This window comes from Podarcis pityusensis, assembly GCF_964106645.2.
Source record: "Podarcis pityusensis genome assembly, chromosome: 4".
NCBI classification, from domain to species: Eukaryota; Metazoa; Chordata; class Lepidosauria; order Squamata; family Lacertidae; genus Podarcis; species Podarcis pityusensis.
Genome location: NC_138027.1, coordinates 105,527,678 through 105,599,766, shown reverse-complemented (window position 1 = coordinate 105,599,766; position 72,089 = coordinate 105,527,678). Strand labels below are relative to the sequence as shown.

Below are 72,089 nucleotides of genomic sequence, written 5' to 3'. Positions count from 1 at the left end.
CACATCAGGTGTTGCAGTATTTGGCTCACCTGTGGTTTATGGGTTGTGCTGTGAAGTTCATCAGAATTCAGTCTTCTGCCATTTCATTTTTTCTGTAAGTCCCTTTATTCTAGAGACCCTTGCACAAAGTTTGTGGTGCACAAGGCTCTTGAGGGCTGGGCCAGGCTGTAGCCACCTAAATTGCCAGGTAGGAGGCCTGTCACTTTCAACATTTTATATGCTGTGCGCAGCAAGCTGAGGCTAGTTTGCAGGTCTATTTATGAGGCAAGACTCTTTTCGATGACCTTTTCAATTGTAATTTTTGGTGCATTGCGTGTGGGTGCTGGAATCAGTGCAGGGAAGGACTCCCAGGGGCTTTCTTTTGCAGGACATTTAGCTGTCCGATAATTCCAAAATGGACCAGTTGGGCAGAGGTGCCTTGATGAGGCTGCCTGCGACTGGTAAGCCCGACCCTTGTCCGGTTAAGGATGCCAAGAAATACCTGTCACTTTGCCTGCCTGGGGATGGTCCTTTCGTGGTCCATAAGGATGGGTCCCTGTTAAGATGGCATCAATTTGCTGCAGTAATGCGCAAGGCGCTGGCAGCATGTGGCCTGTTGGCCAGTGAGTTTGCACCTCATTCCTTTCGCATTGGGGCAGCTACCACCACTGCCCATTGGGGCCTGCCCGTTGACAGGATTAAGGATCTGGGCCACTGGAAATCTGAAGGGGTTATGTTCAGACGCAGGGGTTATGTTCAAACGCAGCGCTGAGGTGCAGTTGCTAATGTTATTTTGTTCATTCCTAGGTTCGCCTACCCTGCACGCCTGGGCACAGCATTGTCCACTGGGCCAGCAGGAGGGTGGCAAAGTCTGGATTTGGACGCAGGCTCGTGTGTGTCTCCTGGATATCCAGACGAGGAATGCGTTGGGAGGAGCTTCTCCTGACGGTGCAGGTGCAGGTGTCTGCAGAAGGCATGCCTGTGGCGATGGTGGTGCAGCTGGGCAAGAATGATTTGCCAGAAGCTCCTGGCTTGAGTCTGCAGACCCGCATGCAGGAGGACTTGGAAGAGTTGAAGGCAGCTCTTCCCGAACTCAAAATATTTTGGTCGCAGCTGCTGCAGCAACGTGTGTGGCGAGGTAGCCGATGCCCAGCTGCCACTGAGAAGGCCAGGAGGCACATCCAGAGCACAGTGGCCAAGAAGGTTCTGGCCTTGGGCAGGACAGTGATCCATCACCTGGGCATTACCTTCCGAGATGTGTCCCTTTACAGGCTTGATGGGGTTCATCTGTCTGTGACTGGGAATGATTTGTGGCTGAACTCTGTGTCAGTGGGGTTAAGGGATTGGTTACAGGTGTGAGTGGTTGGCGGCAAGAGTGGGTGCTCGTGTGGCAGATAGGCTCTGGTTCAGGTGATAGGGATGGGAGAACGCTCCAGGGACTCAACTGGTTTGGTCAACCAGTTGGTCATGGGTTGTGCCCATGCCAAAGTCCAGGGGGACATCAGGGTGGCGGACATAGTCCATTCTCGACTTTTTGCTTATCCAGGTGTTCACCCTTGGCTGACCTATGCTGGAACCCTGGGTCATTGCTACCTGTATGGCAGGGAGCTAGTCGAACCAGAGCCTTTGCAACCAGTCACTTTCTGTAATCAATAAAGTTGTGGCCTAAATTCTGCCAAAAACCAAAACTAAAATTCGAGTCAAGTGTGAATTTATTTAGGGGGGTGGTTTCTGGGTCTGAACACGCAAAAGACCAGCAAGCCTGCAGGTCTTCCAGGGCTCACAGCTAAGATGGTCTCATTTAAAACAACACAGATAAAAATTAAAAACAGCAGCCACAGTCCTTGTGAAGTCTTTTCAGCCAGGTAGAAGAGGCAAGGGCAGGGTCCTTCAGGCCCTCAGCAGGCAGTCCTCCTCTAGATGTGAATGAAGCTCAGTCCTGCAGAACAAAGAGTCTTTCCTGGTCTGCCCCAGCTTCTTGAATTTCACCCATATTACTTAGGGTGGAGAGGGGAATATTGAGTTGTTATTGTTGAACAATTGGGAGTCCATAATCCTTGTCGATCTCCTGCGAAACAGCTAGAGATCTACCAGCAGATTCAGAGCTACCTTCTACCTATTCCTCAATGAGAGTATTTTATACTTTTTAGAGAGTTATTCAAACCAGCTAAATGGCATATGAATTTTGATGTGACTATTTTGCTTGCCCTGCCTTACTGGTCTAAAATCGTTTCATAGTCAATTAAGGATGATCTATTGGTTGTTAGTGAAGCATGGAGGAGGGCTGTGTATGAAGAAAAAGAAGGGCTGCTTAGGATGGAGGTGAATTATATCTACATTTCTGTTTTCCAGGCTTGATTATCTGGAGGTAAATACTTAACTGCTTTAGTATTCCTTTCAAATTCATCTCCAGAGTTAACCATCCATGTTTAATCATTTCACATAATGAGATTGGTATACTTTGAAAAAATCTCTTCACTTAAACATCAGGAATAAGCCTGTGCATAAGTCTAAGAGAATGAAAAATCCTATGTTGTGCACTGAAAAGGTGACCTGTGTTATGGAATATATTATGGCTGTAGCATACCCTCCAACATAGGGATGTTCTATTTAACAACAACAGCAACAGCAGCAACAACAACAACAACAACAACAATGGTACCTTGATCATCTGATTGGGTTGCCCCAGCCACTCTGGGTGACTTCCAACATATATAAAAACATAATAAAACATTAAACACTTAACAACTTCCCTATACAGGGCTGCCTTCAGATGTCTTCTAAAGGTTGCATAGTTAGGTATTTCCTTGGTTCAGGGGTCGCTTAACTCCACACCCTCCAATACTTCTATGATGAAAATAAGGACGTCCTAAGGAAAAGTGGGGCATTCCAGGATCAAATCAGAACCTGGTATGGCTTCTGTAAATCTGTGACTGTCCCTGGAAAATAGGGACACTTGGATAGTCTGCAGTAGAAGATAAAAATCCAAAGTGGACTGGGGGAAAGTAATTAGAGAACAGAGTGAGAGAGAACCTGGTGGGATGTGGGCTTGGCAGGATGACACAGATCAGAAATCGGCATATAGTTTGTGGAGTAATAACAGAAGAAAGAGGATGGTGGTCAATAGGGCAACTTATCAAGAGCTTATGAAGCTCCTTGTCTGTGTCAAGAAAGAATCACCTTCTGGTGATCAGACACAGATATTTGTATAAATTGTTTCTGTTTAGATCAAAATGACATATTTTATTTAAAATGAATTCTACCCAGCCTTTCAATATTTTCTAAGCTTTTTTTGAAATTGGCAAACACCATAAAATTCAATACACAATAGGGGGACTTCCGGGTTGGCGCCTCTGGCAATGGCGGATTTCCTCCGATCGGGAGGAATCCGCTCCGTGGAAAACAGGGTCTGAACCGCCACAGCGAGGCGGAGACCCATCAAAAACCACAGGCGGGAGAAGCCTGTGGACGTGGGATTTGGCTGGCACCTTTGCGCCCCCCCCCTACTCGCGGGGAAACCCTGTTTTGGGGATCCGGAGCGACGTGGGGTGAGTGGCGCGGTGCTTTGAATCGACTGCTTCTTTCACGGAGTGAAGCCGCATTGCTGTTGCCGGAGAGCGCTGACTTTTTCCTGTGGACAATTGGATTTTAAACAACTGCCCGTGAGTAGAACGGAAAATTGGACTATGAAACTTCTTAATTAGGCACTGAAAGTGGGAAGGTCTAAACAGGAAGTCCGCCTTCCGCTTTTGTAGATAGATTGAAGCAAAGACACGGCAAGCTAGAGTTTAGAAAGTCGTCTGTAAGGCACTAAATTTTCATCATTTAAAATTACTGAACCCCCCTTGGAAGCAGGAGAAAAGGGGGGAACCTTTTTTAGACTGTTTAAACCTGCAGAAGAGAGAGTAAAGAAAGGTAATTTTCCACCGTCTTGGGTTTTTTTTTTTTTTGAATGATATTTATTAAAGTTTCAAAAAAAATACAAAGAATACAGAATACAGAAAGAAAAAGAATAAAGTTTTTTTAAAAAAAATATAACCAAAGAAGTAAAAAATAAAAGAAAACATACCAAATAAAACAATTAAAAGGACATTAAATTTCCATAACCTATCTTCCTTATACTTATTTCCCCGGACCTCCTCATACCTCCCTTTTTTGTATTCCAGTTCAATTTGTTGATTCAGCAAATCCTTACCATTAAAATTACCCAGTTGCAAACCTTTTTTCATATCTCTTAAAGCATTACAGCTAAAAAACCCCCCTAGTTTCTATCCAACATCCTTCTAAGATTCCTTAATTTTACAATATTTCTGTAAATAGTCTTTAAATTTCTTCCAGTCCGTAACAGGATCCCAACTAGCTAGATGCTCATTCTTCAATGGGAGGAACGGACTCAAATTAGCAGTATTTGAGAGTGTGTATAGCTTGAGAAAGTGTTGATACCACACATCGGATGGAATACTGCTGTTTACAATTTTTCCTTTGGATGAGACTCCCTGTGCTACTATTGCCCAGAATTTTCTATCGTCTCGCGATTTAATCGCCTTATCAAGTGCCTCCCATTGTTCCTTCCTGTAAAGGGATTTCTTGAGTTTTAAGGTGTTTTTATAGTGAGAGCGCCATCTGTGGAAATTTACCATAGATGACAAAGTCCTCTCCTGTTTTACCTTATTTTGTTGTTTCCTAAGCAGGGATCTTAGCTTCCGGCAGTCTTTGTCAAACCAGACCCCCGATTTGTTATGTTGTTTGGGAGGCCTGGTGTTTATAAGAAATGGGAAAAGGGACTCTGAGACCCGCTGATATAGTGAAAAAGGATCAAAGTTAGGTAAAGGACACTGGTCTCTCAGAACCAATAAATCTGGAGAGTGCAGGTGTTGATTGATTTTAAGCTCCAGCTCGCTGTTCCATTTACGCCTGCGTGGGGCCGGTGCTTGAGGAGGGGCTGCACAATGTAGATGTTGTAATCCCCCTGATTCGAGGGGAGTTAGTGAGATTGCTCTAGGAAGATGGTCGCTCTCAGTTCTGTTAAAAGTGCTGAGACCCTGTGCCCTCTCCAAAATTGTTGGAGAGACCAGGATATGGTCAATCACACTTGCACCACGAGGGCCGATAAAAGAGAAGAAACCTCCTGACCTATCCATGTAAGTACCATGCAGGTTGTACAAATTATGCTTAAAAGCAATCTCCAGTAATGTAATACCTGCCTTATTCAAGACCTTTTCATCAGAACTCCAAGGGATAAACCAGTCTGCCTCTGGTGAAAACTGGGTTTTGGAGCCATACGAATTGATGTCGCTGCCTATCCTGGCATTAAAGTCACCTGCCAGCAGGATGTTCCAGTCAGGAAATTCTATTTTGGCCTTCTCCAAGCATGACTCCAAATCTTCCCAGATTTGTACTGTCTGAGAGGAAGTACACACGGGGGGAATATAAACGTTGAAACATAGAAGATCTCCTCCTGTGTTATTGGAGATAAGTAAAGTCTGAAAATTGTTGTTCTTCATCCACTGCAGTTGTCGCACCCTGTACCCTTGCTCTATAGGAATAAAAGTGACCAAACCGCCGCTAGGTCGGCCACGGTTATTTAGTTTTTTCGCAGGGGTAGCAAAAGCCGCATAACCCTGTAAGTAAGGGGGATGAGAGTCTAGGCACCAGGTCTCTTGTAGACAAATAATCTGGAATTTTGAGAGAAAATCCAGGAAATCAGCATCGCCCTGCTTAGACAGCCAGCCCGCCACATTCCACGATAAGATGTGGAAATATGGTGGTGAGGGGAACAAAGGTAGACTCCTCCGTTTGTTCTTTAGGATGATGGAATGAATGTTTTTGTAGAGGTGGGGTGAGCTGTTGAGATCATTTGTGGTAGGTACTAACCTAGTGAGTTTTGTTTCCCTGGCGTGGTGTCCCCTCGCTGTATCTGTCTTTCAATCCTCCACCTGAATGCCATCTAAGGATCCTGAGGCATCCACAAAGATTGAACCGTTCCTACTCATCGGCATGGCAAGGTCTACCTGGTGTATTGTTGTTTGAGGTATTAAGGGTTGTGTGGGAGAACCCACTTCTTCGGGGGACAGGAACCGGCACTGCATCCAGTCTTCGTTGGATAAGGGCTTTGTTGTGTTAGTAGCAAAATTAAATTCCAAAGGAGCAGAAAAACCTTGGCGGAGTAAGGATTTTTTAATGGTTTGTAACCTAGCTATTAACGCATCCTGGGACTGTTGAATCTGCTCAAGGGAGGCTAAAAAGAGCATCTCCTTTTCATTTAAGATATCTTTTTTGGGTTCATTGGAAGGGAGTAAAGTTTTTTGGAGCTTAGCCTTCTGTTTGGAAATTTTGACTGCCTCCGGTTGACCTTGTTTGCAGTTTTCAGAAGCCATTTCCAATTCTGTGCGCAGACTAGTAGGCTTGCGTGTTCCTAAGAGGGATGGTGGAACGCCGGACTCTTCAAAAAGGCGGGTCACCAACAGGCCAGCCCTCTGGAGCCTGTCCCTCTTGTCCAAGATTTGTTTAGTTACCGACCAGTCCTTAAAGGTCACCACAACTCTGTTTTGGGCCTTATCAAAAGGAAGAAATTTTACGCTGACAATATTTCCTGCTGGTATAAGGCCTCTGATGACTAAGTCAATTTTCTTAAGTAAATAAATTCTCTGTTGTGCAAGCGTGGAAAGGCCTCCATGCTTGAAGAGAGGGAGGAGGACTAATTTGTGTTTAATTAAAATTAAGTTCTGGCTCTTTTGTACTCCCTTCTGGGGAGTTTCTTGCTTTGGGTCTGGAGTTTTCTTTAATTTTCCACTAGAGGGCAGCGATTGTTTTGCTAGCCTTGGAGGGCTAGCCACCTGATGTTTATTTAAAATGTTTGGGCTTTGGCTCTTATTTGGCGTTGTTATGTTGGGGTTCTTTGTGCTTGAGTTCTCCAGAATCTTGAATAACTTTGAGAAATTCACTTTCCCAGTCTGGCCCGTTTTCAAACCATTCCTACGGCCTATCTGTCAGGCAGATATGCAAAAATCCCAGTAGAGCAGCGGATATGTCCTTGTTATATGAGAACCAAAGAGGATCTCATACATTACATGTTGTATTGTCCCATCTATTCGGCCTTCAGGGATGCGATGTTACAAACTATTCCCAAATCAATAGTCAACTCTGAGGACCAAGTAAAGTTTTTACTGGTGGACGCTGATCCACGGATTTCTCACGTGGTAGCGGTCTTTGTGGTGAAGGCTATGAAAACTAGGGTATGGTTCCTGGATGAAACGGTGAGGTCCCTCCCATTGCTCTCCTAACCTGTTGTTGTATCTTCTTCCCTGAATGGTGGGGTTTATTGGGTAGTTTCCTTGCTGGGACAGCATGGCATGAATTTTAGCTTACTTTTATAATCTTTTTGTTTATCTTTTAATAATGTTTTATGGTATTTTGTGTAAAGGCATGGACCTCACAAATTTAATAAATTTGTTGTTGTTGTTGTTGTTCTTCCAGTCTTCTTTCACCGTCTCTTCTCTCTGGTCTCGGATTCTGCCAGTCATTTCCGCCAGTTCCATGTAGTCAATCACCTTCATCTGCCATTCTTCCACCGTCTTGAACCTGGGAGCGGGGTGTCAAGACAGACATTTTGGAGAAGTTCATTGACTATGGACAAACGTTTTTGACAGATAGTTAAAAGAAGAGAAACATATTGATTCCATTGTTCCCTTTCGCATTTAAAAGGAACAAAATATCGACAAAATATCCGAAAAAGGAAAACTTTGTTGCTAGATCTGCTTTTAAAAACAAAACAAAAACAAAAGATGGATACAAATAGAAATTGTTTCCCCTAGAGGGAGCTTGTGAAACTGTTATTAAAGTCGAACTGGGGAGCTTTGCAGCTGTAAAGATTAAAGATCGTGGGACCAGACTTCGACCTTGAACAAGAATGTGCTCAGAGGCTTTGGTGCTTGCCTTGTGTAAGACAAGTGCTTTATTGGAACAGTTACATGAGAAGATGGATTTGATGACTGTTGCGATCGGAAATTTTGGACAGGCAGTGGGTACCTATATAGAACCCACTCAGGAATTAATCCAGGAATGTGCTTTGACAGATGAGATGAGGGAGGAGGTTGTTGCTGGACCTCGGGTGGCAGAGATGGAGGGAGCTGTGGCCCAGCAGGAACATGAGTTGTTGGATTTGACGAATGAACCTGGAAAAAGTCAGATTTGGAGAGATGGAGTTCTGTTTGGCTTGGAGATGGGGGGCTGGATGGACCCCCCTATGCAGGGATGTTTTGATCTTTCAAGTCTGGCTTTAGGCCGGGGGGAGCTCGGAGTTGTGGGGGCCCCTAACTTTGGAGGGACCTTGAAACATGCCTTTAAATACCACATGGATTTCAGTGTTGACTATGGAAAAGGGGCTGACTTGTTGAGAAGGGACAAAAATATTGTCAAGCTGGAGTCTCCCCGAGTGAAAGGAGCAGAAGACAAAGTAAAGTACAGGTATAAACATGAAGAAGACCTGCGGAAGGGACATGGAAAAGACTTAAGAGCCTCGGATATAAGGTCACCAGGTTAATGGACTAGATGGATGGGATAGAAAGGACTGACAAAACCCGAGACCAGGAAGAAGAGACGATGGATGAAGATTGGAAGAAAGTTTTAAAAATTTATTTAGAAAAGTATCGTAAAATTAATGAGTATTAGAAAAATGTTGGAATGAAAGTATTTGGCTTTAGCAGTAATGTTAAAAAGAATTATGTAAGAATATGTTATGGTTAAAAGAATTCAGTATAAATAAGATTTAAGTTTTAAGTTTTAGGGTTTTTTATGGTAAGATAAGGTTAAAATAGATTAAGGTAATTTAATGACAGAATATTGTGAAAGATGGAAAGGATTTGCTGAGATAATGAACAACTAGAATACAAAAAAGGGAGGTGTGAGGAGGTCGATGAAATAAGTTAATGAAAGTTAAGGATTTGGGAATATTGGATTTGTTTTTAAATTTTTTGTTTATTTTTGCTTTTTGATTGTGATGCATTGTGTGTTATGCTTTTTCTTTTTGATTTTGGTTTTTATTGATTTGTATTGTTTAATTGTTACTTTTATCTACTTTTTTCTTTCTTTTTCTCTTTTTCTTGTTTTTTCCTTCTTTTTTTCTTTGTAACTTTAAAATTCTCAATAAATATCATTTAAAAAAAATTCAATACACAATAACACAATAAGCAGAAACAACACAATCACACGTTCTTCAGAAACAAAAAGAAAATTCCAATGCTCAATGGAAAGCTTGTGCAAATTTGACACCACATATAAAGATAAACGAAGTAGGTGCCCAGGTAAAATCCCTTCCAGAAATGGTGTGCAAGCAGAGAAGAGGCCCTCCTTTGGGAGGCCCCCTCCCTTGACTCTGGGGTCAAGCGGGGTCCCCTTGACACAGGCCTCCCAGGACACTCTTAACTGCAGGGGCAGGTTTATTGGGGAACAGGCAGCCCCCTTTTGATAACTGGGTCTTAAACTCTATAGGTAAGAAACAGGTGGTACTTGGATGGGAGGACTAAGGAGGACAAATCTATTTCTGGTCTGTGTCACTTTCACATATTTTACCCACAATTCCATTCTGTTTCCACATTAGTCTGCAGTATTTAATTGAAAATCTCTCCCTCTCTCTCCATTTAAATTGTTTAATCATGACAAAAGCTCCTGTTTCCAAAAAGGAGAGGAGGTGGGGGTCTGATCTCTACACCACTTTTCATTGTTCTCTGTGATATGGAGGGGAGGAGAAAGGAAAATGGGACATTCTAGGATCAATTCGGAAGCCAGGATGGCTTCTGTAATTCGGGGTACTTGACCTTGAACAAAGCCAGTTCACAATACATTAAACTCTGGGGCCTGTAATAGGGCATGATGATAAAAGCTGAGTGTTAGACGGCTTTAGTAGACAAGCAAATATTTTCATCCCTTTACATCTTGCTTTAGAGTCAATAGCTTTAGCAGTGTTCATAATGCCATTAACTATATCCAGATGACAAATAGTATATTCTAAAATTAAGCTTGAAGTTATTAATCAGTTTCACTATTAGAGCAAGGAATGCATTTATCAACAACAGATTAAAATGTGCATTTTAAATAGGCCAGTGCTTTTAAGTTTATTTGCCAAACACATATTTTATATGAATTAATTGAGAGAAACTTATTATTGCTAAAGAACCCAAATATGTCTGTTGCAATACTGCAATATTTACATCCATCATTTGTTGTTGCAGTGCTTATCAACCTTACTCCCTTGAGCATTTGCACACACACTAAGTTCACAGGCAGTGTCAAGCAGGAGGCCTGTTGCTGCACAGGAACTCAGGGCTCAGACATTGGTCTTGAGCTTTCTATGCAGTGGCCTAAAAGGATTCTCTTCTGTTCCACGACTCTCCTCAGGAAAGCCCTCCGTCTACTGCTGAATTGGAACTGGAATAAACACCAGTCAGGTTTTCTGTGGATGTTTGTTTGTTTTGATTCAGCAGTAAACAGCAGGTTTTCCCAGGGAAAGTGGAGGCAAAATTGTGGGGCAAAGGGAATTGTGGATGAGCCGTAACCGTCCCAAGATCTTGTTTACTATTACTGATATTTTTATGGACAGATCCCTTATAATTTTTCCAGGAACCCTAAAATTCCCAGGAACACAGCATGTAAAGCACTGAACTAGGTAATCTACTAAAAGCAAGACAATGCATCTACTCACCAAATTTGAATGGGTGACAATGCACAGCCACCACTGGGTCTTTGGAAGGGGAATAAGAGCAAAGCCTATTGGTAGCACATATGGTTTGCATACAGAAAGTTCAAGCTTCAGTTGTTGGCATCTCTACAGAAAGAGATCTCAGGGCTGGAAAGCCCCCAACCACTGCAAGAGTAGTCAGCCCTGGACTGGATGGAGAAAAGACTCAAGATAAGGCAGCCATCCTATGTTGTAAGGGGTCAGATCACAGGACTGCCAGAAGAGTAGCTAAATTGCAGCTAGGAAGCCAAATCACTTACAATACTAACTCTTTTCTTGAAATTAAAACAATGTCTGAACACCTGTGAAAATATTCAAAAGCTGTTACTTGCAGAAAGAGGAATATATGAAAAATATTTACATTCACTTGCTTATCCAAGCATGGGCTTAGTTTTTCTTAGTTGAAGATTACAGCTTCTTCCTTAAACGTTCAGACAGTGATTTCTCTCTTTCCAGTCCTTGAACTCAGCCTTCTGCACATGAGCATTCCTCTCCTCTATTGCAGAGAGAGAGAGAGAGAGAGAGAGTTAACTAACACGTCTCTTCTTCAGTGTCCATGGAGATGCAGACATTATAGTCAAGTCACTCACACAAAACAAAATGGAGACTGTAATATGATACTTTCCAGGTGACCAAAGCTAACCAATCGCAAGAGAGTTGATGGGGAACATACCAAAATTAAACACCCAGTAATGCATTTAAGCACTCCCAATTTCAGTTAATTAAAACACTATACTTAATAAGGATGACTTGTCAGCCTTTTTCTCATTGCTAACAATATCACCTAGCACAAGATACTCTTTGTGCAGACACATTGTAACTGCCAAAGAATCAGTTGGAAAGACCATATGGGGCTATTTAATGGGGGGGGGGGCAGGACAGGATAACTAAAGTAGGACATGATAAAATATACGATTTGGATGTGTGGAGGGTGAATAAAGGCAAATTTCTTTTCCATTATAGCAGAATTCCCAATAAAATGTTAGCAGGTTTAGGGCACACAAATGGAACTCATTATTCAGATAATGCAAAATTATCCTTTGGAATTTGTCACCACAGGATGCAATGATAATCTTTAGCTTAGGGAGTATGTCCCCACATTTTTTTCAACAGCATTGGAGCAATTACACTGTGGGTTGTCCATTGCAATTGGAAACCTAAGATCACAGGTAAAGAGTTCCCTGGAGGGGCAATACTGGCCTGGGAAGTAGCTAAGTTTGCAGCCCCTCACATGGTTACCACGTTGGCATTGAAGTAGGCCCGTAAGTGTTAATAAACAATAAAAAATGCCACAATCGATCAAGTTGTGAAATATAGTTCTGCCATGAACTATGAGCCATGGCAAGAGCTAAATGGAATCTCTGTGTTCAGAGGACAGACAAGAGAGGGATGGCATCACCTTTGTGCTCTTCCCAGAGGCCCATCTCTGGCCAGCATTGGAAATGGAATTCTGGACAAGATGGGCAATTCTTGCACTTATATGCAACTTTGAATGTATTTACAGAAAAGTTTCCTTTATTGTATACCTAACCATTAAGAATGGGATCTGGCTAGAAGTCAAGGTCTGTTCTTCATTCGTTTTTCAGAATGACAGGAAATCTCCATTGTCAGCATCTCATACTAAAGACGAGGCTGTTAGATCTGATGTCTCCTAAGTAATATGATGAGACAGGCGGAGCTCCTTTCCTTTTGCTTTGTCAAAGATTCTCTAGGCTGTCTTTAACATCTCAGGACATTTGTCTTTACAAACCAGGAGTTCAATGTATCCCTTAAGTCCTCATCAGTGACAGCAAAAGTATTTTTGATGCCTGGAAGATTTTATATCTTAACAAAAAAAAAGGTACCTCCTTCTCACAGACACGTAATGAGGCATCTAATCATAGCCTGCATTTTTATCAAGGCTTATAGTTTGATTAGGGTCTGTATTTTAAAATGAGCTTAAATATTTTCAAATGTTTTATGCCAGGCAGAAGACCAGCTGCCTAAGTACTTTGGCAAGATGTTTATCCTCCTGGACAAGGGGGCCCCCTGATTTATAGCAGAAAACAATTCTCAAAGTCATAAAAGGGAATTACAGGCTGAGGGCAAGGTTACACCACCCTACATAATTAAGAGTTGGTAAATAGTAAAATAAAACCCTGTGCCTCCCATTAAACTTGAGCCACATCTTTCTAAGGTTAAAGGCCAAGAGCAAATGGAAAAGAAAACATCTGGCTGGAGAAAGGGGAGTGTAAACAGAAGAAGAGGTTTCTTTCTTATTTTATTTTGAGGCTGTAAACTGATTCCTTCCTGTTACTTTGAGAAGATTTATTCTTCTAAAAAGCTATCTATGATAATGTATGAAATATACTGGCTTAAATGTAATTATGCAAAGGATCTAGAAAGAAAGAAATGTTAAATTCTTATTTCATAGAGTCATATTGCTGTAGGAGACCAGAGGGGCAAATGAGCCCAGCCCCCTGCCAGACAGGAGACGCCATCGAGCACTCCTGATATATGGTTGTCAGGCCTTTGTTTAAAGACCTTCAAAAAGGAGATCTTTCATTGATGATGTATGAGAATGTGAACCCAAGATCTCTGACATCTGTTTAAGATAAAAAAAAAAATTTAAAACTATTAACCATCTGTTTTGGAGGGCAATAGGGCAAGGAGGGCAAGAGGTGAGCTGGTAATTAAGGTTCCTTGTTGAGACAAATGTAAGATATATGACTACTTATTTGTCATTTATAGATAGAAGAATATATAGCTTTTTGTATCCCATAAAAGGCAATAGGAAATGGGTGTATCTTTTAGGATTGGTTGTAGCAATCAGCCAATAGGAAATTCAACCAGGCTGATTGGACAGAGGCAGCCAAAGGAGGAGCAAGGGAGCTGGGCTGAGGGAATATAAGTGCTGGCCATAATGGCAGGAGACCAGGCCAGAGCTTGGTAACCATATACCACTGTGCCTCTCATTTATTTGTCTGACAAATAAATTATTATTTTAATTTCTCTATTGCTGCGTTGAATATTTCATTCCAGCTAAGCGTTAACCACAAGCAGGGTGCTACATTTTATGGTGCCTGCGACTCGGATAAGTGGTCTGCTGGAACGCATCCCCTTCGCCTTACTGGGCAGGGTACAAGAGAGAGGACCACTCACTGCTTACCCAGCGCGCACTGGAAAGTTTTTTTTTCCAGGGGAACGCAGAAGTCTCGTCTGTCTGATACCCTGCCCACCGACGGCGACGGACCGGGGGGAACCAGAGAAATAAACAGGCAACCAACTAAGGGTAAGTGCACTAAGGGGTTTTTGGCCCTCCAATTAATTGGGAGGAAGAGAAGTCTTGATCAAACTTCTGCGTCTCAGTAAAGGGGAACTGAGTACGCTAGGTGGTTGGGTACATCAGATGGTGATCTGGTGTAGGGAAAGGAAAGGTTGGGAGGTAGAGTATGGTGAAGTATCCAGCGCATTGTATGTGTGAGAAAGTACAATTTGTAGCTGACCTGAGTGTGGAGTGGGTAGTACTTCGGTTCCCGGTAAGGCGACTTCACCCGGGCAAGGAATCTCACGAAGCGTGTGTGTGAGTGACTGAGTGGATACTTCACAGGGCCATACAATGGGAGTTGGGGGTTCAAAGGGGGAAAATACACCTCTTGAATGTATGTTAAATAATTTTAAGAAAGCCTTCTCAGGGGCATATGGAGTCAAAATGACGCCAGAACACTTGAGAACGTTATGTGAATTAGAGTGGCCGAAACAAAATACTGAATGGCCATCTCAGGGAACCTTTGATATAAATTTAGTAAGCAAACTTTGGTCTAACATCGCCAAAGAAACTGGAGGGTGCCCAGAACAATTTTCATATATAGATTCTTGGCTGAGCACATTAAATAAAAATCCTCCATGGATAAGGGAATGCAAAGTCAAACGATGCAAATTGTTGGCTGTAAAAGCCGAAGCTAGGAAAGGAATCTTGCCAAATAAACTCAAACCCATTTTTGAGGGACCAGAGGAAGAGGTGCTTCCACCTCCAACCTATGCTCCACATCGAAGGGAGCCTAATCCAAACACTCCACCAGTTGTAACCCCAAGGCAAGAAAGTGGAATGAATAATGGGGCTGGAGTCACAGAACTCGATTCCTTGATAGATTATGATAAATATCTTCAGGAGGCATTGGAGGCCTATAATAAAGCCCAAGCAGAAGTGGTTATTCCACCTGTGAGTCCTAGTAGAACTCCATCTACAGTCTCTTTTAGTGGAACAACTGATTGCCTACCCCAAACCCCTGTACATCCAAGTCCTAGAAAATTATTACAGAAGTTACAGGGAGACCTTAATCGGTCAGCAAGCAATACAGCCAGGGGTATAAGGCTGCTAAAAGAACGCCTTGGGACAAATACCATCCCCTATGATTTGAGGCCCCTAGAGCAAAGCGAAGAGAAAGATCATGTAGTAGCCCCTCTCAGAAGAGTATTTGATGCACTTGAGGAGCCTGTGCTGGTTAACGGGCAACTCGGACCACGGCCACCTCGAACTTCGACCCTCCAGTACATTCCATTCACAACTACGGATCTGATGAATTGGAAAACACACACCCCATCTTTCGCAGAAAAACCTCAGGCTATGATGGACTTGGTGACTTCAATAATAAATACTCATAGTCCTACTTGGACAGATTGCCGCCAGCTCCTGAATACTCTGTTCACCACTGAGGAAAGGAGAGACATAATTGAAAAGGCACAGATATATTTGCGTGAGCAGGCCAGAGTGGGAAATATTTTAAATGTTGACCGTCATCTCCGGGACAACTTTCCCTTGGAAGATCCTAATTGGGATCCAAACAATGCAATTCATCTGGCCAGGCTTACCACCTACCGCCAAACGCTTGTGCAAGGTATCCGCAGGGCATGCCAGAAGCCCACTAATATGTCTAAAGTCTCAGAAGTAGAACAGAAACCAAATGAGAGTCCAGGAGACTTTTTAGAGAGGCTGCAGGAAGCCTATCGTATATGGACTCCTTTTGACCCTGAAGCCCCTGAAAACAGCAGAATGATTACTGCTACATTTGTGGCCCAGTGCGCTTCTGACATTCGTAAGAAAATTCAGAAATCAGAAGGATGGGAAGGGATGCTGATGAGCCAAATTATGGCCATTGCACGCCGAGTTTATCGGAATAGGGATGAGGCTGAGAAGCAAGAGAAGAAGAAGTGGCAGAAGGAAAAGATGGTGATGTTAGCCACAGCAGTGAAGCAAGACTACCGCCCCTTAAATGGAGGGAGAGGGCGGGGAAGGAATCCACCACTGGGAAGGAATCAATGTGCGAATTGCAAGAAGGAGGGTCATTGGAAGCGGGAGTGTCCTGAACCCCTGAGGTTGGAAGAAGTACGCCCAGGCCCAGGCCCAGGCCCAGGCTCCGGCCCAAGAAACCAGGGACGGGGACGGGGAATGATCCGAGATGGAAGATATCAGAGACCTGGACAAGGACGGAGTAGGGACAATTTCATTGGACTGGCAGAGGAGAATTTTACCCAAGACTAGGAACGACCGGACTCCATAAAGTTAGGCTTCCAGGAGCCCACGGTCACGATTCAATTAGGGAGCCATTTAATAGACTTTATGATTGATACTGGGGCTGAATACTCAGTACTCCCAGAACTATTGCAGAAAAAGGCATCCAAAAGTGTAGTCATTAAAAGTGCCACTGGTCAGTCAGCTAAGAGGTCTTTCCTCCAACCTTTGGAATGCCAGATTGGGGGACATCGTTTAACCCATCAGTTTTTGTATATACCTGAGTGTCCAATACCTCTCTTGGGTAGAGATATGCTGTCCAAATTGCAGGCCCAAATCACCTTCACTCCTCGAGGTCCAGAAATGAAACTGCCATCAAAGGCAGCAGGAATAATTTCCCTCTCAGTACCTAAGGAACAATCATGGCGCCTAATGTCAGCCCTGCAAGTCCAACCCACATTGGATACAGAGTTAAACAAGCTCCTCCGAACCCTACAGGTGCCACCAGGAGTATGGGCCGAAAATAGCCCACCAGGAATGGCTAAGAATATAGCTCCAATTGTAGTAACCCTAAAACCTATGGCTACCCCTGTATCTGTAAAGCAATATCCTTTACCCCGGCGAGCAGCAGAGGGCATCCAGAAACATTTGGACCGCCTATTAAAATATGGTCTGCTTAAGCCCTGCCAATCAGAATGGAACACACCTCTATTGCCTGTTCGGAAACCTGGGACAGATGAATACAGGCCAGTACAGGACTTGAGGCTCGTAAACCAGGCTATCGAGACCTTGCACCCAAATGTACCAAACCCATATACCCTGCTGAGTTTGATCCCACCAGAAGCAACATTTTTTACTGTATTGGACTTGAAAGATGCATTCTTCTGTTGCCGGCTGGCACCACAGAGCCAACCTATATTTGCCTTCCAGTGGGAAGACCCTTTAACAGGAACAAAAGGCCAGCTAACCTGGACGAGATTGCCCCAGGGATTCAAAAATTCCCCAACTTTATTTGGCACTGCCTTGGCGAAGGATCTAACAAGTTACCCCTCAATACCTGGAGAAAAGGTGGTTCTGCAATATGTAGATGACCTTATATTAGCAGCAAAGGATTTTGATACCTGTAAAGAAGGGACAGAGGAACTGCTCCACTTGCTCTGGGAAGCTGGCTACCGAGTTTCCCAGAAAAAGGCACAGTTATGTTTAGAAAAGGTCAAATATTTGGGCTTTGACATCTCACACCAACAACGAGCATTGAGGCCAGAGAGGAAAGAAGCTATTTGCCTTATCAAGGAACCTACCACAAGGAAACAACTCAGAGGATTCCTGGGAACAGCAGGGTTTTGTAGACTATGGATACCTGATTTCAGCAGTCTGGCCAAGCCCTTACATGAAAGCACTCGAGGTGCAGAAAAGGACCCATTCGTATGGGGACCTGAGCAGCAAGAAGCCTTTTTAGTTATCAAACAACGACTTATGGAGGCCCCAGCCCTTGGACTGCCTAATTCGGAAAAACCCTTTCAGCTGTATGTACATGAACAGAATGGGATTGCAGCGGCAGTCCTGACCCAGAGATTAGGAAGTTGGAATCGTCCAGTAGCTTATTTGTCAAAACAATTGGACTCAGTAGCAAAAGGATGGCCTCCATGCCTAAGGGCAGTAGCGGCCACTGCAAGCCTTGTCAAAGAAGCTGATAAATTTACCTTCGGCCAGACGATGTATGTGAATGTACCTCATGCTGTTCTGACACTCATGGAATATAAGGGTAGTTATTGGCTAACGAACCCAAGGATGGCTAGATACCAAGGCCTATTGTGTGAAAATCCCAGGATTCATCTACGAGTAGTGAATATGCTCAATCCAGCAACTTTGCTGCCCCTACCAGAGGTAGATGATGAAGAATCACATGATTGTCTCCAAATAATGGATGAAGTTTATTCCAGTAGACCCGATCTGAAAGATGAACCATTGAAAAATCCAGATGTTGTATATTATACTGATGGTAGCAGTTACCTGCATGAAGGTGCCAGACGAGCAGGATATGCTGTGGTCACCAATGAGGAAGTTGTGGAAGCTGAAGCTTTGCCTGCTGGCACCTCAGCACAAAAAGCTGAACTTATAGGTTTAACTAGAGCTCTGCAATTGGCAGCCGGATGTAAGGCAAACATCTATACTGATTCTAAATATGCCTTCTTAACCCTGCATGCACATGGTGCTCTATGGAAAGAAAGAGGTCTAATCGGAGCCCACGGGAAGGCCTTGAAATATGGACCTGAAGTAGAAATCCTGTTGGAAGCAGTATGGGCTCCAGAACAGATTGCTGTAATGCACTGCAAAGGTCATGGACGAGGAAGGGATCCAATAACCAGAGGAAATCATGCTGCTGACAAAGCAGCCCGAGAGGCAGCCCAAAAGCCTGTGGGAGGATTTATAGCAGCCCTCATACCAGAGGTAGTTCCAGGAGAAGTTAAACCTCACTATACCCCAGAAGAGAGGAAGTGGGCTGAACAGGAAGGAGCGGTTGTGAAGGACGGTTGGATGATCCTGCCGGACAATAGGATTTATGTACCTCATCACCTAGCAGGCACAATTGTAAGAAATTATCATGAATCTACTCACCTTGGCGGTACTGCAACCAGAGAGAGTCTCAGTCGGAAGTTGTATATTATTAACCTATCACAATTAGCAACTTGCATTTCACAGAAATGTGTTCTTTGTGCTAAAAACAATCCCAGGCAGGGACCGGTACAACCTCCTGGAATCCAACATGTGGGATATGTCCCCATGGAAAGCCTAATTGTGGACTTCACAGAGCTGGTCCCTTCTAAGGGATTCAAGTATCTCCTTGTGTTTGTAGATACTCTTACCGGATGGGTTGAAGCTTTTCCCACCCGAACTGAAAAGGCACGAGAGGTAACTAAGAGACTCCTCACTGAATTGATCCCGAGGTTTGGGTTACCTAGATGCATTGGAAGTGATAATGGGCCAGCGTTCATTGATCAAGTAGTACAAGAAGTATGTCGAGTCCTACAAGTGAAATGGAGACTGCATGCAGCATATAGGCCTCAGAGTTCAGGGAAAACTGAAAGAATGAATCGGACTCTGAAAACCCAATTGGCAAAATTAACCCAGGAAACGGGATTAGGATGGGTGGATGTGTTACCCATAACACTGTTTCGTGTTCGGTGTGCACCCACAAAAAGACTTAAGTTGTCACCTTTTGAGCTCCTGTATGGGAGGCCGCCCTCCTTTGTTCAGGATATTCCAGCTGACCTCAAACAAATAGGAGACCATGTGACACAGGAACAAGTGCAATCTCTCTCCCGTGTTTTTGTTTCTCTTAACAGGTGGGCCCTCGAGCGCACGCCGTGCAGCATTGCCGAGCCGATTCATCAGTTCCAGGCTGGCGATAGCGTATGGGTGAAAGAGTGGAAACGAGATCCACTTGCACCTAAGTGGCGTGGACCTTACACCGTCTTGCTCTCTACTCCAACAGCGGTGAAGGTAGCTGAGGTGACCCCCTGGATTCATCACTCCCGTTTGAAGAAGTCCGAAGGCAGTTGGACGTTCAAAGGTGACCCCTCTAATCCTTTAAAACTGACTCTCTCCAAAAACCCCTGTATCTAGCCCTACGGGGAACGGGCTAGGTCACGGGCAACATTAGACGACCGGCCTGCTGCAGCCACAACCTGGAAGCTGGCTGACCTGCGCACGCCTGAAGCTTGAGGAGCGTCTAAACCAGCGATTGTGAACGGGAAGATTCTCTAATACAATTAATTGACTGCCCCCCCCCTTGTGGAACAATTATCAAGGATATTACTCATTGGGGATCCTTGGGATATATGTTTTGGTCTTGGTGGTTCCCCATTTCTGTCACTGGGGGAATTATATTGGGGCTAATATTTTTATGCTATCACAATAAGGTAATCTTTTGTGGAAGGAATGCATATACTACACATCAACATGATTTTATTATTAATCCTGATCCCTTGGGACGGGGAAGGGTCCTTGAATCTGACCAAATTTACTAAATATGGATTCCGCCATGACCACAATATGTGGGTAGGCTTAGCTGAGATGGTAGCCAATGTTGCAAATAGGACCAATTGCCTTGTTTGCTCTCTTGGGCCAGATGATTCAGAGGGAGGTATGCCCTTATTACCGATACCATTAAATGCCATTGGTATGGTAAGCGAAATGCCACACCAAACAGAAGTACAGAATTTCCCCGGATGGAACTCAACTAAACCAATACGAGTTATACCTGTGCAAGGGGAATTCTGTGTACATAAATTATCAGATGCAGCTGATTCTACCATGATAGGCTCTTCTCATTGTCACTATACTTGGGATTATATTAAGAATAGTCAAACCTGGGTAAACGGTACTACCTATCGAACTCGGAATACCTTGCCCTGTGCACCTCCTTTTATTCATGCATGGAAAGTGGTATGGAACATAACTGTGACAGAAAAAGGCAATCTAACATACTGCACTGTGAACTCTGTACCCCTTTTGATATTTCGCCTTCTGCACTCCACGTACCAAAAACCTCAGACCCGATGGTTGTGGTGGATATGTGGAGAATGGGCATACAAGAAGCTCCCTTCCAAATGGAGTGGGACTTGTTTCCTGGGATGGGTATTACCACCAATGTGGATTATGCCCACTAATTCGGCCAAGCGTACACGAAGAAACGCTGATATTTCTCGTATAGCAGGAGGAAGTACCCAAAGTTGGAGCGATACTGATGATTGGCCACCAGAGCGCATTATAGCCTATTATGAGCCTGCCTCCTGGAATCCTGGTGAGCTCATACAAGGGGCACGGGATCCTATTTATAATCTAAACAGAATAATTCGATTGCAAGCAGTAGTGGAACTTGTAACCAATGCAACAGCCCAGAGTTTGAGACTTATTGCACAACAGCTGGATGAAAGTAGAGCTGCCATTTTGCAGCTGAAAATGGGAATGGATTATGTACTTGCCAGGCAGGGAGGCCTATGTGGAGTCTTGAACTTGACAGGGAATGCCTGTTGCTTTAACATTTCTGATAATGGTGAGGCAATCCGTGTGTTGGCCACAAAGATGGAGAGTATAGCACACGTCCCAGTACAAACATGGGAAGGATGGGATATGGGATGGCTCACCAACTGGTTACCTAATGTTGCGGGACTCAAAGGGATACTATTGTCTTGCTTGTTTTTCTTGACGGTAGTAATAATGGTTTTATGTATGGTGCCATGTATCATTTCATGTTTTAGAAGTACAATTAGCAAGATGATTTCGAATGAAACTCTACCTCATATCATGGCCCTATATAGAGCTTTACCTCAGGAATATGATGAAGGTCAAGCTATCAAGGACACTTGGGATGAAGGTCCTTGAGCTTGAAAGGGGGGAGTGAGGCATCTAATCATAGCCTGCATTTTTATCAAGGCTTATAGTTTGATTAGGGTCTGTATTTTAAAATGAGCTTAAATATTTTCAAATGTTTTATGCCAGGCAGAAGACCAGCTGCCTAAGTACTTTGGCAAGATGTTTATCCTCCTGGACAAGGGGGCCCCCTGATTTATAGCAGAAAACAATTCTCAAAGTCATAAAAGGGAATTACAGGCTGAGGGCAAGGTTACACCACCCTACATAATTAAGAGTTGGTAAATAGTAAAATAAAACCCTGTGCCTCCCATTAAACTTGAGCCATATCTTTCTAAGGTTAAAGGCCAAGAGCAAATGGAAAAGAAAACATCTGGCTGGAGAAAGGGGAGTGTAAACAGAAGAAGAGGTTTCTTTCTTATTTTATTTTGAGGCTGTAAACTGATTCCTTCCTGTTACTTTGAGAAGATTTATTCTTCTAAAAAGCTATCTATGATAATGTATGAAATATACTGGCTTAAATGTAATTATGCAAAGGATCTAGAAAGAAAGAAATGTTAAATTCTTATTTCATAGAGTCATATTGCTGTAGGAGACCAGAGGGGCAAATGAGCCCAGCCCCCTGCCAGACAGGAGACGCCATCGAGCACTCCTGATATATGGTTGTCAGGCCTTTGTTTAAAGACCTTCAAAAAGGAGATCTTTCATTGATGATGTATGAGAATGTGAACCCAAGATCTCTGACATCTGTTTAAGATAAAAAAAAATTTAAAACTATTAACCATCTGTTTTGGAGGGCAATAGGGCAAGGAGGGCAAGAGGTGAGCTGGTAATTAAGGTTCCTTGTTGAGACAAATGTAAGATATATGACTACTTATTTGTCATTTATAGATAGAAGAATATATAGCTTTTTGTATCCCATAAAAGGCAATAGGAAATGGGTGTATCTTTTAGGATTGGTTGTAGCAATCAGCCAATAGGAAATTCAACCAGGCTGATTGGACAGAGGCAGCCAAAGGAGGAGCAAGGGAGCTGGGCTGAGGGAATATAAGTGCTGGCCATAATGGCAGGAGACCAGGCCAGAGCTTGGTAACCATATACCACTGTGCCTCTCATTTATTTGTCTGACAAATAAATTATTATTTTAATTTCTCTATTGCTGCGTTGAATATTTCATTCCAGCTAAGCGTTAACCACAAGCAGGGCGCTACAGTTAAGGACACATGACCAAGGAAAGATTGCCAAATCATGTTTTCAGAAGTGAGGCTGAATACTGAATATATTGATGCAGTTACCCTATCTTTTTTAGACAGTTAGGCTGTTTTTCAATAGCTGATTATGTTCTGCAAAATAATACTTTGATGTAAATGTTGTTGTTGATTAGTCATTTAGCCGTGTCTGACTCTTTCTGACCCCATGGATCAGAGCATGCCAGGCACTCCTGTCTTCCACTGCCTCCTGCAGTTTGGTCAAACTCATGTTTGTAGCTTCGAGAACACTGTCCAACCATCTCGTCCTCTGTCATCCCCTTTTCCTTGTGCCCTCCATCTTTCCCAACATCAGGGTCTTTTCCAGGGAGTCTTCTCTTCTCATGAGGTAGCCAAATATTGGAGCCTCAGCTTCACGATCTGTCCTTCCAGTGAGCACTCAGGGCTGATTTCCTTCAGAATGGATAGGTTTGATCTTCTTGCAGTCCATGGGACTCTCAAGAGTCTCCTCCAGCACCATAGTTCAAAAGCATCAATTCTTCAGCGATCAGCCTTCTTTATGGTCCAGTTTTGATGTAAAGACTTCTTTTAAAAAATGATTTATATAATGAAGGTACTCTAATACCAAAAACACTTGTTTCTCTGAAAATTTAAGTGTTTGGAGTACACCTTAACTGTGATCCCACAAGACATCCTTCACACACCTGCCCTATTCATGTGTTACTCTCATGTAGGAACAGGGCCACACTTTTATCCCCTTCTTTCTGCACCAACCATGCATTGTGCCTGGTTGTCTGCAGAAAAATTCAAAAGCTTGAGCACTTACTTGCATGCAGGTACGACGCATGATTGGTACAGCAGCATATTAGGCTTTCCTAATTGTGTATGCTAAGAGGTGCTCACACGTTTTAATTTCTTTGCAGACAACTGCAGGCAACACACAGTTGGTGAAGGAAAAATATGTGACATGTTTCTCCACCTAATACTACAAAATTATTTATTTCCAAATGCAGAAGCACTTCTGCTGGGCTCAGCTACTGTGGAGCAAGCCTGGAGAAGAGGCTTGGGTGAGATGTTGGGCATGCAGAGGGAACATGGCAGCCGGCAGAGACTTGACTTTGTTGTTGTTGCAACTATTACAGTATAAAGGAAAGCAGAAATGTTGGCAGAGGGGGATTAAGAGAGGGACAGAAAACCAACCATGAGAAGCAGCATTTGGAGCCACGAGAAAGGGAAGCTGCTCCTTTTCCCTATACACCTCCAGTTAAGCCAGACATGGGCTAAGAACGAGTGCAAATGCAGAACCGCCATTTGAGCTAAATCTTAGCCGTAAGCTGCTAGCCAAGACTGAAGTTCCCCTCCCTGTTGAGGTCCCAGAAGCAGGATGTTCCAACAACAGTAGGAGGGTGAGAGGAAAAGTGAACTTGTCTCAGGTGAATGCTGCAACCAGAGAGATAAGGCAGAGAGCTTCTCACAGATGCAGCAAACCTGCAGGTGGGCAGCCACAGCATTTCACTCTCCAAGTGGGGGCTCACATTATTTAATTCTTCCCAATACAAAAAATACAACAACACCCCCAGATACAAAACAAGATGCCAGGAAGGAGTACACCCTCACCTTCTTCTGACAGTTTCTCATATGCACAGAGATATTTTGTATGGAAGAGCATGAAACCTCACATGCCATCAGCAGTGGGACCCTCCTCAGAGGGACCTAGGTAAAAGCAAACTGGAAAGCGAGACACTAACTGTACCAATCTCATGCAAAAAGGGGGAGGAAAGGCCCCATGCTAAGAGGGGTGCAAGTGCGGGCCCCTTTTGTACCTGCATCTAACTTCTCTGTAGTCCCAAGCACTTTTCTGCAGCAGAGGTCAGTTCTGGCATTGGGTTTCCATTTAGAAGAAAAGCCTTACCCTCTCGCTTCCCATGGGATGAGAACATCTCCATGTTTAAAGCCAGAAATGTTTGGCCATCTAGTCTGGCTCTCAGATGGTGCCCAAATGATTTCATTCTGTGAGATGTTTAACAGCTAAAATGGCACAGTGAAGATTGTCTTGCTTTAATGTGTTTTGCCAAATATGTCAGCTGAACAGGCCTCAAATAACCCTATACATTTGCTTTTACTCCCTTTGATGATATTGAAATAACTTCCATTGTTTTCCATGCATTATCCCATCACCACGTAACAATAGCAGCTGTAGAACATTCTGCTACTTAACTTGACACCAGAAAATAATGTTTCATCAAAACAGAGGATAAAAACTTTATCAACTAGTTCTGCTAGCTATAAAAGGTTTATATTTAACGTTAATCTTTTAAAATACTAATAACTGAGGAAATGCAATATTTTAACTGAGAAAATGTGCATTAAAATGTCATGGTTTAAATAAATAGGAACAAAATTTGGAAACCAACACAAGCTGTTATAAGCTAACTGATAACTACTTGACATAAAAGTTTAGTTTATCTGACCATTCTGTAACAAGTCACTGGGCAGGACCAAAAAAACCATGGAACTGCTACCATTCTCTGAATGCAGCACCATTTGGTTCATATCAGAGAACTTCAACAGGGATGAGATGGGTGTGGCAGGGAAGAAGGTCTCTTTGCTTTGCAGCTTCTGGAGTTAAGAAGCATGTCGCCTAAATAAGGCAGCAAGGCCAGCCAGGGATGTGGAACCTGTGGCTCTCCAGATGTTGTGAGTCTGCAAATCCTGCCCTCTTGGGCCATTGCACCTGCTGCCTGAGGCAGATGGGGAGGCAAAGGTTCTCCATCTCTGGATTAAGCAGTTTGTGACCACAGTGGGAGACCAGTACAGGGTGAGTCAATAAAGGCAAATCCAGACACCGGAAAAACAGGACACATTTGGTGCTTTCCAAGGCTTGCCTGCTCAGCTTAGCCTCCGGTAAATGCCCCATGGCACGTCTATTCCATCTTGAGCAATTTATCATGGGGGCTACTGCCATCAGGTAGACAGTCCTCATACTGCTAGTCCCTGCCAGGAAAGTTTGTGGAAAATGTGGAGATTCTCCATTTGATGGGTATTGATCCATATGGTCAGCTTTTCTAAGCATTAGGGGCTTTTTGTGGACCACAGATTGAAGACATGTGAACCACAGAGCAGCTGGGCATTTGGGTTCATGTGTGGACAGGTGGCTTGGAGATCAGCAAACAGACAGGAGTTTGGGCTGCAGAGAACAACATGATTGAATCAGGAGCCCCGCAAGTCTATACATCTGTCAGCGACACTCGATTGGGCCTCTGGTTTCTCCTCACTTGCTGGACAAGGAGGAAGGAAGATGCTCATGGGAGCCTCATAGCTAAAATTGCCTGCAGTCAGCACCTTTTGCCAGCCATCCTAGGAGTGCAGGGAGCAAGTGCCTGATCCGCAAGGCTTCTGGCTTGAGAATCAGGGACCTGACAACAGTAGAGGCCTGGATTGGTTAAAGAGTGGTGTTAATAACACCAAGGTTATAGGTCTGAACCCCATATGGGGCAGCTGCATATTCCTGCATTTCTGGGGGTTGAACTGGGTGATCCTCAGGGTCCCTCCCAACTCTACAATTCTAAGATTCTAAGACTCAGGTATGTAGCCTGCCCTGTTCTGGAGATGTTTTATTGTGTTTTTAATATCCTGTTGGAAGCTGCCCAGAGTGGCTGGGGATGTCCGGCCAGATGGGTGGGGTATAAGTAATTATTATTATTATTATTATTATTATTATTATTATTATATCAAATGGGAAAAAGTCACAAAGAAAATTCATCATTCAAGTAGAAGCATCGTAGCTACCCAGGTGCTGAATTACAATTTGGGTATCATATACTTGGAGCTCTGCTGTTAAGAAAGTTTTAACAGTGCTGAATTTTCATTAGTGAAAAACAGATAAACAATGCTGTGGCATTATGCCTAGAATTTGCAGGAAATCTGCAGGGACTTCCTTATCATTTCTGACTATTATTATACTTGGTATTTGCATGATAGGAGCCATAATTAAATTGTGCATGTATCACTGGAATACACTGATGTCATTGTAAAAATATTGCTTAAGGGAAAACAGCCAAGACAAAAACAAATACACAAGAAGAAAAACTGGGAAGACAATTGCAGATGTACAAATAGATATACAGAGGCAGCAGATGGAATACCCTAGCAAACAAAGATATTCTGAAGGGAAACAACTTTCTGCTCCTTATTCCATGTATTTCCACTTGCAATCAAGAGAGACAATGCTTCAGATTTGGCTATATTTATACTAGTCTGAGACAGCCTCTAATGAGACCTTTCCTTCTCATTTGCTGCTTCCATGTAACAACTAGACCCATGTTGGTCTCTGAAGCAGCGAGCAAAAATCTGTGTCAGAATATTTTAAAGATACATTCTGAATAGTGGAAATAAGATCCACCAAACTGCAAAGGTTCAGCCCTAGCAGCACTGTCTGAACCAGCAACAGAGTTCCACTCTGAGAGGTTAGAAGGGTCTTGGCATAAAGCATACACCCTGCCCCCAAAGCACTCACAACAATATGTTTGTCAGTATTTGACAGCACAAGACTGTCATTTTTGTTATTTTTGGTTGCAACAGACTTGCAATGGCCAGTCTTCTCTCCTGTACATGTTAGGGAAATCCTGTGGCTGGTTTGGGAGGGCATCTGTTTGTCTGGATGGGTAATAAATTTGGGTGTGGTATGCAATTGTTCTGTAATTCTGTGATCTTAGAACTTGCAAACAGTGTAAAACACCCATGTGAAGTAGCTTGTTAAATGTTTCTGTTGTGTATCCATAGAGAGGGAGAGATTTGAATTGCTGTATAGATCTCTGTGCAAAAACATCACTGTTATTTGACAGAGGCTCCCTGCCTTCATGTAATTTAAATTCTACACAACCCATTTTTACAATGCATTCCCCTAGTTTCTGAGCAGCCTCAAATGCAACTGTGACAGGTGGCTGTGTATTTGCAGGAAGTGCTGGATGTTTAGAGGCCTGGCATTAGGCTCTTAATTTCTCCAATTCTTCCTTTGACGCAGATGGTGCTTTATTTTGCCCCTCAAAGCTTTTACCTCTGAAACTGTATTTTTATTTATTTCTGACAAACATACCTTCAGGCAATAGCAGTAGTGAGGTGAGGTGCACAAATCCTTTAATTTCCACTGTCAAAACTGATCTGCTCTGAGGAATTCTTTCTTGCTTTTTGATGGATCGCTCAACAGGTCTGTGCTTGCAGCGGCCTAAATGGCTGATGCAGACCCAGGAGATGAGCTGGTGGAAGTGGGAACACCTTTGGGGGTGAATTGGAATAGGGAGGAAATTGGAGATTGGTTGCTGAAAATGTCCTAATGAAAGTGGATGAATCAGAAGTTTTGTCAGTTAGCCAAAAATGACTAGTTTAAGAAGGAAGCACATGCAGCATATGACAGAGAGTGCAGCACCTTTGCCAAGCGGAAAGGAGAGAGAATGTAAATTAGTTTAACAGATGCAGACTTCTAGATGCCACCTCAGTGTGCCCAGAAACTAAGAAAGAACAAAGGAAAGGAAGGTCCTAAAGTGCAGGAAAGAATTTCAGGCTGATTTTGCAGCAAATATCTATAGTGAACTGACATTTATTTTAAAATATATTTGACCAACTTGCAAGAAGTGTGTGTGTGTGTGTGTGTGTGTGCACGCGTGTGTGTGTGTGTGTTTCGAATGAGCTACAAAACAAAAGTTAGGGTTTCTATCCCAAAATGGAACTAATTACATTTTTGTGATTTGGCACTCAAAACTGAAATATACCAGTGAGTCCCCTGTCAATTGTACTTCTTGTGCTGAAAATTGCATCCTTTCTAAATTTAGTCATTTCTTTAATCTGGGGGGAGTATTAATAATAATAACAACAATAATAACAATAATTAATTGTATTGATATTCTGCCCTATACCTGTAGGTCTCAGGGCGGTTCACAGTCAGGGCAGTTCACAAGGCCAGGAATGGCACTACAAAACTTAATTTCCCTTTGGACAAAGAGCACTGGACACTTGTGGTGTCTTTGTAATACTTGTTTTTATTTAAAATTGGCAGGCAAAGCACAGTGGACATGTGCTGAGCAGAGATAGCAACAGGTTTGAGCAGACCCTGGGCAAGATGCCCTCTGCCCCCCAAGCACCGCCATGGTGTTCCCCCATGTCAAATACCCAAACTCCAGAAGCAGCAGGAGGAGTGGCCTCCCATTCTGCAGCAACAATGATGGCAGGCTGCTGCCATCTTACCCATAGCTTTGCTCCACAGCACCAAGCTGAGTGCTGTTACCCCCCTGTCACATTTCCCCATCCTGCCGCAGAAAATATCTTCCCACCAACATCTAGATAATGATAGGAAGGCAGTACAAGACTTCCCATTAAGGAAATGTACCTCTCTGTCCTTTGCTGTGGGCTGACACAGAATCTACACTGATGTAAAATACTGTATGGTATTAATCTGTTGTTGTGTTGGCGCAAGGGGATTTCCCCCACTCCTCCCCCATGTGTGCCCCACACTATCCTCAAACTCCTTCTAGAGGAGCTTAAGGATCACATGGGGAGGAAAGAGGAATAACATTTTCATCATTGCACTGACAGAACATTCTCCTTAGGTGCTACTTTGAATACAATCCATTTAAATAAAAGAAGACTTGAGAAAAGGACTTCATAAAATTAATTCACTTCGAATTATCAAACAATAATTACATAAGAAGAAGATATGCTATGAGAACACAGTCAAACCTCGGCTGTTGAACATAATCCATTCCAGAAGCCCGTTTAGCTTCCGAAATGTTTGACAACCTAGGCACAGCTTCTGATTGGTTGTAGGAGCTTCCTGCAGTCAAGCAGAAGCTGCGTCAGACGTTTGGCTTCCGAAAAACGTTCGAAAACAGGAGCATTTACTTCCTGGTTTTCAGCGTTCTGGAGCTGAGGTTTGACTGTATAGCAGCCTACCAGTGCTGAAGAAACTGAAATTGATCAATTCTATGAAGATTTACAACACCTTCTAGAAATGACACCAAAGAAGGATGTTTTTCTCATTATAGAAGATTGGAATGCTAAAGTAGGGAGTCAAGAGATAAAAGGAACAACTGGCAAGTTTGGCCTTGGAGTTCAAAACGAAGCAGGGCAAAGGCTAATAGAGTTCTGCCGAGAGAACAAGCTGGTCAACACAAACACTCTTTTCCAACAACACAAGAGACGATTCTACACATGGACATCACCAGATGGGCAGCATCAAAATCAGATTGATTATATTCTCTGCAGCCAAAGATGGAGAAGCTCTATACAGTCAGCAAAAACAAACCTAGAGCTGATTTTGGCTCAGATCATCAATTTCTTATAGCAAAATTCAAGCTTAAACAGAAGAAAGTAAGGAAAATCACTGGGCCAGTAAGATACAATCTAAATCAAATCCCTTATGAATACACAGTGGAAGTGAGGAACAGGTTTAAGGATTTAGATTTGGTGGACAGAGTGCCTGAAGAACTATGGACGGAGGCTTGTAACATTATACAGGAGGCAGCAATGAAAACCATCCCAATGAAAAGGAAATGCAAGAAAGCAAAGGGGCTGTCCAACGAGGCCTTACAAATAGCGGGGGAGAGAAGGCAAGCAAAATGTGAGGGAGATAGTGAAAGATACAGGAAAGTGAATGCAGATTTCCAAAGAATAGCAAGGAGAGACAAGAGGGCCTCCTTAAACGACCAATGAAAAGAAACAGAGGAAAACAACAGAATGGGGAAACACAGAGATCTGTTCAAGAAAATTGGAGATATGAAAGGAACATTTTGTGCAATTATTACCATAATAAAGGACAAAAGTGGAAAGGACCTAACAGAAGCAGAAGAGGTGGCAAGAATACACAGAGGAATTATACCAGAAAGATATGGATGTACACCCCAAGCAGTGTGGTTGCTGACCTTGAGCCAAACATCCTGGAGACTGAAGTCAAATGGGCCTTAGAAAGCACTGCTAATAACAAGGCCAGTGGAAGTGATGACATTCCAGCTGAACTATTTAAAATTTTAAAAGATGATGCTGTTAAGGTGCTGCACACAGTATGCCAAAAAGTTTGGAAAACTCAGCAGTGGCCAGAGGATTGGAGAAGATCAGTCTACATCCCAATCCCAAAGAAGGGCAGTGCCAAAGAATGCTGCAACTACCACACAACTGCGCTCATTTAACAGGCTAGCAAGGTTATGCTTAACATTCTACAAGGCAGGCTTAAGCAATATGTGGACCGAGAACTCTCAGAAGTGCAAGCTGGATTTTGAAGGGGCAGAGAAACCAGAGACCAAATTACAAACATGTGCTGGATTATGGAGAAAGCAGGAGAATTCCAGAAAAACATATACTTCTTCATTGACTATGCAAAAGCCTTTGACTGTGTCGACCACAGCAAACTATGGCAAGTTCTTAAAGAAATGGGAGTGCCTGATCACCTCATCTGTCTCCTGAAAAATCTCTATGTGGGACATGAAGCTCCAGTTAGAATTGGATATGGAACAACTGATTGTTTCAAAATTGGGAAAGAAGTACGACAAGGCTGTATATTGTCTCCCTGCTTATTTAACTTATATGCAGAATTCATCATGCGAAAGGATGGGCTGGATGAATCCCAAAATGGAATTAAGATTGCTGGAAGAAATATCAACAACCTCAGAAATGCAAATGATACAACTTTGATGGCAGAAAGTGAGGAGGAATTAAAGAACCTTTTGATGAGGATGAAAGAGGAGAGCGCAAAATATGGTCTGAAGCTCAACATCAAAAAAAAAGAAAAAAAAAAAAAGATCATGGGCACTGGTCCAATCACCTCCTGACAAATAGAAGGGGAAGGAATGGAGACAGTGAGAGATTTTACTTTCTTGGGCTCCATGATCACTGCAGATGGTGACAGCAGCCACGAAATTAAAAGATGCCTGCTTCTTGGGAGAAAAGCAATGACAAACCTAGACAGCATCTTAAAAAGCAGAGACATCACCTTGCCGACAAAGGTCCATATAGTTAAAGCTATGGTTTTCCCAGTAGAGATGTATGGAAGTGAGAGCGGGACCATAAAGAAGGCTAATCGCCGAAGAATTGATGCTTTTGAATTATGGTGCTGGAGGAGACTCTTGAGAGTCCCATGGACTGCAAGAAGATCAAACCTATCCATTCTGAAGGAAATCAGCCCTGAGTACTCACTGGAAGGACAGATCCTGAAGCTGAGGCTCCAATACTTTGGCCACCTCATGAGAAGAGAAGACTCCCGGGAAAAGACCCTGATGTTGGGAAAGATGGAGGGCACAAGGAGAAGGGGACGACAGAGGACGAGATGGTTGGACAGTGTTCTTGAAGCTACCAGCATGAGTTTGACCAAACTGTTGGAGGCAGTGGAAGACAGGAGTGCCTGGGGTGCTCTGGTCCATTGGGTCGGACACCACTAAACAACAACAACAACAATGCATGAAGGGGTTAAGACCATAGAGTAAGCAGTACTGGAAGACATAACTAGGTCACACCCCTTCACTTGGGGGGTTTGGGAAAGTGTTACTAAAGCCTTTCCTTATTCTCTTCCAGCGGAAGGCATGTCAGAGCTTAGACCGCAAGCCACCTTTGTGTTTTTGTACAAATGATTTAGAAACTCTTACCTTTAAAAAACTAAGTTAAAATGCCTGTCTCTTCTTGCTGCTGTATAGAATAGCATATGAATGTGACCTTTGAAGAGAGTTTGTTAGTAAACCATTTTAAACTTACCAAACGTGTGGTCTCTTTTAATGCAAAGAGAAGAATGGGGAACTTTGGAAAGGAAGTTAGATGAAGATATTTTAAAGGTCTAAGGCTTAATTCCCACACTTTACTTTGCTGCATGTTTTGTGGTTTTGAATCTCTGCTGGGGCTCTCTTGCCAAGACAGTATTTGCCCCAACCTGGATCTAGGCATGCAGGGAATTTTTCTTGTATTCTTTTAAACCAATTAGAAACAAACACAAAATACCAATACATAGAACACAAGACAAAAAGACATGGTATAAGCCAAAGGGCTTTTAAGAAGCTTTCTTGAAACTCTCAAAATTAATTTTACCTTTCCATAAAGAGTCCAACCCCGAACAATCTTTTGAGCTGTCCCAGTGGACAATAGAGGAAGCCATACTACAATTATTAGGATCTCCCCTCACCCCTGAGCCAGGGAAGCTCTGCTTAGGAGAATCTAATTGACTCTACAAATTTCTCTATGTTCTATATCCTAAAAACATGAGTTTGCTGGATCAGGCCTCAAATGCTTGATGAATTGCTAAAAAAAGAGAGTTTTTCATGTAAGCTATAACTGTGTTAAGTAACCTGAGTATCAATTCTTGCTTAAGGAGCTAAGAGAAATGCTTTGTCAGAATATAATTGATGAAAGCCTACCACATTCTGAAGTGGAGGGAGACCTCTACCATATGTGGTGGCAATGCAACAAGGTGAAGGTTTTTTGGGAAGCAATTTATAATGAACTTTAAAAAGTTTTTAAATATACTTTTCCCAAGAGACCTGAGGCCTTTTTGCTGGGAATAATGGGTAAGGAAATAAAAAATGAAGATAAAAAAATATTTCTCTATGCCACCACAGCCGCAAGAATTATGCTGGCACAAAACTGGAAAATAGAAACTATTCCTAACATAAGTGACTGGCAGGTCAAAATGATCAACTATGCCGAGCTAGATAGATTAACAGGCAGAATACGAGACCAAGACGACCAGAAATTTCAAAAAAATTGGAGTAAATTTTGGAATTATATTGGAACGGATATATAGGAGGAACTGGCGGTATTAGAAAAACTTTATCAGCTAATAACTATAAACTTTAATAAACTAATTACGCAATCCGAGATTTATTTGATACTTACCAAAAGGGTGAAGGGAAGTCAAAGGCTAAGGAGAGCCTAATGGTTATATTATTATTTTTTGTATGATTGTATGTTTCCTTTTTGTAGAGTATGAAAATAGGATGAATAATTTATGTTAAAATGTTTATTTTTGTATTTGTTAGTTCTTTTTTCTTTTTTTTTTTTTTGTACAAATTCTGAATAAAAATTTACTTGTCAAAAAAAAAAAAAGAAAGCCTACCACATTCCACATTTTTTGCTAGAATCCTAGAAGCTTGCAATCTATGCATTTATTGAATTTGAATGAATTCTGCTATACAGCTTGGTTTAGAGAAAGACTGATCCTATGTATGGAAGGAAGCCCCTGTTGTAGGCCCATCACCAAGGCTATCACCTCAACACAGGGGGCAAGCCTGGCTTATATTTTAACACTTGCTGGATCCAGGGGTTAGAAGGCTCTCAATATCACTGGTCTTTAATCCATGGTCGATGTGCAAGAGATTGCACACCCACTCATGCTATGAATGTTCATCTCTCAAGTAACACCCATGGAGTTCAGTTGGGTTATTGCAGCCCAGCTCATGCCTATATATAACTGAAATCAACAGGAAAAGAGTCATCATTATTTACTCACATCTCACTGATTTCAGTGAAATGTAGTTAAAGCACACCTTGCTATCCATGACTATAATTCTGCAAATGGATAGCTTTATATTTTAGAATTTATTGCATTTTTGAAAATGGGGGGGGGGGCACTCGAATCTGTGCCTAGAAAGTGCAGATCTGCTTGTCCTGTGCTTCCTGGACACAGGACAAGCAGCAGTGTGGATGAGCCTGTAGCTGGCTAGCAAAATCCAGGATGTTGGTCACTTGAGAGGGTGATCATATATAGTTGTAGGGATACCTTTGTGCTGGTGGCTCACAAGCTGTGCAAGCCTACCACAAAGACCCACGTCTGGGGGCACCACAGCTTCGGCTTCCTTCCCTGCTCTTGCCTTGGCTCCCCTGCCTCCTTTGTGTCCTACCTGTCATTTGAGAGGAGGTTCTTCCATAGCTGTCAACCTTTCCTTTTTTTGTGGGAAATTCCCTTATTCCAGTGCTGTTTCCCACAGCTTGCCACTGCCATCCCGGATTGTTAGATATCCCGTAAACTTTCCCCGAGACAGGTGAGGCTGCTGATCCGTTATTTTTGAAGCTGCTGATCCCTTATTTTCAAATCTGAAAGTTGACAGCTACCACCCAAATGGATGAGAGGGCAGAGCTGGAGCCACCCACTGGGATGGGAGCACAGGCAAAGGCCCTGCAAAGACTCCTTATAGTTAGGTGCATGCATATGGTTATTAAGACAAGCAACCCAAGGAGTAGGCAAATATCAGTTACTCCAAAGTAAATATGTAAAAATAGATTTAATTGCTGATGAAGGTATTTTCAAAAAAGTGGCCAAGAAGCTAAATATGTTTAAATGACTTTTAGCAATGTCCAGACTCCCTTCCTATTGAAGGGCCTTGTTCTGCATTCATATTCATGATCTGCCTAATATGCTGATCTCCTTCCTGGATCAATTTCTTAAAGGCAGGATAATGAAGTCTCTTGAAGCTGTTTTGCCTTCAGGGAGTTGATCTAGCAAAATGCTAATGTGCTCTGAGCAAGGCCTCACTCAATGATTAAAGCTTCTTTATGTGGCCAATGTTTGGAACAACGTGTTCGCTTTTCCTCCCAAGCCCATTATCCAGTGATATCATTAAATTTAATTTGGCAAAGTCTTGTTTGTATAGAAACAAGTGCAAGAGTATAAACAGGAGGATTGTTAATTGCAATAATTCCAAAATGGAATCATGATGGACTGAAATGTGTGCAACGAAATCTGCAGTTCAGAATCCTGATGACATATGTGAGGGCCAATCTGATAAGTGTGCTTACTGAGGGAAAATAAAAAGGAAATATGTTTTCATAGTCTTCATGCCCACTTAACATACACCTATACATTAGATTTGAACATATTTATTTTAGACAGGTATAACCTAATTGTGTTTTTTATTAAAGATACGTACATGCTAAATTATTGAAATACATATGAATAATTCAGATAATTGCTTTTAGTAGTTACCAAGTCTGATAAATGTCTAAAGGAAATACAGATGGAAACCCCCCCCCCATCTTCGACTGGAAGATTTCTCCCCTTTAAATTCATAAAATGTTGCATTAATTTGCATAATGGTACAGCTGTCAAAGCAGGTTACAGGTGATGGCTTAGAACCTGATGCTACCTAATGCATAATGACCCTTTCTCTGCTCCACTATGCTGCCTGTTGCTAATGGAATTTGAACCTCCAAATGTTTTGCAATTAGAAATATTTTTTAAAACTCTTTGAAATACGAAGCAGTGCTACTTGCTCTACTTATTCCGCACTGGAAAGAGGACAATGGTGTGACTTAAAGTGGCACACCAGTCTCACTGAGACCGCCGAGTTACAGGATAACCACCTCTCCCCTTTATTGTTTTCTGCAGGAATAAAAATTATTATTTTATCTCTTGTTGCCGTGGCCATAGTTTGAACATTTGAAACTACACCCTGACAGTGTTTGTTCAGTATTATTTCTGTGATGAAAAGTGGGATAATTCATTTTAAAAAGCATCAGGACTAAAACACCTTAATAAGAAGCACGAATAACAGCCTTATTTTGACCTTTGTGATGTCATCATCCCAATATGTGAAAGTGATGGCTTCAGAAGGAATAAAACTGAAGGAAAAATGGGCCAGTCAAGCAGTCCCCAAGAAAAACCAATTGTTTTTATTTACATACAAAAATATGTATACACCACCAACTCATAAAAAATATCAAGGTGGTACAAAGAGTCACAGAAATATAGGACTAATTCATTTCCCAGAGGGATTGTTCTGCTCCAACCAATAATTTAGACACAAACACCAGGTTTTAATCACTACGCTGAAGAAATCAAACCTGGAGAACACTCAGCTCAGCAGTGGGTCTTGTTTTCTCATTTAAACATGTTTTGCATTGTGTTTCAAATCTGAGTGTGAATGTGGAAAGTGTTGCATTATTTCATTACTATCTCATAATCACAATTATTATTTATGAATTTACAAATCACCTTTTGCATATATGTCTGTAGGCAATCTACAGTCATATAATCAAAGTAGCTACAATAGTTAAAACCAAGAGCACAACTGTACCAGAGCAACCAAAAATAGGTTTAAAAACAAGACAGCATGAACACCGTTTCATCCAAATGGACGAGCTTGTCATAACAAGAATGTCTTCCATAAGGATAGCAGGCTCCTCCTGCTGTATCTCAGTGGGGAGGCTGTTTGATGGAACAGGGGAAGCCACACAGAAAGTTCTGCAATGAACCTCTGACATTCTGGGGTCTCCTGCAGAATGGAGGGACCTTCTAGGTATATGGTGGTCTCAGGTTACAGACTAGGCTAGAGACAGGTTTATGTTGCTGAATGGCAAGCAGAGTAAAATAGCAGAAAATGATAAATTGGTCTGGTTGCCCTAGCATGTCCTTTGCACCTTGACCTCCATGGCTTTAGGCATCGACCTCCTGAAGTTCTGAGCTCTGCTTCTAGGCACTTCCATTCCTCCATTTCTTCTTTTCTCATCCATGATTCCCTTTGGACTGTGAACCTGTGGGAAGATATCTCTGTGTTGTGTTGTTATTTACTAACCAGACAAAGAATCCAAATTAGCAGCAGGTGGGCAGCTGGTGGGTTTTCAGCAGGGTGTGCATTTCACAGATGCAGAAGGAAGGAAGGGAGTTAACCCCACCCCAACATTGCAATTCAGCTTGACAAAAGCTTTCTACTGGCTCCAATAAAAGGCTTCCTTCAAGCCTAATTGCAGTGGGGAGAGAGAGAGTAGTGGGGGCACTTAGGAAGGGTTTGGTGGGTGAATGTGTGATATGAGGGTGACCCTGAGGGTGACCCCAGTTTCCCAGTGTGTTCCCTAGCAGGCAAAATGGCCATTTGGACTCTGCTTCAGGAAGCTAATCTGACAGCCCACTGCACCTCTGCACTTGTGCCTCTGAGGGCATCTCATCAGGTCCATCCTTTGTCCTCTGACGATGGTGGTTCTGTGAGCAAAGTGTCTGGATCCTCCTGTCAGACTCCACGGTTTGAGACCTCGGGCATCTGAAAAGTTGAAGTCCTGCTGTAGAGGGCTGCTTTCATTCCAGGGTCACCAAGTTCTGGAAAAGATTGCAGAGTGGCTGACATGACATCCCAATGTCCCATGTGTGACATCGCAATGAGCCAGGGGTGGAGCTGAACATGGCTGAACATGGCGGCAGCACAGCCCCAGTGGCTGGCAGCCCCTGTCCTCCCTGTCCTCCCCCTGCCAGTGGTGGTAGCAGCAGCAGGAGCTGCCAGCCACCAAAGTCATGCTGTACGCAGCTCTGCATTTGTCCTTCTCTGCTCTCTGAAAAATGGGGGGAGCAACCCCCTAAACAAAACATGGGGGTGGGCTGCCTCTGCCCCTAGTAGTTGGCACCTATGCTTCATTCTGATATTGGCTGGTGTGATGAATTTTAGATGCAACACCAATGACATGCATCCCGCTCATCAGGCACCAGAACAGAGTATTAATCTGAAAAGCAAATGGAGAACAAATGTAAGTCAGATGCCTGCAACACAGCAGCTGGAAGGTAAAAACTGTTAGAAAGTCTGGTAACAACATTTCCCCAAGTAACTTATGAAATAGTAATGATCTGAATCATTCAAAAGAATAATGCATGAATATAGAGTAGCAAATTTTAAATAGAGAGAGGTTAGAATGACCGCTCTCCACATCAAATGGAGGGCACCCTTTGCGTGCCCATGTGCAGCACCCTGGATCCTACATGACTCCTGGCAGAACACTCCTGGATCGCCTCCCCAAGTCACAAGCCTTGAGGTTCCCGCCAAACCTCAGTTCAAAGAACCAATTGAGACTGGGGAGGCGTAGCTAGGGGTGCGGACCAAGTAAGGGTTGGGTCCACTCTTTAAGAATAAAAGGGAGTGGAGCCTACATGGCAGCTCTCAGTCAGCTTCATAGCTTCACCTGCCCTACCCTTCCTCTGCTTAGGCCTTTTACTGCAGGTTAATTTCTTATTTACAGGTATGCTGGCACTGCTACAGTCTTACAATGGTTGCTGTTGAAGGACCAGGAAGGAATTTCCCTGCGTTGGCAGGTTTCACCTTCCCCGTAGCAAAATGTCACAACTTTGGTGGTTGTAGGCCTTGGGAGGAATCCTTTAGTCTATCTTCCCTCAATGGGCGGGGGGATGAAGCGGTGACACCCCCCCCCCAGCGGCGACCCCAGGGTTCCCCATTAAAGGGGTTGTGTTGAGGGGAGTCACTGGCCATATGCTGAAAGATTGTCAGTGCACTCCCCTGTGTTGCAGTGAAATGGGGGGTGGGCTCTCTGCTTAAAAATATGTCTTCCAGAGCCAGCCCAAACCCCACACTTTTTGGATAGCCCTGATGTTCCCCAGCTCCCCGGCTGGGGGCTGGGAGGGATAAACGCCCAATGCCTAAGCCAAGGTCTCCCTACATTTGAAAGCTTAATAAAGTTGTGGGCAATCGAATCCCATAACACATTGTCATGAGTCATTATTCCACCCGGTTGTCACCTGGGGTCCGGAGGGTGGGGTGGGTGGGTGTCTCCACCTGGGCATGCAATGTGGTCAGTTGACTAACTGGGCAGGGAGGGAGCCACAGTTTTCGTTACAATATTTGCAGAAACTACAAACATTAAATAGTAATGCATGCAACCAGCTCCAACTGCTGGCATCCAGTAAAGAGCAGCTGAGCTGAAAAGTCTGCTAAGCAGACAGACTTGTTGGCTAAGGGTGGGGGGGAAATGGGGGGGAGTGCTGGAATAGCAAGGCTGAGATCAGCTCCCAGCAGAAACTGATCAAATATACCGTATTTTTCGCCCCATAGGACGCACCGGCCCATAGGACGCATCAAGTTTTTTGGGGGGGGAAATAAAGAAAAAAATTTTTATTTCCCCCCCCCCAGGCGCTTGTGGGGCCGGCAGCGGGGAGAAGCGCTCTTCTCCCCGCAGCCCGCCTTCAGACCAGGTCTGGGGACAGCGGGAAGACGTGCTGCGCCTCCCAGCTGTCCCCAGAGCTTGTGGGGCAGGCAGCGGGGAGAAGCGCTATTCTCCCCGCAGCCAGCCTTCAGACCAGGTCCGGGGACAGCGGGAAGACGCGCTGCGCCTCCCAGCTGTCCCCGGAGCTTGTGGGGCAGGCAGCGGGGAGAAGCACTCTTCTCCCCGACGCCCGCCTTGAGATCAGGTCTGGGGACAGCGGGGAGACGCGCTGTGCCTCCCAGCTGTCCCCGGAGCTTGCGGGGTAGGCAGCAGGGAGAAGCGCTCTTCTCCCTGCCGCCTGCCTTCAGACCAGGTCCGGGGACAGCGGGAAGACGCGCTGCGCCTCCCAGCTGTCCCCGGAGCTTGCGGGGCAGGCAGCGGGGAGAAGCGCTCTTCTCCCCGCCGCCCGCCTTGAGATCAGGTCCGGGGACAGCGGGAAGACGCGCTGAGCCTCCCCACTGTCCCCGGAGCTTGCGGGGCTGGCAGCGGGGTCTCCCCGCCGTCAGCCTCCAAACCACTTTGGGAGACAGCGGGATGGCGGCGTTCCGCCTCCCTCTGTTCCCCGACCTTGTGGGGCTGGCGCTGGGGCTCTCCTGAAGCCTGGAAAGCGAGAGGGGTCGGTGCGCACTGACCCCTCTCGCTCTCCAGGCTTCAGTGAAAGCCTGCATTCGCCCCATAGGACGCACACACATTTCCCCTTCATTTTTGGAGGGGGAAAAGTGCGTCCTATAGGGCGAAAAATATGGTAATCAAGAAAACCAAGGAGCTAATTTTCAAATTATGAACAGCAATAATAATTCTCGCAATGAGGGAACTGCAAGAAGGCCCTCGGAGCTGGACCTCAGTGTCCGGGCAGAATGATGGGGGTGGAGTCGCTCCTTCAGGTATACAGAACCAAGGCTGTTTAGGGCTTTAAAGGTCAGCACCAACACTTTGAATTGTGCTTGGAAATGTACTGGGGACCAATGTAAATCCTTTAGGACCAGTGTTATATGGTTTTGGCGGCCACTCCCAGTCACCAGTCTAGCTGCCACATTCTGGATTAGTTGTAGTTTCCAGGTCACCTTTAAAGGTAGCCCCATGTAGAGTGCATTGCCGTAGTCCAAGCGGGAGATAACTAGAGCATGCACCACTCTAGTGAAACAGTTTGCGGGCAGGTAGGGTCTCTGCCGGTATACCAGATTTACCCTCCGCAGTTTCAGTATTTGTCAGACCAAAGATGCTGTGTATTTAATAAGATGCCCTTGTAATTTGATTTACATTGGCTCTACCACACAGGTTGTCTGTGTCCGTATAGGAGAGCATCAATCCTGCATTAGAAATAAAGTCATGGAGGCACCTTTGGGTGATCACTTCGTAAAGCATCACCATAGAATAGACTTATTCTGCACAGTCCTATGGGTCAGTCAGAGAAAACATGGAATGATGAGGGATCATGTCAAACTATTACACCAACGAGAAGCCAAGTTGATTTTCCTATTTAAATCCCTGCACCCAGGGGAGATTAAATACTGAATTAGACTTTAATTGTTTTGTTTAATTTTCTTGTTAAGGTGGCTGTTGTTGTATTCTCCTTGCTATATATTGGATGCTGTACCTTTAAATTCTAGGTAATTCTATGTAATTCAGTGCACCTGCTGGTGGTCTTTATAATGCTACTAGGTAACAGTAGCCAACAGTGTCAGCTTACTACACTTTTGAGTGACAGCTGATCCACGGTTATTGGGTGTACCTTTGTGGACATTTGACTTGGTAATGTATCTGTTATTGTATCACAACCTGTTATAGAATGTGCAGGTATGTCATTTCAATCACTGTATTTTATTGTAATGGATTTTATTTTATATCATTGCCAGCTGATGAACAACATTTATTAAAACAGTCTTTTATCCCAGAAGGACTGTTCTGTTGCTGTTGCTGTGTTTGGAGTACCTACCATCATTCTTCTGTGTTGCTGTGCTTATAGCACCATCTCGCTCCAGCTCACTCTCGGCAAAATTCTGTATAGGATATTAACTTTGGAAGGCGTTAGCCTCAATATTCAATGATTCTTTATGGTCAACTACTAATCTGATAATTTCCTTTCATGGAATATCTACTTGACTCTTATTAGTTTGTGACTCCATGTACATATTGTATGTTTTCTGACTGTGAATTAAGAAACAGTTCAATAGTGTTATATAAATATTGTTAGCATACTGTTAGCATACTACGTGTTGCTTTATGTTTGTCAGGGAGTACCAAATGGAGCTGGACTGGACAGCTGCCCTGGACACAGAATTGACCTGCGCCTCCATGGACAGCTGTGAGTCCAAAATGACTCCCAGGCTGCGCATCTGGTCCTTCAGGGGCACAGTTACCCCATTCAGGACCAGGGAGTCCCCCACACCTGCCTGCCCCCTGTCCCCCCAAAACAGTACTTCTGTCTTGTCAGGATTCAGCCTCAATCTGTTAGCCGCCATTCGTCCTCCAACCGCCTCCAGGCACTCACACAGGACCTTCATCATCTTCACTGGTTCTGTACTTCGTAGTTGACTCTATGTTTAAGTTTTACCCACTATTACAATTAAATACCCCAAACACACACACAACTAGAATTAAGGAACAGGTCTGGCATTTCTGTTAGATCTGATGACTGTGCAGGGATGAGGCCTGGCTTTAAGGAAACTTGCGTTCCATGTCTGCTCCTTTGTGGGTTCCCAACAGGTACACCTGTTCTCCATCCATGTGTGGATCTGACGTCTGGACAACGTATTTCCGCTCCCCACTGAAACCCTCAGTTCTTTCCCTGGTTCCAGTCTTTAAATAATGGCACATCTGCTACAATCAACTTCACAGCTTCCTCCTCCCTGCATTTCCCTTAAGAAAACCCCCAAATTGCCAGGTTAATAAGACTGGACTACAATATGGCAGGCCAGTAGTATTATCACCCCCACAAACCAGAGAGCAGATTGATCTGTCATGGCTTGTCTGAGGGCACCCAGTGAATTTGTGGCAGTGGAGAGAAAGGCACTAAGGACTTCCCAACTCCTGTGGTTAAAAATGAAGGAATTTTATCTTTGGCCCTAGAGAAATTAACAGGAGGCTGTTAGGGGAACTCCAAAGAGAAAGGAACAGAAGTAGCTGGGATGATTTGATGACTAGAAGGAGGGGACTTGGCAGTTGCGTTATGAGGAACTGAGCGGAGTCACAAGGTTGTGCAGCAGCAGATGCCACCCCAAACCCTCGTGGATCTGTTATTTCATTTAGGCTACCACAGGAACTGTGACTCTCTTCTTCGCACTGTCATATTACCTTTTGTACTTTGCTGTGAACATCATCATGCCATTGTCACTGCCTGCTGCCAGATTGCTCTTCGTACAGTTTTGCCACCAATATTTCACTATGGAAACTGTCATTCCATCCCGAACATGTTTTCAGTCTAGCTCACAAGCTGTCATTTGGCTCTTTAGACTGCCATGCTACTGTTCAGTTTGGGATGCTGTCATTCAATCTTATTACTGTTTTATGGACTAACACACCATTCCTGACATTTCATCCATCAGCAGCTTCCATGACAATCTATTCATTTTCCAGGGAGGGCTTCTTGTTTAAAAAAATAAAATAAATCACCATTCCAATTCTTTTCTGCATCAAGACCTTCTTAGGAATACTTCCCAGTTCAGTTCAGCTTACCAGGAGAGTGAGGGTCTAATTAATGGCACATACAATTGCATGTAAAAAAAAACCACCCCAATTTATAACACCCATTTCTAAAGTAATACAAAGAGGCAGCAAGAGCGCAGGGAGCACCCCAGCCCTTCTTTGCTTCTCGTTTCTCTTCCCAAGTTCTCTCCCCCAACAGCTGATTTCCCTTCCCCACAGTAAACATGAAAGTCATTTTGGGGCGCAATGTCATTTTGGGGTCCTTCTCCACACAAAATTACCATTCCCACTGTATTTAACAATAACCAATCTGAAAGGCAAGTAAAGAGGAACAGGCAATATGGCAGCATCTGAACCTGCACCTGTCTGTGATTCAGACCAAGAAGCCAGGCCAGAGCAAGAGGCCCCCATTCACTGAAAGCTGGCTGTAAATGAGATCCAGTGAGAGCAATAGAACCTATTAGTCAATTAAGTCCCTTTGCTTTCAATGACTGGACTGGGACTAGGAAACCGTGTAGGACCAGATGGAACCTTCCTGGCTCTTTGCATTTCCTGATTCCTAATGAACTGGTACCTGCAAGAGTATCGGAGGTATCTGAGTCACCTGAGCAAGGCTCTGCTGGGGCTCTGGTGCGAGAGCACCAAAACACCTCATGGTGAAATTACAGCCAAGTGTCATAGGCAAATGTTTCCACATTTTCCATATGCTGATCTCCAGGATATATTTCTAGTGAATTCTCCCCCACAGGCAGCCTACTAAAAGCTGGCAAATTCACATATCCATTTTCTGTATTAAATACTCATTTAGGTATTAAATACTGCCATTAAAATGGAGTTACAGGTTGTTAAACTACCAAAAATAGACAGCAATCCTAACCCCACCTTCCTGGGAGTAAAACCCACTGAACTGAATGGGACTTACTTCTGAGTAGGCATGGTTGGAATGGCAGCCCTAGATGGCTTTGTGATGGGCCATTTGCCACTTCATTAACTTTGTCTTTATCTGTAGAAGAATCTTTGCTGTTTTTGCTAGAAATACAAACATGGAAATTAAATGTAAAAGGGAACACACACAGCAAAGGTAATTGATTTGTAAATAGCTGGTGAGATATGCATGCATATTATATATATGCATCAGCAGATCACAGAATCATAGAATTGTATCTTTGGAAGGGATCCCAAGGGTCATCTCGTCAGACCCCCTGAAATGCCTAAAACCCTCCAATGAAAGAGAGCCCACAACCTCCCAAGGCCATCTTGCACAAAGCAACCCCTGAACAAAAAACACCCGATGGAAGTGTGGTTAAAGGTTGCAACAGATTATGGCACTTTGGTACCTTAGGAGTTCCATTTGCATTGTGGGTTTCAGTTTTGAACCATAATCTCTATAATAAACCTTACTCCTGACAAAAAAGAGTCCGGTCATTTAATTTAATCAGGAAGCAGGCATTTCAGCTCTGTAATCCATCAGTATTTGAAATGTGAGATATTTGAAACTGCTCTGTTTTACAGTTATGGAGGGCTCACAATCTATTACCGTTATCTCAGCTTCTACAATGGCAAATACTAATGTACTGTTAACAGGGGCAGGAGAAATGTATTTTCAGGTTCATAAAACATTTTAAAATATATATATGGAGAGATACTTTGACAGTCAGTGCCTTGATGCCCCATGTGAATCATATCTTCTAAAGAGAAGTTAATATTAATTGTTTGGTAAATTAAGATAAGGGTTCATTAGGGATGTTTTGAAAGAATTCAATTAACTTTCACTTAATTCTCTCTCCATTCATTTGGAGATGACACATTATTTCAAAAATAAACACTAAAAAGGAAACCATGTGAAATGGGGAATGCTATAAGACCAGGCTGTGATGCTGGTTTCACTGCTGCCCAGTGTTAAAACAATATTTTTTTGTAAAAAGTGCAACATAATGGTTTCACCTTGGAAAGGTAGCATATAATATACTAAAATAATTAGGAGCTACCTTTGTGAAATCATATTACATTGATGACGAAAGGAGGAAAATGTGCTTTGTAAGACATCTACTGCATCTTTATAGATTTCTATAAAGATGAAAAGAGGCAACAGGGGACTTCCGGTCTCAAGCGAATGGAGAAAAGGAGTGCCAGTCTGATCATCAGCCAACAGAGGACAAAGAGACTATCTCCTTATGGGAAAGACTTGTTGGGAATTTATGTAACCGAAACTACTAGTGTGATTAGTATAAATCACATGAGATGTCTCACAAGAGTGTGGGAATGGAAAACTGTCTTATCTCTTCCGTCTGAGCATGTTTTTGTACTGTACTTTCACTTTTGCAGTATGCAACAGTTGTTCTTCCAGAGACTGGAGAACACAGATGTGATTATGGATTGTCTGTATAGAATGTAAATAAAATGAAGTTTAGATCTATGGATGTTTCTTTCTTCTTGCTGTATGATGCTAGAAGACTTGTGTGCACTTTTCATATGAAAGGTGTTGCAGAAAGGCAGTCTGGAGATGAAAGGACATGCCATTCCAGAGACGTGCCTACCGGGAGACGCTCAGAGGTCCTGGGAGGGGGGGTCGTTATCTCCCCAAGAACGTTTTTCTAACAAGACTCACATCTGTAACTAAGTCTGCCTTCAGGGATCCAACTGTGAACTGCTGCTGCTGCTGTGAGTAAACTACTTTTATATACCTTAAATAAGATTGTGGAGTGTTTATTCTTTTAAGAGGGAAATAAGGGATCTTACCAGGAATCTATATTGAGAAGCTTAAAAAAGCTTGCAACCAGCGACCCGCTGTGCGTTTAAAAGGGAAATGTTAAAACTCTGCTAAGTTATAGAACTTGCTAGTGCAAGTTAGGAAGGATATTATTAAACAATATATCCTCTCCTGCCTCCCTGAACATTCCCACATTGAGCGGTCTAGCAGTCCGCAAAAGGGCTCTCCCGCGACCCTCAAACCCCTGTTCCGAAAGGAATGGGGAGTGGGGGGGGGGGGGGGAAGCCAGTGACTAAGCCTGCAGACATGGCAGTGTCGCAACTCCACGGGAGTGAAGCCTCAATCTCTTCCCTGAAGCAGAGATCTTCTGAAAACTACATTTAAGTCAATGGAAATGTAAAGAAGATTAATTATTGGATCTAATTAGGCTGAATTCGGCACTAGATGGAGGAGTAAAAAGGAAGTCCATCCCTATCTTCTGGGTAATTATCACTGCATGGAAACAATTTGCATGTGAGTATGTTCTTAGTTTTACTTGACTCTATTAGATATATGTCTGTCAATGGGAAAGTTGGATTAAAAGCAACTGAAACCCATTCTTTACTATCTTTTATTTACAATGAAGAATTGTTGAGATGACCTTGAACTAAAGCTGAAGGTGAATTTGAGCCCAGCAGAGAAAACTTGAAACAAGATTATTGAAGTACTCTGTTGGGTGAGTGTATGGAAGCATCTGTGGGCTTTGCAAGGCACATTTTGGTTGGAGTGATTTAAAGAAGACTGAACTTGTCTCTAAAGTTTCTTTTTAAAAGACAAACTGGAAGTTTAAAGCTTGAAAGTGGCCAAAGAGGCTGCACATCGACAGGGAAAGCAGTGCCAGGAATTGGACAACATCTGAGAATCCCGACACTGCCTTTTTGGAGCTGGAAGCCTGGTAAATCTCTCCCTGGTTGTGGGAAGGAAAGAAGGGTGTTTGGACTTTGCCAGAAAAGAGGAATTATAATGATATTCCACTGTTTGTAACTCTTTATTTTACTTCAAGACATTTTTAAAGAACTGGATCAGTGAGAGTCTTTTACTAGCCTCTGAATTATTAAATTATTAAATTGTGAATTTGTGTGGACAAATGGTTTTTGTTTTCTTTTTAAAGTAGATATTGATTTAATTTGAATGTTAATTTGAAATCTGGATTTTATTTCAAATTGTATATGTGTAACGGGCAATCAGGCTGGAGGGAGTGGAAAAGTACAAAAGATTGTGTTCTTCGGGAAAGTGCTACTTGGTGGCCTTGACAAAATGATAAGACACAGCTGGAAAATAGGTTGTTTTGAGAACAAGGGAAAGAGAAATCTGACAAGGGCAGAGTGAATCGAGCAGAAGGAGTATTGGATATTTTCACTCTGTTCGGACCATTTTGGATTGCGTTAATAGTAACTTATTGAATATGGCAATTAAAAAGCAACCAACCCCAAGTTCGGATAGAAGGACTTCTGCACAGGACACTGGGGATAAGCCTTATGGTGAATGGGTGGAACTTTTTTATGAATTGAAAGATAAGTTGATTAGGGAAAAAGGAAAATTTGGATAAGACGGCATATAAACTTATAGCCTGAATGGACAAAAATATTGAAATGGTGACAAAATTGAATATTAAGATAGAACCAGTGATAAAGAAAACAGAAGCAGTGCAGGCCCCGATGCAAGGGCTGGAGGAACAATTCGGAAAAAAAAACAACCCAGGAGAAACTCAGGGGAGATATGGATGGCATGGGGGGGGGGGAATAGGCAGGAAATATGTGGGAATGCCTTGGTGGCTGAAATGAGGCAGAAATCACAGCCTCTGAGAGTAAGAGGAGATTGTGAGGAAGGTGAGCAGGATTTTAAATCTGATTTAACTGATAGCCGCCTTCCAGTGAAATTTAAATATGCCAAAGTTGGGAAAACGAAAGGGAAATAATTATTGTACATGTGTAAAATAATATAACTAAATTGATACATTGGCAGGCTTTGACTGCACATTTGCAATCAGCAAAATTTGGATAAAATTAGAAGAAGAAGAATGGATGAAGTATGTTTATGGAAATGCAGAAGAATTTTGTTAATATAAGGAACCAGAAGAGGGAATGGAGGGTTTAAAGAATGAGGTTTAAAGAACCTCAAAGATAAGGTTTTGAAATGTGTTTGTGAATGGGGATGGGGGGATTTGACTTTTGTAGCTAACTGTGGAAATTAATTGTGAAAAAAAACAAATAAAAAAATTTACAAAAAAAGAAAAAGAGCCAACAGGCAATAAAAATATTGAGAAAACAATTGCTTGCAGCCAACCTGTGTTCCTGAATTTTCTAGGAGGTCAAAATGAAGACTGTGGCAAACCCTCGGCAGCCATTTCAATTTTGGCTTCCTCTGTCAAGCTGCAGTTCCTTCCCAACTCCTGGTCTGCATTCTGTGAGCTGATTCAATCTTCTCAGTGAGCCTAGCAGGCACCATTCATGTGCGGCACATTCAAAGCATGTGGCTTCTCCCAACGAATCTTGGCAACTGCAGTTTACCCCTCACAGAGCTACAGTTCCTTTTAAAACTACAGTTCCCAGGATTCTCTGGAGGAATCCATGGCTTAAACATAGGGTGTTGATGTGACCATATCCCAGCATTGCCTTGACTCAGATCACAGGCCTCTTCTTCCCATTCATCTGTTGTTTTTTTCTGGGCCTGTGGTCATCTGGATTTTTCTGGCTTTGTAATTCCATGGCTGTAGGTCAACCCTGCGCACACTATGGTCACCGTCCTACAAAACGTGCCCTGAGATAAAACCGAACTTAACCTGTAGCAAAATTTTATTGTTGCTCAGGCAAAATGGCAGAGGAAGACAATTGTCTCCACTGCTCTGGGAATACTTCTATTGTTTCTACTCCTTTTTTTTTTACCCAAGTCAAGCAAGTTGCAGGAAGCCAGTTTGGCAGGTGGCTTTGCTGCCACCAGTTGCCTGTCAATGTCCGGCAGACTAGTGGGCCATACATAAAGGGGAGAATTAGAGGTGTGTGTGTGTGTTCATACACCCCCACACCTACACCCACAAAGACATATAATTCCAAATAGCATTTTTAAAATCAAAACATGGCACTTTGGAGCTTATTCGGAAAATATGGATTCAGGGCAGGGGGGACTTGAAATGCTCTGGGAGGATTTTTGCCCTTGGAAAGAATTATCAACAGGATCCATTTCTAGGGTGTTTGATACAGCAACTTCTGAAACCCTTTGGAAGTAATCTCATGTTGTGAAATCTTAGGGTTCCAAAATGCAGAAGCAATCTCCTTTTCCATTGTTTTCTAAAGCTGCATATTCCCCAGAGAGTCAAACAGAACTGAGAGGTGATATTGGTAACCAAATGTGAATGATGCGAGTCTAAATAAATCCATAGGGAATGATCAGTTGTGTGGTCAAAAGGTTTTTGTGGAAAGGAAACCAATATCCACAAGTGATGGGACTGTTTTTCATAGAATCATAGAATCATAGAGTTGGAAGAGACCACAAGGGCCATCGAGTCCAACCCCCTGCCAAGCAGGAAACACCATCAGAGCACTCCTGACATATGGTTGTCAAGCCTCTGCTTAAAGACCTCCAAAGAAGGGAGACTCCACCACACCCCTTGGCAGCAAATTCCACTGTCGAACAGCTCTTACTGTCAGAAAGTTCTTCCTAATGTTTAGGTGGAATCTTCTTTCTTGTAGTTTGGATCCATTGCTCCGTGTCCGCTTCTCCGGAGCAGCAGAAAACAACCTTTCTCCCTCCTCTATGTGACATCCTTTTATATATTTGAACATGGCTATCATATCACCCCTTAACCTCCTCTTCTCCAGGCTAAACATGCCCAGCTCCCTTAGCCGTTCCTCATAAGGCATCGTTTCCAGGCCTTTGACCATTTTGGTTGCCCTCCTCTGGACCCGTTCCAGTTTGTCAGTGTCCTTCTTGAACTGTGGTGCCCAGAACTGGACACAGTACTCCAGGTGAGGTCTGACCAGAGCAGAATATAGTGGCACTATTACTTCCCTTGATCTAGATGCTATACTCCTATTGATGCAGCCCAGAATTGCATTGGCTTTTTTAGCTGCCGCGTCACACTGTTGGCTCATGTCAAGTTTGTGGTCAACCAAGACTCCTAGATCCTTTTCACATGTACTGCTCTCAAGCCAGGTGTCACCCATCTTGTATTTGTGCCTCTCATTTTTTTTTGCCCAAATGAAATACTTTACATTTCTCCCTGTTTTTGCTGGTGAATGTCTCCCAAGGCAGGCTTGGAAGTGACGCTGGGCACTCCTCAATACCAGTTTCAAACTAGAAAAGATCCACTTTAAAATGCAAGCCAAAGAAGACTTCCAGATCCCCAAGAGACATGCCTCCCACTTCCCAGACATCCTCCTCTCCTATATCCAGCATTACCCATGTGGGTGGCAACCATGGGAGAAGCAGTGACCGGAAGAGAGAATAAGGGGCTCCCCCCCCCATCCTGATGTGCTGGATCACTGCTGCACCTCTCAGGCTCCATGAGCCCTGGGAAATGCCGTTCTCCTAAATGTAGGCCATTCTGCTGCAGCCCTTGGACAAGTTGCAGCTTCCCAAAGGCAACCCCACATAGACGACAGTCGGCAATTGTGCCAGAGTTGATGAAGGAACGGAATCGGATAAAACATGCTCCTGCCTGCTGGCCAGGCCTCAGCTGGACCCTCTGGAGCAGGCCTAACTCTGGCAGCAAGCACAGAGGGATTGAGAGCCAAACCATTCTGGAAACTGTAGCTTTGAGAGAAGAGGGTTCTCCTAACAACTCTCAGCGCTCTTAGCAAACTATCCAGGGGTCCTTTGGGGGAAGCCATGACAGTCTAAAGTGGTACCATCGTACATTAAATTTATCGTGCGAATTTGGCCGCAGATATGGCACTATTTTTAAAGAGGCACCTAAGTTTTGAGAGGGGATGATTTGCATGGGGAAGCAGCCAGGGGGAAGGTGCTATTTTTTCCATCAACAAAACACCCCTCCAGATACTTTCTTCCCCAGGGTTCCAAGTGAATGTTTCCCCTGTGAAAGGGTGGGGCTCTGTGGGGCTCCCGCTACACATATACTGCGTCCCAGGGAAATATAAGTGCAAATAGAGATTTCTCAGTCCCACTGCCTCTGAACTTCACCACTCCATATTAAAAGAGTATTTTGAGTCTTCAATAATTGTACTAGTAATATCAAATGTACGATGTTGCACATCTAATTTTGAAAACGAGGGCTGTGGTTCTCAATAAGATGAGAGAAAAGCATAGGAAATGGGGCTTATTTTAGCTCACAAATTGTGTTTTGTGTTGTCAGTTCTAGTTCTGTTTGTCATCAGCAAAGGTACATGCCAGACAGTAAGTCATTTGAGCTCTCTATTCTTCTATTCCCATGAGAGCCTTTTCAAAGAGGTGAAATGATTTTTGCCATCAGAGCGTGAGTCACACATGCAAACTTTAAAAGTATTTATGATTCCCTATATTTAATTCTCTGTGGCGCACAGTCAGGTACATTGTTTGCCAGACTTATTTTGGAATGGATCTGGGAGAAATGAATGTTTTTAACCCATTTCTTAAGAACAAATAACAGTGATGTTCAAGGAAGCCTCTAGGCTCCCCAGGGAAGATCCTCACATAAAAATGTTTTCAGATGACTGCTATTAACCTCTAACCACTTGCAACAAGCTACGGTGTATTATGGAATTGATTAAACCATAGAGAAATGTAAATATCTTGCATATTTGTGATCAGAGAGAGAGAGGGGAAAAAAAAGAGAGAGGCACAGACAGGCAGAGAAGGAGAGACAGCTTTAAGGTTTCTGACTGTGGGAAGCCTGAGAATTGTAAAAAGATCACACAATTTCTATCTGAAGAAGTGTGCATGCACACAAAAGCTGATACCCAGAACAAACTTACTTGGTCTCTAAGGTGCTACTGGACATTTTTTAATTTTTTAAATTTATTTTGACTGTCAGACCAACACGGCTACCTACCTGAATACACAATTTCTATGGCTCTGTTACTAATGTTAAAATTAGGGCATGTCTTCACCTTTTGGTGACTAGAAATACTAATACTAATACTTACAAATCCTTTCTGAAGGTCCCATTATTTCAGCAAACATTCCAGCTAGGTGTGAGGCCCAGACGTTTGCCAACCAAGGCATTTTTGAACTCAAACACCTCCCTCCTCTCAACAAAAAATTGCTGGCAAGGGCTTCCACTTTGGTTGGCAGGAATATATTTGTTAAAATAAATATGCCAGTGCAGTTCTTAAAAAAACAACAACACAGTATTCTGCACCTGCCTACTGCAACAGCATACTCTCCAACACAATGCAGCCCAAATCCAGGGCACTATCGTCTAAGTCTGAAATCCTGCACAAGTTACGTGACTCACACAAGTTTGTGGACCCAGAAAAGCGTACTTGGGGGGGGGGGATGCTGAGATCTTGGCCTGAAATCATGCAAGAACAAGGCGCCCAAAATGGCCACTGTAGCCTTTTGGGGGGAAATGGGATGTCCCGCTTTTTCCAGGGCAGTTGACAAGTATGCAACAGTACACCCCTTTTCTTCATTCAGCCATTTGGTGAAGGGCCAACAATAGTGGATCAGTTACATGTCTCATTAGTCCAAGAGCTAGACCAGATTTTATTTACCCTTGAATGGCAAAAGTGCCGTGGTGTTGCTTTTTTGAAAGCCTACTACCTATACAAACAAAATATGGCAGTCTTAGTTAAATATCAGTGGTGGGGGTATGAAATATGACATAATCAATATGGCCGCCATGTCATTTTTACTTCAAGGCATTGAAACGGTTGTAACTTATCAATGATCTGTCGTAGAGGCTTAATTTTTTTTTTAAAAATCAAGATAATTTAATAATAAAAAGCTTGTTATATCAATAGTTTACATAACATGTAAGCTTTTACTGTTTTTTAGTTTAGAACTCCAGAAATGTATTTTTAACCCACACGTCATTCAGTGTAACTAAAAAATGAGCACAAAACAAATGAGTAAAATGTATTCATTTACTGAAACACTTAACTTAGACTATTATATTTGACTATTATAAATTTTTATTGAGCCTGACCTAATGCAGTTGTAAGCTGAATATAAGATTTTCATAGATAAAACAAGAAAAGGCTTGCATGGTAAAACAGCACAATTATTCCAAAAGTATATAGATTTCGTGGAATTTACATTTTTCCCTGCAGAGCATACAGAACCTGCAACGTTGACATGTATATACAGGCCTTAGAAAAAATGTGTCCCATTTTCTTTGCCTGTAACAGACCGAACTATGTTTGTTGGATGACTGTATACCTCCTAAACCTTCTTAACATCGAAGAGATATGTCCAGCGGCAAAAAGAGCTCTTTCTAACGGAGGATTATCTATCAAGCACTCAAGCCGCTCTTTTTCTCATGTCCCTGTGGACATGGCATTAGAACAAACAGTAAATAAAGACGCTGCATCAAGGTTTGGTGGCATCATAGCATTTGCTAATTCCGATTCCGCCAAAGCAAGATGGATGAAAAGAAGGCATATCAGGAGCAAAACTGTGACTCATTTGATGGAGTTAAGTGGATTATTAAATGTTAAAGATACAAAAGCAGAACTTCAAGTCCCTATGATAAACAGAGACAACAAGGATGTTCTTGAAATCATGAGTAAAATGGACAATTTTATGAATCCTTTTAATGACATTGAGCCAAATACTCCTCTCATAATGTACTGGACAAGCTATTATGGCTCAGCTGGCCGATGGATTAATACAAACTTATGAAAAAGGACAACCTGCATTTGAAATGTTTAAAGGTTTGTATGCAGTGGATCCTAAACTTATGGAGAAACCAATAACAAAAAACATTGTTAAAAACTGTGCAAGCATTTTAGCTCAAAACCTACCAAGAGTCAAAGTTTGAGGCTATTAAATGCACACGAGATCTCTTTAGAAGACTCCTTTATCTTGCAGCAGTTCATCAATGGGACATTGAAAAAGTGATTGAATTTCCATTTACACCAGTTCCCCTGTCTTTGGGCCAAATTGGAGGATCTCTGAATAAAACCAATAAAACTTATGCATAAATTAGAAGAGTATCAAAACTCAAGTAAAGAAAATCCATGCCCTGTTATATATGATGCAATGTTTATGGTACATAGCATGAAGTTTCCTACAACTTATGGAGATGTAGCATACAAACTACTAGAAAACATTTGCAGCACATCCACCCAAGAGTTTCACCTGATTTGCGATACGTACGTGACTCCTAGCATAAAAGATACTGAACATGACAATCGCTATGGGCCAGCATTATTGGGCAACATAATAGTGACAGGACCAGAACAGAAAACTTAAAAACCAAAACCAAAAACAGCCTCAAGAAGTCTTGCAGAACAATTCATTTAAGTCCTCTCTTGTTGCTTTCTTTTGCAATGAATGGAAAAAGGATAAGTACATAAAGTTTCCGGGTGAAAGAACACTTTCTGTTGCTATTGAAGATACATGATATCAATACAAAAGACAGAACTGCATACAAATTCCTGAACTTAAGTGTCATCATCAGGAAGCTGATACGCACATAATTTCCCATATTGAATACTTGGCTCAGCAACTCAAAAAGAAAAATTCAAAAAGAAAAATTGTGGTTCGAGCCAATGACACAGACATTCTTGTTTTGCTGGTGTACCATCAAAGGCACTTCCAGAACTGTAATGTGTGGATGGAAAGTGGATTAGTGACAAATAACACAAGACGTTTTATAGATGTTACCAATATTGCAGAAGAACTTGGTAACGATTTGGATATGACACTACCCGGCTTCCATGCATTTACTAGATTGGACTTTACTGCAGCATTTGCTAGACAAGGAAAGATTAAACCTTTCAGGATAATGTGCAATAGTACAGCACATATGAAGTTTTTTGCAAGTGTAGGAGAGGAAGTGGAACTCACAAGGGAGTTATTTACTGGTGCTGAGCAATACGTGTGTTCCCTGTATGGACAGTCTGTTTGCACACCAGTCACACAAGCAAGATATAGTTTGTTCAAAATAGAATGTGCTCCGAGACTGGAGCGACAACCTTTACAGAAGATTCAATGCATTGATGCCACACTTCTTCCCCCGTCAAGAGCTGCTATTTGTGAAAAGTTAAAAAGAAGCAATGCTGTTGCACTAATATGGAAGAAAGCTAACCAGCAAAACCCATACCATGGAACTGATCCGGTGAAACATGGGTGGTATTGATGTGATGGGAATTACAAAACTCAGTGGTCTGAAGGACCTATGTCCCCTGAGTACCTTGATGTGGTAAATGAAGAAGGTAGGAGTCTATCAATTGATGAAGATGATCATCCAAATGTCATAGACCAAATGGAGCAAACAGCACGCAGACCTAGTGGTGGGAGGAAAAAATCCTTAAATAAGAGACACGGGGGAATTATTAATGGACTTAAATGTCTGTACACTAATGCACAAAGCATGGGAAATAAACAAGATGAGCTTGAGCTCTTGGTACAGCAAACTAAATATGACATAATAGGCATCACTGAAACCTGGTGGGATAAGTCCCACGATTGGAATGTAATAATGGAGGGATACAATCTATTTCAGAGAAACAGACCAGACAAGAAAGAAAGAGGAGTGGTGTTATATGTCAGGGATGTGTATACCTGTGAAGAGATCCAAGATTTAGAACCTCAAAGCCAAAGTGAGAGCATTTGGGTCAAAATTAAGGGAGAGAAGAATAACAGTGACCTCATTGTGGGAGTTTACTATAGATCCCCAAGCCAAATGGAGGACATAGATGATGCCTTCCTGGAACAGATGGCCAAGCATGCAAAAGGAAGGGAGATAGTAGTAATGGGGGACTTCAATTACCCGGATATTTGTTGGATGTCAAACTCAGCCAAGAGGTTAGGTCAAACAGATTCCTCACTGGCCTTGCAGACAACTTCATTGTCCAGAAAGTGGGAGAAGCAACAAGAGGAACAGCCATTTTAGATCTGGTCCTAACCAATGTTGATGACCTGGTTAGTGGGGTAGAAGTGGAAGGATCATTAGGCGCGAGTGATCATGCTCTTCTGAAGTTTACTATACAGCGGAAAGGAGCAGCCAAGCATACTAGGACTCAATTTCTTGACTTTAAGAAAGCCGACTTCATAAAACTTAGGGAAGTGCTGGGTGAGATCCCATGGACAGTAATACTAAAAGGAAAGGGAGTTCATGATGGCTGGGAGTTTGTTAAGAGGGAGATAGTAAAAGCACAACGTCAGGCAATACCAATGAGATGGAAACATGGAAGGTGCCTAAAGAAGCCAGGGTGGCTATCTAAAGAACTTTTAACTGAGTTAAGATTAAAAAAGGATGGTGTACAAAAAATGGAAAAGGGGGGAAACCACCAAAGAGGAATTCAAACAAATAGCCAGCACGTGTAGACACAAAGTCAGAAAAGCTAAAGCACAGAATGAACTCAGGCTTGCTAGAGAGGTTAAAAGCAACAAAAAAGGCTTTTAGGGGTATGTTCGTAGCAAAAGGAAGAACAAAGAAACAGTGGGGTCACTCAGAGGAGAAGATGGTGAAATGCAAACAGGGGACACAGAAAGGGCTGAACTCCTCAATGCCTTCTTTGCCTCAGTCTTCTCCGATAAAGAAAACAATGCCCGACCTGAAGAATTTGGAGCAAATGATTCAGCAGAGGAAACACAGCCCAGAATAACTAAGGAGATAGTACAAGAATACTTGGCTAGTTTAGATGTATTCAAGTCTCCAGGGCCAGATGAACTGCATCCAAGAGTATTAAAAGAACTAGCAGATGTGATCTCAGAACCAGTGGCCGTCATCTTTGAGAATTCCTGGAGAACAGGCAAAGTCCCGGCAGACTGGAGGAGGGCAAATGTTGTCCCTATTTTCAAAAAGGGGAAAAGAGAGGACCCAAATAATTACCGCCCAGTCAGTCTGACATCAATACCAGGGAAGATTCTGGAGCAGATCATTAAGCAAACAGTCTGTGAGCACCTAGAAAGGAATGCTGTGATCACCAATAGTCAGCATGGATTTCTGAAAAATAAGTCATGTCAGACTAACCTGATCTCGTTTTTTGACAGAATTACAAGCCTGGTAGATGAAGGGAACGCAGGGGATGTAGCCTTGATTTCAGCAAGGCATTTGACAAGGTGCCCCATGATATTCTTGTAAAGAAGCTGGTAAAATGCGGTCTTGACTATGCTACCACTCAGTGGATTTGTAACTGGCTGACTGACCGAACCCAAAGGGTGCTCATCAATGGTTCCTCTTCATCCTGGAGAAGAGTGACTAGTGGGATGCCACAGGGCTCTGTCTTGGGCCCGGTCTTATTCAACATCTTTATCAATGACTTGGATGATGGACTCAAGGGCATCCTGATCAAATTTGCAGATGACACCAAACTGGGAGGGGTGGCTAACACCCCAGAGGACAGGATCACACTTCAAAACGACCTTGACAGATTAGAGAACTGGGCCAAAACAAACAAGATGAATTTTAACAGGGAGAAATGTAAAGTATTGCACTTGGGCAAAAAAAATGAGAGGCACAAATACAAGATGGGTGACACCTGGCTTGAGAGCAGTACATGTGAAAAGGATCTAGGAGTCTTGGTTGACCACAAACTTGACATGAGCCAACAGTGTGACGCGGCAGCTAAAAAAGCCAATGCAATTCTGGGCTGCATCAATAGGAGTATAGCATCTAGATCAAGGGAAATAAAAGTGCCACTGTATTCTGCTCTGGTCAGACCTCACCTGGAGTACTGTGTCCAGTTCTGGGCACCACAGTTCAAGAAGGACACTGACAAACTGGAACGTGTCCAGAGGAGGGCAACCAAAATGGTCAAAGGCCTGGAAACGATGCCTTATGAGGAACGGCTAAGGGAGCTGGGCATGTTTAGCCTGGAGAAGAGGAGGTTAAGGGGTGATATGATAGCCATGTTCAAATATATAAAAGGATGTCACATAGAGGAGGGAGAAAGGTTGTTTTCTGCTGCTCCAGAGAAGCGGACACGGAGCAATGGATCCAAACTACAAGAAAGAAGATTCCACCTAAACATTAGGAAGAACTTCCTGACAGTAAGAGCTGTTCGACAGTGGAATTTGCTGCCAAGGAGTGTGGTGGAGTCTCCTTCTTTGGAGGTCTTTAAGCAGAGGCTTGACAACCATATGTCTGGAGTGCTCTGATGGTGTTTCCTGCTTGGCAGGGGGTTGGACTCGATGGCCCTTGTGGTCTCTTCCAACTCTATGATTCTATGATTCTAGGGGAAACACCATTACAACATGAATCCAGGAGCCCAGAAATGCAAGAGATAGTCATGTGACCACCTAAGCAAATCACAAATAAAAATGAAATCAAGGCCGAAAAAGGAAAGATCCAAATCAGAGAGTCTGTGACCCACAACAACTTTTAAAACAAATCACCAAAGAAGATGCACACAGATCTAATTAATCTAATGAAAGCAATACTTCAACACAAAAGGAGGAGCCTGTAGGTTCTGCACATGAAGCACACATTCAATATCAGTTTGGTTCTGTATACTATTGAAAAATGCATTATTGAGTGGAAAAAGCAAGGTGCCTTGGGGAAGTTATAAGTCATGTTCTGACAGGTAACATGTGTTTAATGCATCTATTTACTTTTTATTCATGAGGAATGACTAGTTTTTCTATTAATTGCCCAATCCTCTAGAGATCTGGCTCCCTCTTGGTCATATCCTCAACACAGTTCATCAAAATGCCATGTTATCACCATCCTTTTGAAAACAAAGAAATGCTGGTCGTGTGTGTGTGTGTGTGTGTGTGTGAGAGAGAGAGAGAGAGAGAGAGAGAGAGAGAGTTTGAGGGACAACTCAATACTTACTACTTCCCTTTTCCTTTTTCTAAAATTAATTTGAGGGATTATAATGCTAATCAGGTGTGGTTGCAAGTTCTTTCCATCCAAAAAAACCCCTTCCCAAATAATTTTGGTTAAACTTTACATGACCTTTTAGGAGCAAAACTTAGAAAGTCAATCATTTTGCTGGAGGAAAAATTCTATGCGGTTCAGTTCAGATCAACATCAGAAATGTTATTTTTTTTCTCTTAATACCAAAAAAGGATATGTCTCATTCACACTAGAGCTGAACCAATACACTTTTCTCTCAAAGCACTGCAGGGGTGCTGCAGTGTGTCATGTAGGATGCAATTTTGCCCCTATTTTGCCTTGTCCATCCTGAGCCACAGCGTGGGATGTTGAAGCTAACAAGAAGAGAAGAAGCAGAGCGGCATCTGCCATTAGGCATCCATTCTGTGCCACCTCAGGAGTACCTCAGCTCAAAACATTCCCATTTGGTCTGGAAAGATAGACTGGCAAGATCTAGCAAGACAGAACAAATACACTTATGTTTCTTTCCAAAACCCTCTGTTCAAATGGACAAGGGGAATGACTTCACCCTCTATAAACTAGCATGGGAAGCCCCAAAATCACGAATGCTCCGTCTTCCTCTTGTTCCTAATCCAATTAAAGCATCACTGTAACCCTCTCCAGGCATTCAGCCAAAGACTTGGGGGAATGGAGAGCAATGTGGCTCTGTGTGGCAGAGTGTGCCATGTGCTGTCCCTGCCCCAGCATCTCCACACCCCATGGCTCCATCCTCTGTGCTCCCAGCCATTGCTCAGAGTGGAAGGGATTCTCATCACAAGGTTCCCAATCTCTGGGGGTCCTCTAAACACACTCAGCTGAATCTGCTTAAAATCTGTGTTCCCTACATAGTTTCTGCTTTCATGAGTTCAGCTCAATCCCTCAATTGGCTATGGCCGGTATCTTTAACCTTTTCAGACTCAGGAACCCCTTCTAACCAAAACATGCATTTATGGACCCATTTCTCAATCTTTTATCATATATTTGCATGGTGGCAGTGCTCCTGCTGTGACCCACCAATTGAAGACCGTTGGACTATGGAGAGCCCTGATATTTTGAGTGTTCTTTAAATTCCACCTAAAACTCAGGATCCCAACCTCCAATTAAGTAAGCAAAAATAAAAATAAAAATTCTTTTATGAATCTGGAAATAGCAATTCCAGGACCATCTTATTTTTTAAACTCTTTGTTTTTATTACTATATTGGTTCTTCTAGAAGGTCTTTCAGTAGAGCAGCCTTGATGGGCTATGTTCAGTCTAGCTGGTATTTCAGCTGGGTGTTCACGGTTGTTCCTTTGAACTCCTGAACTCTAGAAGATTCCAGGGATAAACTCGGCCTAAGAGAGCCTTGAATCCTGGTTTTGGGTGGCCTTATTCTGGACTCCCACTTCCACCCGGTAAAGCCATGCCACAGACAAGGAATACCTGTGTTTTGAACAGAGCATGAGGAAGGGAAAAGTCTCTTCCCTCCCACCAGCACTCTCTTCCTCCAAATTTCCAGTTCCTACAGCAACTGTCCTCTCATTCTCCTGAAAGCCAAAACAGTCCCAGCACAGTCTCCTTGGCAGGGCAGGCACACCCTTTCCCCTCCCTTCTCTGGGACAACTTTCACAGTTAACCAGCAAAATGGCTATGTCTTATGCTTTCTCAATAAAACCTCAGCTTTTGGGATTTCCTTGACTTCTTTGCCTCCACTGCTCCCCCAGGCCCTTATATGCCTTGCATTTTTCACTTGAATTCCCACCCAGTGCTTAGAGAAGAATGCCTGGTAAGCAAGCATGGTACTTTTCATGCCTTCACTGTATATCCACAGCTGAAGATTTCTCAGCGAAACAGAGATGTGTGACATGACAAAGGTCAATGGACAATTGCTGTGATTACAAAAGAGCCTTTCTGGATCAGAGCAAAGGTTCGTCCAGCACAACATTCTCTTTCCCCTTCACTCTTCCCAGCAGCGAACAGCCACATGGAACTGGACATTAACAAGCAAAGCTTCCCTTTTGTTTGTCCCCAGCATTCAATATTTAAAAGTCCACTGCCTCTAAACATGACACGTCCATCAGGCTGTCATGGCTCCACACAAACCAATCCAGTTTATAGCATCTCAGCCATTCTCTTGTTGTCAAGCTTGCAACACTCTGCCTATAGCATGCTGTTTGGTGGGGGGGGGGCAGGAATGACAACCTAGAGAGAGGGAAGAAAGGAGGGAAGGAGGGAGGGAGGGAGGAAGATTATAATAAGATAGTGATGGATCAGAAAAAATGAGAAGTGACAATGCAGGTTGTAAACACCTGCTGCTTCATAATGCTAGCAACCAGCTCAAAGAAAGTCCTGACACAACTTAAGATCTGCCACAAGCTGAATGTGCTGATATGTGAATAGTGATGGACTTGCTTGTCACTGAATTTTGCCTCAAGTGAAATTTGAAGTAAATTTGGAGGTTGAGCAGAATTAAGTGGTAAAGCCTTTCCTAGAACCTTCAAACCTGCTCTCCCCATCTTGACTCCCAGAAGATCTATAAGGCCTAGGTACTCCACTAGCAACCGAAGAATTGAGACTGAAAGAGAAGATGAAGGCATAAGATGACAACAAATGCATAGATTGCCATGAGTCATTTGTGCTTTGGGTGTTTGGCTCCTGACAGATGGTCTCGTTCGCTGCATTTTCCAATTTGCCACAAAATGAATGGAAACCCCTTGCAGGCTTATAGGGTTGGTGGACTGAGTTTTGCCTTTGCGGTTTCAGACTGAGCTCTGAATTGTCCTTCTGCAATCTAATGTCCAGTCCAAGAATGAAATACAAAGAAGCTTGCAAATTAAAATTAATGGCCTACATTTGCGCATTAGTGGTGGTAAGGATTTTCATAACTCACCAAAGGTTTTGCTGGGAAATGAACTGAAGACAAGGTTTCAGTTCATGATTTTTTGGCCAGCTGAGAATTATCCGTCACATTCCATTTGATTACTTGAGGTCTGAAGTTGCTCAACAGGTTTTTTGATATATTATAAAATATAAAATATAATTGATATATTATATTATATACCTAATTATATATAAGACAGTTGCCACTGTCTTATAGATGTGCAGCTATTATTGTATTAACAGTGTGAGACTAACTAACTTTAGGTCTGTGTCACTGCAAACAGTAAGGGTAAATGGTCCCTTGCAAACAGTAAGGGTAAGTAGGAAAGTATGTAAAATGATGTCAAACCTTTGCTTAGAAATGAGCCCATATCCAATTAGCTTTAACAAGGACTTGTTCATATTATGAGCAACGGCAATATGTACTGAGCTCAAATAAGCAAAGGCAATTTCATGAAGAGCTTCATCAGAACCAAAAAGAGGGCTTCTTGTGTTTCAGTTATTTTTAATCATTGTGAGATTAAATACAGTCTGGCTAGTATTGGAAGCATGGGCTGTGTTCTAATGGCTTTCATTTGCCCTCCGTGATGCCACCACACTATGTCTAAATTAGGGATTTTTTATAGGAAAAAGGGTGCCAGAACTCACTGCCTCTGTTGCCAACCCAGATGACGACACCACCACCATTTGAAACCAAAACTATGTGGCAAGATGTTGCACTTGCTCTGCCCAGCCATGCTCAGGCCGCTTTGACCACCATCCTGTGCATCTCACCATTTGGGGACTTCCTTTGCTGGGTGAGCGGACAGAGCAGAACCAAAAAAAGGTGCCAGAACTTCTGTTTCTTGGGAGTCCCCCTCCCCATGGAGCAGATTTTATGGGGAAATGGCAGGCTATGGAGGAAAGAGAAAAGGAAGAACATAACCTTTCCCCCTTTCTCCCCATGGCAGCATCTATTTAACGGAGCTCTGCTATCTGCAAATTTGGATGCAGTCCAGGGTGTCTAATGGAACACCATCCGCTTCTGCCTATTTTTATATCTGTGTGTGTGATGCGACATATATTTTAGGGAGTAAACAAGAAGTGCTCAATCTTGGAAATTTTGTCAGGTAAATTTTTCTGTTGCTGCCATGCAGAACTATGACAAAAATACTGTTACAAAGTCAATAAGGATTTTTATTTGGGTGCCAGGTTTTCCTGATCTCCACTATACATTTTTTAATCAACTTTTTAGAAATGTATATAGTACATTGCTATGAGAAATCTGTCATAATAACACTGTCATTTGGTTATTTTAGAGGAGTGTAAATACCAGTTCATGCTAATACATAAATTATTGCTCAGTCTCAAGAACCTGTTCCTAAGCAACTCAGTTTCATCCACAGGTATAACTGGCTTTCCCCCCCAAGGTCTCTAGGGATATCTGAAACCTTAATAAAATCCTCAGCTTATAAAAATGACGGTTGTCTTTAATACAAATTTCAGTTAACAGGATAAAAAATATGCATTGTAAGTTTATGGAGTTCAATAATTTTCTTTCTTTTTCAGCGCGATGGCTTTTGCCATCATGAGGTGTACTTTTCTTTTATGAGTTTGGGTTCAACTCAGCACAATAAGTTGGTCTTATTCATTAGATGACAGAAGACCATTCACTGCTGGTTGTCCAGTAAAAGCAAAGCACTGTCCAATGGCTGCTATAACAGTTTGCTGTAGGGCAAAAAAGGTAGGAAATTAGAGTCTAACTTAAGATTGATGGCATTAGCAACTGCCTTAGAAGTAGGCAGTTGCAAAAGTTATGAATATCTGCTATGGCTATGGCATTAAATCTAACCAGCTCTATCCCTAGGCTATTCACTAGTAAATTAGCATTGGTAATAACAATTTCGTAGGAACCAGCACTTAATTATGCATATCACCCCAGTTCAATTTCCTTAAATGAAAATACATGTACCTCTAATTAGAAATCTACTAAACCCTGTTCTTGGGCTTTAAGCTGAATGATTCTGACCCCCTCCCCCGTCTCTCTCTTTCTTCAGCAACCTGATATAATTATATTGGGTTTTTATTTTATTTTAGTGGAGGAAAAACTACATGCTACCTTTAAAGCACTTTGAAAAGGGACCAGGATATTCCTCTTAGCAAAATAAAATAGTGGTGGGTGGAAAAGGAGGGTTAGCTCACTGCTCATTGTAGCAAAGGCTACTCCTGGTAGACATGAAATTTCAATCATAGTAAATAACTGATATTTCCTTCATTACCGCCTTATAATTAAAGTTCAATGTTGAGAATTAAGATATGTCTTCAAGCTCTTAATTAATCAGGGGAAAGAAGCTCACAGGATTTTAAAATTCTAATAAATAAAACAGTATGCCTTTTACAACATTTCTAAGACTTGTGACCTAATTCAAACTCTTGTACAAAATAGCCAAGATTTGGAGGAAGTGGGGATTGACTGTTCTTTCCTGGTGCTTAATTTTTAGAGAAGCAAATGTTATTCCTCTGTTGAGCTGTTCTCTCAAAGAAGTATCAGGGGCCGTTCCAGGGTCTTTGGCTGCTCCAAAAGGAGTCGGTTCTTGTGTCTCCAGTCATTTCAAACTGCACAATATCTGCAACAGGAGAAGGGAATGAAGTCTCATTAGGGACTCAAGTTGCAGGGCTGCAATTGTGATGGGACTGGAATCAGTAGGAAGCAGCCCTAGAAATGAAATGCAGCTATGGGGAAGAAGCGGATTAGGAATGCCCTGGTGAAAAACATGTGTCTTCTATGTGTATAAAGATAAAGGAAATCATTAATAGTGAAAGTATTTTTATCTTTGTTATGGGTTGAAGCTAAACAAATAAAATAATTGCTACAACATTAATAGCATGCTGATTTAATATGGAGTTTCCCTTCAAGTTGTCTTTTAAGATAGCTGGGAGTAACAGGAAGCTGAAGGGAGTCTGCTGATAAACAGAGATGAGAAGGAGCAATGGAGAACTGCTGCACAGTTGTGGTTCACTTTTGCTGCGGTTGCTACTGCAGATTTTAGGATAACATGCTTGTGATTTACTTATCCCTTCATTCTTGGACACAACAAATGGCAAAATAAAAGATAAGAAAAAACAACCTGGACAGGCAGCCAGATTATGTTTGGGTTAAAATAAGGACGGAAGCTTGAATGTTAAGCGTAGGAAGAACCCTCATAGAAACAAAATACAGTGGTACTTCAGGTTACAGACACTTCCGGTTACAGACTCCGCTAACCCAGAAATAGTACCTCTGGTTAAGAACTTTACTTCAGGAGACTTCCGGGTTGGCGCCATCGCCGAATGGCGGACTCCCTCCGAGCTCCGGAGGGAGTCTGCTCGGCAGGGGCTGGGTCCTACCGCGCCGGCGACGCGGGGACCCTCAAAAACCACGGGCACGGAGCCCGTGGACATGGGGACTCGGCTGGCACCGCTAGCGCCCTCCCGACTCGTGAAGGAGCCTTTTTAAAGGCTTCGGATCGGGTGCCGGGGAGTGGCGTGGTGCTTTGAGTCCATTGCTTCCCCTGCCGAGCGCAGCCGCATGCCATTCGACGGAGAGCGCTGACTTCTTCCATTGGAAATTCGGACTATCAACAACAACCCGTGAGTAATTGGGAAACCGGGTACAAAAGGAGAAAAAAAGAAATTTTTTTCGGATTCGGCACGAGCGGGGGGGATCTAAAAAGGAAGTCAGTCCCCCCCCTGATTGTAAACATTCTAAAACAAGGACTGGGTAACCAAGATCGAAAGAGAAGTTTATTGCTGACAAAAATCATTATTTCCATGAAGGGAAATTACAAGAATTGTGCTGGAGGAGAAGAGTGGAGGGTGAGAGGGAAAATGCAACCCCCCCTGGGAACCGGGGCGATTCGTAGAACCTGGCGAAGAGAGACGGAGACTTTGACAGCTGTCAAAGTAGCTGTCAAAGCTGGAGAATATAAAGAGGACTTTGTTACAAGGACTTTGCTGGCTAATTCTGTTACAATTTGACACAATATGGATATAAACTGTCGGAAAATAAGGAACAACAATTTGACTTTTGGATTAGAGGATATAAAGTTACTACAATCCCCCTAGAGGGGTTTCGGGACATTACAAGTGGTCGTATGTGGAAAATCACTCTGGGATTCGCACAGGACTTATCTTCTGGGAAAGCTGCAAAACTGACATAGTATTTTGTCTACAGAGGTGTTTACATTAAAAGGAGACAATAGAATTTTCTATTGAAGAAAGGAAGGGACTGGACGTAAGTTTTTGTTCCTGAACAACAAACCTCTGTAGAGATACCAGATTTCGGAATAAGAACGTTTTAGCAGCTGAACAAGACAAGAAACCTGAGAAAGTAAGGAATAAAAAGAACAAAGGACTAACTACGACACGGAAAGAACAATGGGAGGAGCAGCAAAGACCAAGGAAATTAAAGGCATCTATTAGACTGGATTTTTGAAGTTAAACATTATTAAAATAAACAAATTAAAAGAAAACCGGCAAGGTGGAATGGGAAAAATCTGGCCATGGACTTGAGATCTCCAGGCTGACAACATATAGACTGATGGACATGTGGAATTCAAACCAGGGAAGGGAAGGGGGAGTTTTGGAATCCAAAGGCTAATGTAACCATCTTTTTGAAACTTCTTATACTTTTTATCTTCTATTTCTTTATATAACTTTTGTATATTATGGTATTTTGATTTGGCATGTTTAAAAAAAAAAGGGAATTCGTGGAAGGAAATTGGGGTTGATCTTGGGGAAAAATCTTTTTTCTTTTTCTGTTAATGATGAGGGATGATGATAAAATTGTATAATTTAAATTGGTTAATGGGTTAAACATATTAAGTTTTAAAATGGGAGTGAGAGCTTGTGGAACCAAATTAATGAAAGGGGAATACAGTCGGGGGGGGGAGGAGGGAGTCCTAGAAAGAAGATAACGAAAGTAAGGCTCTAAATGTATTCTATCTTTTCTTTTCTGTTATTTTTCTATATTATTGGAAATTCTAATAAATATGATTTTTTTTTAAAAAAAAGAACTTTACTTCAGGATGAGAACAGAAATCGCACGGTGGCAGCGCCGCGGCAGCGGGAGGCCCCATTAGCTAAAGTGGTGCTTCAGGTTAAGAACAGTTTCAGGTTAAGAATGGACCTCCGGAACACATTAAGTTCTTAACCCGAGGTACCACTGTAAAAGGAAGCTCGGGGGGTGGGGGGAGGACTTTTCCCTCACAGGAAATCCAGGAGTAGGATGTATGACCATTGCCCAGTTCCCAGCACTACCAAATACACTTTAACCACCATTCTATCATTTGGAAATGTCCAGTGGGAAGTGTCTATGTACATGGGGCATCTCTTGTTGATATCAGGTCCATCAACAGTCTTGTGGCAGTTCATCAATATCTGTGTTGGCGGCATCAGAACTCAAGATGGTAGTGTCAGCAATCACTCACTATAAATTCTTGTGAGGTCTCTGCAGTTCAGTCTGCATGGTATGTTCCAAGGGGCTCATCTACAGAGGGCAAATGCAGAAAGGGCTGTCCATCTTCGGCATCTGAGCATCCGAGCATCCTAAGCCATTAGACTGAAAGCTGGAACTTGAAAGCAGAGTATATGTGGGGAGCAAATTTAGGACTCTTATTAATTCTGTGGATGGGTGAGCTGTCCCTTCACTAAGATGAATGTGTAATATGCAATATTCATAGTATGGCTGGTTACTCAACTGTTGTTAATTTGCAAACCATGCAGTTGCATGAGGGTGATTAACATTTTAAGACCTCTCCTTGGGATGAGCCAGGGGTCTGCCTTATCACAACAGCTGCTGGCATTCCAGTTCAGAACAAACCAGTGAAAGGGGGGGGCGGTTTTTGTTTTGTTTTGTTCTTGTTTTATTATGTGTTTTGTGTTTTTATCTTGTATTTTTATGCTGTGAACTGCCCTGAGATCTGCTTATGAAGGATGGTGTACAAATTTAATAAATAAATAATAATAAATAATAAACATTGTGTGTATGTGTGTGTGTGTTACAGTAAGTGATTTCTACCGTAAGTGACTTTATTCCGCACTGTTAAATGGATTCTCAGCTGCCTGCAAGAATCTTGTACTCCAGATAGCATTTTTATTAATGATAGCTTTATATTTTGGGCCCTTATTAGCACCCCCTATCACCCTCTGTCTAATAAACATTGAAAATTATGATGACTTCTAAGAATTATCAACCATTTCTGGTACAATTTGTATGTTACCTTTTCTCTGAGGACAGTCTATGCTGTGTATAGAGAGCTATCTCATTCTATCCTCACAATGCTGTATGGAAGATAAATGGAGATATAACAAGTGGCCCAAAGTCATGTTTCATGGCAAGGTGGGGATTTGAAACTACAAGCAGACGTATCATCTGATGAGAATCCTGGCAGTAGCTGCCATCATACAAAATGTAGGTATAGCCCTCGTGGCACATATTGACTTTTATTTATTTAATTTCATAAAATTTATATACCACTTGATTTTTTAAAAGCAAGCAAACAAGCAAGCAAACAAGCAAACAAACAAACAAACAAACCCCCAATCAGTTTTATAGCCCCTGCATAACAAGCATAACTTTGGTCTTCCCAGTAATCTTTCAGCCCAGCTCAAATGGGGAAGAGCGTAAACTTTAGAGCTTTCTGCCACTTTTTAGCCCTCCTGACTCATCCCCCATGAACCTCAAAATTAACACTACATTGCAATGGTCAGCAAAAGCTGTCAAGAGGCTGATAATATTTGTCACACCCTAACTTGTACCAAATGAGACTTCGTCCTTTTTAATTCTCTTCTACTTCCCTAAAAATTGTGCTGATCAGCAAAATAAGCTAGAAAAACTCCCAAACTCCCGGACATCACCCCCTTGCCCTGGTAACCAAGTTGTAACTGCTGGCTTTGTGAGATGAGATAAGGAAAGAGAAGACAACAGCGCATTGCCATAGGGATTTCTGGTGCTAAATGCTGGTGGACAATAGGATCATAAGAAAGTCTAACTGATGTACTTGAAATGGACAAACCTGTGTGACACCTGCCGTTTAACGTGTACAGGATTTGGAACTGGATTTCCCCATGCCTTCCTACTGCAGTCTGAATAAACCTTTTATTTTTCCACCACTGGTGGGATAATTATTTGTAATAAATTTATAATACAGTGGTACCTTGAGTTATAGATGCTTCAGGTTACAGACACTTCAGGTTACAGACTCCGCTAATCCAGAAATAGTACCTCGGGTTAAGACCTTTGCTTCAGGATGAGAACAGAAATTGCATGATGGTGGCACAGTGGCAGCGGGAGGCCCCATTAGCTAAAGTGGTGCTTCAAAAACAGTTTCAGATTAAGAACGGACCTCCAGATGAATTAAGTTCTTAACCCGACATACCACTGTATATTTATATAAGCACAATCCAACCCAGATTAAGCCATTTTAAGTCCCATTCCTTCAGTTAAAGAATTTGAATACTTTTGTGTGTGTTGGGTTGATGTCAATGAGATGTAAAAGTTCTTATATTTTGCTGGTTGAACTCGTCTGTATGTGTTTCCCTTATGTGTATAGGGGGAAATGCATAGGGAATTCTGATACACACACAAAAAAAAGTTAAAGCACATACTTCACAAACCACATAGTTCGGCTTTTATAATAATGAACCATAAATGTTTTCCACTTAGAAAGAGGAATGGTTTTTTTGCTAATATTCAAGCCAAAATTGTAATTTATCTACTGTTCTGTGCTTTCCTAGGTATACTTACTTATGTGTAAGTTTTTCTACTTAGGATTTTCTGTACATGTAACTAAGTCATACAGACAGTGGGGCTGATTTTTTAGGATCATACTGTACAAATACTGTTTCTCTCCCCCCAATCCACTCATATTTTTTCTTCTACTTTGCTGCTGTGGCTCCATTATCACAAATGAATTATAATAAGCGACACTAAATATGCACAGTTCACAGATACTGCAATTTACCTGCAGCAAATAAAGAATGAACGTATTTGTCCAACTCAAATTACATCATTTTAAATTCAAAAGTAACTTCTCATAAGCAGGCCTAATAAATAAATTTGCAGTTTTGAATCTAATTAAACCTGGACAATCGAATTTGCCTTCCATGGGAATTGTATGGGTATAGATTGAAACAGAACTGCTGGAGACTGTGAACAGTACTATCACTAGACAAATTGTGATTAGTCAATGTCACTGTTCCCTATATTGCAGAGGATGCTTGTCTTAATTTCCCAGAATCCTTCTCCAACCTTTGGGAGGTGGCACTTCTGACTAGTGGGGCAGGGAGAGAAACAGCTTGGATTTAATTTTCAGTTTGTATTAGGAGAGAAAAGGCTGTGAGCATATATGTACTGGGAAACGACCTTGACAGATTAGAGAACTGGGCCAAAACAAACAAGATGAATTTTAACAGGGAGAAATGTAAAGTATTGCACTTGGGCAAAAAAATTGAGAGGCACAAATACAAGATGGGTGACACCTGGCTTGAGAGCAGTACATGTGAAAAGGATCTAGGAGTCTTGGTTGACCACAAACTTGACATGAGCCAACAGTGTGACGCGGCAGCTAAAAAAGCCAATGCAATTCTGGGCTGCATCAATAGGAGTATAGCATCTAGATCAAGGGAAGTAATAGTGCCACTGTATTCTGCTCTGGTCAGACCTCACCTGGAGTACTGTGTCCAGTTCTGGGCACCACAGTTCAAGAAGGACACTGACAAACTGGAACGTGTCCAGAGGAGGGCAACCAAAATGGTCAAAGGCCTGGAAACGATGCCTTATGAGGAACGGCTAAGGGAGCTGGGCATGTTTAGCCTGGAGAAGAGGAGGTTAAGGGGTGATATGATAGCCATGTTCAAATATATAAAAGGATGTCACATAGAGGAGGGAGAAAGGTTGTTTTCTGCTGCTCCAGAGCAGCGGACACGGAGCAATGGATCCAAACTACAAGAAAGAAGATTCCACCTAAACATTAGGAAGAACTTCCTGACAGTAAGAGCTGTTCGACAGTGGAATTTGCTGCCAAGGAATGTGGTGGAGTCTCCTTCTTTGGAGGTCTTTAAGCAGAGGCTTGACAACCATATGTCAGGAGTGCTCTGATGGTGTTTCGTGCTTGGCAGGGGGTTGGACTCGATGGCTCTTGTGGTCTCTTCCAACTCTATGATTCTATGATTCTATGATATCACCCCTTAACCTCCTCTTCTCCAGGCTAAACATGCCCAGCTCCCTTAGCCGTTCCTCATAAGGCATCGTTTCCTGGCTTGAGGAGGGAGAAAGGTTGTTTTCTGCTGCTCCAGAGAAGCGGACACGGAGCAATGGATCCAAACTACAAGAAAGAAGATTCCACCTAAACATTAGGAAGAACTTCCTGACAGTAAGAGCTGTTCGACAGTGGAATTTGTTAGGAGTGCTCTGATGGTGTTTCCTGCTTGCCGGGGGTTGGACTCGATGGCCCTTGTGGTCTCTTCCAACTCTATGATTCTATGATTCTATTCTATGATTCTATGAAATAAGCTTGCTACTTATTTTTTGTATTTTTTTGTATTTTTTTGTATTTTCATGGAGTGGTTCCTTTTTTAGCAATACTAAAGAGTTCCTTTGGTTGAGAAAACACAGGAGACTTGCGGCATAAGGCATTGCCTTTGGTAATTCCGCATTGGTATCTGAGACTTCTAGGAGAAAAAGTAGAAAACACTACAATAATGGAAGTTCTGGGCTGGTAAATCGTTCCTTCTCCCATTGAAATCAATGGGATTTATAAATAGTGTGACATCAAATAGGTTGACTGAGCTGTGAACTGCAAACTGTGATTTCTACAAGGATTTCACAATTCTTATTATTTTCTTGTTTTTGAGTGTTACAAGATTGAAATAACTGATTGCTTCCTTTAACACATAATTAGGAATAAGAGGAAAATTTGATCCATCTCTCAAATGTGTTCACAGGTAATAGCAAAGAAAGCAAACACACACAAACAGTGGCGTAGCGTGGGTTGTCAGCACCCGGGGCAAGGCAAGTAATTTGCACCCCCTAACCCATGGATTTGCGCCCCCTAACCCGTGGATTTGTGCCCCCTAACCCTAACCCCCAGATGTTGCACCCGGTGCACCCCCCCCCGCATGCACCACGCTACGCCACTGCACACAAACACACACATTAGCATA

The 72,089-nt window shown here is 42.7% G+C and overlaps 1 long non-coding RNA gene across 1 annotated transcript; it reads right to left on the bottom strand.

Moving 5' to 3' along the window:
* Window positions 1-35,784: 35,784 nt before the first annotated feature.
* LOC308476193 lies at window positions 35,785-48,611 on the bottom strand. Its single transcript, XR_013985793.1, has 3 exons — window positions 48,411-48,611; window positions 44,298-44,404; window positions 35,785-38,242 (listed from the first exon to the last, which is right to left on the bottom strand). It is a non-coding gene; the product is annotated as an uncharacterized lncRNA (long non-coding RNA).
* Window positions 48,612-72,089: the final 23,478 nt, after the last annotated feature.